This window comes from Erinaceus europaeus, chromosome 9 (genome assembly GCF_950295315.1).
Source record: "Erinaceus europaeus chromosome 9, mEriEur2.1, whole genome shotgun sequence".
In the NCBI taxonomy this organism is placed as follows: Eukaryota; Metazoa; Chordata; class Mammalia; order Eulipotyphla; family Erinaceidae; genus Erinaceus; species Erinaceus europaeus.
Window position 1 is genome coordinate 72133874 of NC_080170.1, and position 68148 is coordinate 72202021.

The window sequence follows — 68148 nt, forward strand, 5'->3', positions numbered from 1 at the left end:
TGGGCTGGTAGGCCTGGCCCCTAGGAGCTCCCTGCCCCAGACATGCTTCCCCACAGAGCTGCAGCCCCCCTCCTCCACCACACCACACCCCACCCCCACCCCAACACCCTAACCGCCACCCCCACCCAACCCCCCACCACTCACCCCTACCCCCACCCAACCCCAGCACCCCCTCACCACCACCCCACACCCTCAACTCAACCCCAACCCACCCCCCCACACCCCCCACCACCCCACCACCCCACCCCCTACCTTACCTCCACACCCAACCCCCACACCACACCACACCACCACCCCCACCCCATCCGCCCACGCCCCACCACTCCCACTCCACACACACCCCACCACCCAACCTCCACTCCCTTACCCCAGCTCCCTACCCCAAACCCCACCCCCACCCACACCCCACTCCCCACCCACACCCCATCTAACCCTGCCTACCCCCCCAGCCCACCCCCCACCCCATCCACCCACGACCCACCACTCCCACCCCACACACACCCCACACACACCCCACCACCCAACTCCCACTCCCCATACCCCAACCCCCAGCCCCACCCCCCACCCCCACCCCTCCCACCACACCCCCCACCCCATCTGACCCTGCCTACCCCACAGCCCACCCCCCACCCCATCCCCCACACCGAGCCCACCCAACCACCCCACCCCACAACCCCACCCCATCCCCCAGGACAACCCCAAGACCCACCTGCAACCCACCCCGAACACCCCACCCCATGCCCCTCCCCACCACGCCCCCCCACTCCCAAACCACCCCCACCCTCCCAACACCCACCTCTGAGCTCCCTGCCCCAGCCATGCTTACCCACAGAGCTGCAGCCCCCCTCCCCTACCTCCCACCCAAACCCCACCCACACTCCACCCCCCACCCGGACCCCACATCCCACCCCCACCTGCAACCCACCCTCCACCCACACCCCATCCCCCCTGCCTAACCCCAGCCCACCCCATCTTCCACCCCCAGCCCACCCCCACCCCAGTCCATCCCCCACCACACCCCATCCCCACCACACCCCCACCCCTCCACAACACCCTCCAACCCCACCCACATCACACCCCCGACCCCACTAAGCCACCCACTACCACCCCCACCCCCCACCCCATACCCCCTGCACACCCCATCCCATCCCCCACTCCCAGCCCTCTATCTCAAGTCCTTTTCGCCTATCCCTAGTTCCTGTCCCCATGCCCAGTCCTGGTCCCCTATCCCCAGTCCCTGTCCTCATCCCAAGTCCCTGTCTCCTATCCCCAGTCCCTGTCCCCTATCCACAATTCCTGCTACCTGACCCCAATCCTGTGTCCCCAACACCTAAACCCAGTACCTATCCAGTGATCCCCAGTACCTGTCCACTTATCCCGAGTCCCTGCCCCCTATCCCTAGTCCCAGTCTCCTATCCCTAGTCCCTGTATCCTATACCCAGTCTGTGTCCCCATCCCCAGTCCCTGTCCCTTATTCCCAATCCCAGCTCTCTATCCCAAGTCCCTGTGCCCTATCCCCAGACCATGTCCCCTATTCCCAGTCCCAGTCTGCATCCCCAGTCCCTGTCCCCTATCTCCAGTCCTTGTCCCCAATCCCCAGTCCCTGCCCTCTATCCCAAGTCCCTGTCTTCTATCCCCAGTCCCTGTCCCGATCCCCTGTCCCTATCCCATATCCAGAGTCCATGTCCCCTATCCACAATTCCTGCCCCACAGCCCCTAAACCCAGTCCCTGTCCACGTATCCCCAGTCCCTGTCCCCTGTCCCCAGTCCCTCTCAATTTATCCCCAGTCCCTGTCCCCTATCCCCAGTCCCTGTCCCCTATCTCCAGTGCCTGTCCCCATACCCAGTCCCTGTCCCCTATCACAAGTCCCTGTCCCCTATCACCAGTTCTTGTCCCCTATCCCCAGTTCCTGTCCCCTATAACAGTCACTGTCCCCTAGTCCCAGTCCCTGTCCCCTATCCCCAGTCCCTGTCTCCTATACCCAGTCCCTGTCCCCTATACCCAGTCCCTGTCCCATATCTCCAGTGCCTGTCCCCATACCCAGTCCCTGTCCCCATCACAAGTCCCTGTCCCCTATCACCAGTTCTTGTCCCCTATCCCCAGTTCCTGTCCCCTATAACAGTCACTGTCCCCTATCCCCAGTCCCTGTCCCCTATCCCCAGTCCATGTCCCCTAACTCCAGTCCCTGTCCCCTATCCCCAGTCCCTGTCCCCTATCTCCAGGCCCTGTACCCTATCCCCAGTCCTTGTCCCCTATCTCCAGTCACTGTTCCCTATCCCCAGTCACTGTCCCCTATCCCCAGTCACTATGTCCTATCCCTGTCCTAGTCCCCTATCCCCAGTCCCTGTCCCCTATCCCCAGTCCCTGTCCCCATCATCAGTCCCCACCCTCTATCCCAGGTCCCTGTCCCCTATCCCCAGTTCTTGCCCTCTATCCCCAGTCCCTGTACCCTATCCACAATCCCTGTCCCCGTCCCCAGTTCCTGTCCCCTATCCCCAGTCCATGTCCCCTATTCCCAATTCCTTCCCCCTGACCCCAGTCCCTGTCCCCAGCCCCTAACCCTAGTCCCTGTTCACTTATCCCCAGTCCCTGTCCCCTATCCTCAGCCCTTGTCCCATATCCCTAGTCCCAGGCCCCTATCCCCAGTCCCTGTCCCCTATCTCAGTCCCTGTCCCCTGTCCCTAGTCCCTGTCCCCTATCCACAGTCCCTGTCCCCTATCCATAGTCACTGTCCCCAGCCCCTAACCACAGTCCCTGTCCACTTATCCCCAAACCCTGTCCCCTATCCCAAGCCCTTGTCCCCTATCCCTACTCCCTGTCCCCTATCCCCAGTCCCTGTCCCCTATTGCAAGTCCCTGGCCACTATCCACAGTCCCTGTCCCCTATCCCCAGTCCCTCTCCCCTATCCCCAGTCCCTGTCCCCAATCCCCAGTCCCTGTCCCATATATGGAGTCCCTTCCCCATCCCCAGTCCCTGTCCCCTATCCCCAATTCCTTCCCCCTGACCCAAGTTCCTTGTGCCCAGCTGGTAACCCCAGTCCCTCTCCATTTATCCCCAGTCCCTGCCCCTTATCCCCAGTCCAAGTCCTCTATCTCCAGTCGCTGTCCCCATACCCAGTCCCTGTCCCCTATCGCAAGTCCATGACCTCTATCCTCAGTTCTTGAACCCTATCCCCAGTCCCTGTCCCCTATCCCCAGTCCCTGTCCCCATCCCCAGTCCCTGTCTCCTATCCACTATTCCTGCCCCATGAACCCAGTCCCTTGTCCCCAGCCCCTAAAATCAGTCCCTGTCCACTTATCCCAGTCGTTGTCCCCTATCCTCATTCACTGTCCATTTATCCAAAGTCCCTGTCCCCTACCCCCAGCCCCTGTCCCATATCCCCAGTCCCTGTGCATATCCCCAGTCCCTGTCCCCTATGCCCAGTAATTGTCCCTATCCCTAGTCCCTGTCCCCTATCCCCAGTCCCTGTCCCGTATCCCCAGTCCATGTCCCCTATCCCCAATTCTTGCTCCTGAACCCAGTCCCTTGTCCCCAGCCCCTAATTCTGTCCCTGTCCCCTTATCCCAGTTGTCCCCTATCCTCATTCACTGTCCATGTTTCCCAAGACCCTGTCTCCTATCCCCAGTCCCTGTCCTCTATCCCCAGTCCCTGTCCCCATCTCCCGTCCCAGTCCCCTATCCCCATTCCCTGAGCTAATCCCTATCCCTAGTCCCTATCCTCTATCCCCTATCCCTGTCCCATATCCCAGTCCCTGTCCACTATCCCCATTCCCTGTACTCTATCCCTAGTCCCTGTCCCCATTGCAGAGCCTGTACCCTATCCCCAGTCCCTACCCTCTATCCCCAGTCCCTGTGCCTTATCCTGCACCCTGTCCCCATCCCCAGTCCCTGTGTCCTATCCCCAGTCCATGTCCCCTTTCCCCAATTCCTGCCCCTGACCCCAGTTACTTGTCCCCAGCCCTGAACCCCAGTCCCTGTCCACTTATCCCCAGTTCCTGTCCCCATCCCCAGTCCCTGTCCACTATCCCCAGTCCCTGTCCCCTAACCCTAATTCCTGCCCCCTGACCCCAGTCCTTTTTCCCCAGCCCCTAAACCCAGTCCCTGTCCCCTATCCCCATTCCCTGTCCCCATTCCCAGTCCCTGTCCTGTATCTCCAGTTCCTGTCCCCTATCCCCAATTCCTGCCCTTGACCCATGACCCCAGTCCTATGTCCTCAGCCCCTAACCCCAGTCTCTGTCCACTTATCCAAGTCCCTTTCCATTTATCCCCAGTACCTGCCTCCTATCCCTAGTCATTGTCCCCTATCTCTTGTCCCTGTCCCCTATACCCACCCTGTTCCCATCCCAGTCCCTCTCCCTTATCCCCAGTGCAAGTCTCCATCCCCAGTCCCTGTTGCCTATCCGCAATCCCTGCCCTCTATCCCAAGTCCCTGTCCTCTATCCCTAGTCCCTGTCCCCATCTACAGCCCCTGTCCCCTATCCCCAGTCTCTGCCCTCTATCCCCAGTCCCAGTCCCCTTTCCCCAGTCCCTGTCCCCATCCCCAGTCCCTGTCCCCTATCCCCAGTCCCTGTTACCTATCCCCAATTCTTGCCCCCAACCCTTGTCCCTTGTCCCAGGTCCCTAACCCCAGTACTCCTCCACTTATCCCTAGCCCCTATCCCCTTATCCACAGTACCTGTCCCCTATTCACAGTTCCTGTCCATTTATTCCCAGTCCCAGTCCCCTATCCCCAGTTCCTGTCCCCTGTCATCAGTCCCTGTCCCCTATCCCCAGTCTCTGTCCCCTATCCCCAGTCCCTATCCCCTATCCCAAGTCCCTGTCTCCATTCTTAGTTCCTGTCCACTACCCAGTCTCTGTCCCATATCCCCAGTCCCTGTCTCCATTCCCAGTCCCTGTCCCCTATCCCCAGTCCCTGCCCTCTATCCCCAGTCACTGTCCCCCATCCCCAATCCCTGTTCCCTATCCCCAGTCCCCTGTTAATAGTCCCTGTCCCAGATCCCAGTCCCCTACCCTCAGTCCCCTATCCCCTGTCCCCAGTCCCTCTCTCTATCCCCAGTCCCCAACCCCCTGTCCACCGTCCCAGTCCCTGTCCCCAGGTCCAGTCCCAAGTCCCTGTCCCCAGTCCCTGTCCCCAGTCCCTTGTCCTCAGCCCCCAGTCCCCAGTACCCTTTCCTGTCCCCAGTCCCCTGTTCTCAGTCCCTGTCACCTGTCCCCACACCCAGTCCCCAGTCTCTTTCCCCAGTTCCCAGTCCTCAGTCCCTGTCCCCAATCCTAGTCCTGTCCCCAGTCCTCTGTTCTCAGCCCCCTGTCCCCAGTCCCCTGTCCTGGGAGCTCGCCCAGTTCCAGTTTGCTAAGTTCATCTGGCTGAGTGCACAGAGGCCCCAGCCCTCCTTCAGGAGCCTCCCTTAGCCCCACAGCGCCCTAAGCACACAGAAACCAAGCACCCCACTCTGGGGCCCTCCTCCAGGACCCTCCTCAGGGGTGCTCAGCCAGGGTGCTCATCTGAGTGCTCCTCTGGGTGCTCAGGCAGGGTGCTCCTCTGAGGTGCTCAGGCAGGGTTTTCCTCTGGGTGCTCAGGCACTGTGCTACTCTGGGGCGCTCCTCAGGTCACTCGTTGGGGTGCTCCACCTGGGGGCTGCTGAGTTGCTCTGCCCAGCCCCTGCCTGCATTCCTGCACATGTGTCGCTCCCCCCTCCTGCCAGTGCTGCTGCAGGAGCTCAGCCTCAGGATGGGGGGCTCAGGGCGCAGGGGCCGTGGACTCTGGCCCTTCCTGGTGCTGCAGGCCTGGGTGTGCATGCAAAGGTGAGGGTCTTATCCCAGCAGCTGGTGGGACCCCGTGAATGGCTGCCCCCATAGAGCCAGGATCCCTCCAACTGCACCCAAGACCAGTGCAGGGACCCTGGAAATGCCCCATCTGTTGGGGGATCCCCAGAACTGCCCCTTGGTCAGGCTGGGACCCCGAGATCTGCCCCCTAGGTCAAGCTGGGACCCCGAGATCTGGCCCATCCAGCGGGCTGGGACCCCGAGATCTGCCCCCTCTGGTCAGGCAGGAACCCCAAGATCTTCCCCCTCCAGTGAGGCATGGACCCCGAAATCTGCCCCCTACAGCGGGCTGAGACCCTGAGATCTGCCTCCTGGTCAGGCAGGAACCCCTTGAACTGCCTCTCGGTCAGGTTGGGACCCCGGAACTGACCTCTGGTCTGGCTGGGACCCTGAGATCTCCCCCCTTGGTCAGGCAGGGACCCCAAGATCTGCTCACTCGGTCAGGCTGGGTACCCAATATCTGTACCCTCTGGTCAGGCTGGTACCCTGAGATCTGCCCCCTCAGGCGGTTTGGCATCCCAAGATCTGCCACCTGGTCAGGCTGGGACCTCCCTATGGTGGGGGGGGGGGCTGGGCCCTGAAACTGACCCCTCAGGGGGGCAGGTCTGAGCAGCACTCACCAGACACTGAGGTTCCCCTCCCCGCAGTGTCAGTGACCCCAGTAACATGTCCCTGGTGAAGGAGAAAGTGGACTGGCTGCTGAAAGGCTATGACATCTGCCTGTGGCCAGACTTCAGAGGTAGGATTGCTGGGTGTAGAGGGTGCTAGGTGCCTGGGAGGAGAGGGATGTGGAAGTGGGAGGTGCATGGGAGGTGAGGGGGTGGAGGTGAGAGGATGCAGGTGTGAGGGGGTGAGAACAGGGGGCTGTAGGTGAGGGGGTACAGGTGAGAGGGTGCAGGGGGTAGGAGGTGGGGTGCAAGTGAAGGGGTACAGGGGGTAGGTGGTGGGTACAGGTGAGGGGTTAAAATGTGTAGGAGGTGGGGGTACAGGTGAGGGTGAGGGATTGCAGGGGGTAGGAGGTGGGGTGCAGGTGAGGTTGCAGGTGGTAGGAGGTGTTGGTGCAGGTGCGGGGTGCCGGGTGTAAAAGGTGGAGTGTAGGTGAGGGGGTGCAGGGGGAGTGGATGAGGGTGCAGGTGAGGGTGAGTGGTATCTACCCCTGTGTGTGCCCTGCAGGGTCCAGGCTGTGAATGCCACCTCCAGCCCTGCACTGCACTGGGTCCCTGGTGGCTGACTGCGCCCTGCTCCCTGAAACACCCCAAGTTCCTGGGTGCTGCCCGCCCAGCACACTTCCAGCCTGAGGCCCGAGTCTGAGTGACCTGTTCGTAGTGTCCAGTCCAGAACAAGGCAGGAGGGCACGTGGTAGTCCCAGTGCTGCCTGAGACAAGTGGGGATACCTGTGTCCTGTGGTCTGGAGAAGTGCTGTGTCCACCCCAGGGCCCAGTGGGTAAGGTGTGTACACTCAGCTTCCAATGGGGAGGGCCCTGTCCACTCTGGGGCCCAGTGGGGAGTTTCCACTGCAGGGTCCACTTTGGAGTTCCTATCCACCTCAGTGTCCAGTGCGGTATTTCTGTCCACCCAGCATCCAGTGGGAGTTCCTTCCCACCTCACTGTCCAATTGGGAGGGTCCTGTCCACTGCACCATCCATTGGGGAGTTTCTGTCCACTGCAGCATGCAGTGTGTGTTCCTGTCCATGTCAGTGTCCATCCATGAGTTTCTGTCCACTGCAGCGTCCAGTGGGGAGTTCCTGTCCACTTCACTGTCCTGTGGGGAGGGCCCTGTCCACTACATCGTCCAGTCGGGAGGCCCCTGATGTGGAGGAGCTGGGGGCTGCAAGTGGACGCTGACCTGGGCTGAGCCCTCAGTGCTGCCACCCACACTCAGGCCTGTGGTCACTGCTGCCTCACAGGCCTCCCCGTTGGCTGTTGGCATGAACATGGACATCTCCAGTATGGACATGGTGTCAGAGGTCAACATGGTGAGTGGGATCATGGGGGATGGCCCTGTGGTCAGATGGCTGCTAGGAGAGTCAGAGGTTGTGGGGGTCTTGGAAGCTGTGAGTGTTTAGGGGTTGTGAGTTGGAGGCCATGAGGGTCTTGGGGGCTGAGAGGGTCTGGAGGTTGAATGGGTCTTGGGGGCTCTGAGGGTCTTGGGGGCTGAGAGGGTCTGGGGCCTATGAGGGTCTGGGGGCTGTGAGCATCTGGGGACTGTGAGGGTCTGGGGTCTGAGAGTGGGGGCTGGGAGGGTCAGGGGGTGGTGAGGGTCTGGGGGCTGTGGGGATCTGGGGAATCAGAGTGCCTGGGGGCTGAGAGGGCCTGGGGGCTGTCATGGTCTAGTGACTGTGAGGGTCTGGGGGCTGAGAGGGTTCTGGGGCTGAAAGGGCTTAGGGGCTTTGAGCATCTGGGGTCTTTGAGGGTCTGGGGCCTGAGAGGTTCTGAGAGGTTCTGAAGGTCTGGGGGCTGTGAGGGTCTGTGGGTTGTGTGGGTCTGGGGGCTGTGAGGGTCTGTGGGCTGAGAGGGTCTTGGGGGCTGAGTCCCTGCCCCCTGTCCTGAGTCCCTGTCCCCTATCCCCAGTTCTTGTCCCCAATCCCCAGTCCATGTCCCCTATCCGCAGTTCCTACTACATGACCCCAGGGCCTTGTCCCCAGCACCTAACCACAGTCCCTGTCCACTTATCCCCATTCCCTGCCCCCTATTCCCAGTCCCTGTGCCCTATCCTTAGTACTGGTCCCCTATCCCCAGTCCTTTGTCCCCTGCCCCTAACACCAGTCCCTGTCCACTTATCCCCAGTACCTATCCCCTATCCACAGCCCTTGTCGCCTATCCCTAGTCCCTGCCCCCTATCCCTAGTCCCAGCCCTCTATCCCAAGTCCCTGTGCCCTATCCCCAGACCATGTCCCCTATTCCCAGTCCCTGTCCACATCCCCAGTCCCTGTCCCCTATCCCCAGTCCTTGTCCCCTATCCCCAGTCCCTGTCCTATATCCCAGGTCCCTGTTTCTTATCCCCAGTCCCTGTTCCCATCCCCCATCCCTGTTCCCTATCCCCCGTTACTGTCCCCAACCCCAGTCCCTCTCCCCTATCCCCAGTCCCTGTCCCCTATCACTAGTCCCTTGTCCCTAGCCCCTAAACCTGTCCCTGTCCCCTATCCCTGGTCCATGTCCTCTATCCCCAGCCCCTGTCCACTATCCCCAGCCCTCTATCCCCAGTCCCTGTCCCCTATCCCCAGTCCCTGTCCCCTATCCCCAGTCCCTGTTTCCATCTACAGTCCCTGTCCCCTATCCCCAGTCTCTGCCTTCTATCCACAGTACCTGTCACCTATCCCCAGTCCCTGTCACCATCCCTAGTCTCTGCCCCCTATCCCCAATTCCTGCCACTGACCCCAGTCCCTTGTGCCCAGCCCCTAACCCCAGTCCCTGTCCACTTATCCCCATACCCTGTCCCCTTATCCTTAGTCCCTGTCCCTTATCTGCAGTCCTTGTCCTTTTATCCACAGTCCCTGTCCCCTATCCCCAGACCCTGTGACCTCACCAGTCCCTGTCCCCTATACCCAGTCCCTGTCCTCAGTCCCTAGTCCCTGTTCCTTGTCTCCAATTCCTATCCCCATCCCCTGTCCCATGCCCTTCCCTGTCCCTGTTCCCAGTTCCTGGCCCTTGTCCCCAGTCCCAAGTTCCTGTGTCCTGTCCCCAGTCCCTGTCCCCAATCCCTGTACCTAGGCCCCTGTTCTCCGTCCCTGTCCCCTGTCCCAGTCCCCAGTCCCAGTCCCCAGACCCCTACCCTCAGTCCCCAGTCCCTGTCCCCAGTCCCCTGTCCCCAGTCCCCTGTCCCCAGTCCCCTGTCCCCAGTCCCCCGTCCCCAGTCCCAGTCCCTGTCCCCAATCCCTGTACCTAGGCCCCTGTTCTCTGTCCATGTCCCCTGTCCCAGTCCCCAGTCCCAGTCCCCAGACCCCTACCCTCAGTCCCCCGTCCCCTGTCCCCAGTCCCTGTCCCCAGTCCCCTGTCCCCAGTCCCTGTCCCCAGGCCCTGTTCCAAGTCCCTGTCCCCAGTCCCTTGTCCTCAGCCCCCTGTGCTCAGTCCCTGGTCCCTGTCCCGAGACCCCTGTTCTCAGTCCCTGTCACCTGTCCTCAGTCCCTGTCACCTGTCCTCAGTCCCAGTCCCCAGTCTCTGTCCCCAGTCCCAGTCCCCAGTCCCCTTTACCCAGTCCCAGTCCCTATCCCCAGTCCTAGTTCCCAGTTCCAAGTCCCTGTCCCCAGTCCCCTGTCCTCAACCCAGTCCCCTGTCTTGGGAGCTCGCCCAGTTCCAGTTTGCTAAGTTCATCTGGCTGAGTGCACAGAGGCCTCAGCCCTCCCTTAGGAGCCTCCCTGTGCCCCACAGAGCCCTTTCAGGGGGTAGGAGGTGGGATGCAGGTGAGGAGTTGCCTGGGGTAGGAGGTGGGGTGCAGGTAAGGGGGTGCAGGGGGAGGGTTGAGGGTGCCAGTGAGGGTGAGTGGTGTCCAGCCCTGTGAGTGCCCTCCAGGGTCCGGGCTGTGAATGCCACCTCCAGCCCTGTGCTGCATTGGGTCCCTGGTGGCTGACTGCACCCTGCTCCCTGAAACACCCAAGTTCCTGGATGCTGCTTGTCCTGCGCATTTTCTGCCTGAGGTCCAAGTCTGAGTGATCTGTGCGCAGTGACCAGTCCAGAACAAGGTGGGAGGGCACATGTTAGTCCCAGCACTTCCTTAGACAAGTGGGGAGACCTGTGTCCTGTGGTCTGGAGAAGTGCTGTGTCCACCTCAGGCCCAGTGGGCAGTGTGCTGTACACTCAGCTTCCATTGGGGAGGGCCCTGTCCACTCTTAGGCCCAGTGGGGGGCTTCCACTGCAACGTCCAGTGGGGAGTTCCTGTCCACCTTATTGTCCACTGGGAGTTCCTGTCCATGCTAGCATCCAGTGGGAGTTCCTGTCCACCTCACTGTCCAATCTGGAGGGTCCTGTCCACTGCAGCATCCAGTGGGGAGTTTCTGTCCACCTTATTGTCCAGTGGGGAGTTTCTGTCCACCCCAGTATCCCGTGTGGAGTCCCCTGGTGTGGAGGAGCTGGCGGCTGCAAGTGGATGCTGGCCTGGGATGGACCCACAGTGCTGCCACCCACACTCAGTCCTGTGGTCACTGCTGCCCCACAGGCCCCACAGGTGGCTTTCAGCATGAACATCAACATCACCAGTATCGACATAGTGTCAGAGGTCAACATGGTGAGTGGGATCGTGGGGGTGGGGCCTGTGGTCAGATGGCAGCTAGGAGAGTCAGGGGTCATGGTGGTCTTGGAAGCTGTGAGGGTCTGGGAGCTATGAGTTGGGGGCCATGAGGGTCTTGGGGGCTGAGAGGATCTGGGGGCTGAGAGGGTCTTGGGGGCTGAGAGGGTCTGGGGGCTATGAGGGTCTGGGGGCTGTGAGGATCTGGGGGTTGTGAGGGTCTGGGGGCTGTGGTGGTCTGGGGAATGAGTGCCTGGGGGCTGTGAGGGTCTGGGGGCTGAGAGGGCCTGAGGGTTGTGAGGGTCTGGGGACTGTGAGGGTACTGGGGCTGAGAGGTCCTGGGGATCTGAGGGTCTTGGGGCTGTGAAGGTCTGGGGGCTGTGGGTGTCTGGGGCTGTGATGTTCTGGGGGCTGAGAGGGTCTTGGGGGCTATGAGGGTCTTGGGGGCTGAGAGGGTTTGGGGGCTGTGAGGGTCTTGGGGTCTGAGAGGGTCTGGGGGCTGTGAGGATCTGGGAGTTCTGATGGTCTGGGGGCTGTGATGGTCTGGGGAATGAGTGCCTGGGGGTTGTGAGGGTCTGAGGGTTGAGAGGGCCTGAGTGCTGTGAGGGTCTGGGGACTGTGAGCTTCTCAGTGCTGAGAGGGTACTGGGTCTGAAAAGGCCTGGGAACTCTGAGGGTCTGGGTGCTGTGAGGGTCTGGGGGCTGTGTGGGTCTGGGGGCTCTGAGGGTCTGAGGGCTGTGAGGGTCTAAGGGCTGTGAGGGTCTGGGTGCTGTGGGGGTCTTGAAAGCTGTGAGTGTCTGTGTGCTGTGAGTTTGGGGGCCATGAGTGTCTGGTGGCTAAGTGGGTCTCGGTGCTGAGAGGTTCTGGTGGCCTGTGGGTCTTGAGGGCAGAGAGGGTCTTGGGGGCTATGAGGGTCTTGGTGGCTGTGATAATCTATGGGCTAAGAGGGTCTGGGGGCTGTGAGGGTCTTAGGGGTTATGATGGTCTTGGGGGCTGAGAGGATCTTAGGGGCTATGAGTGTCTTGTGGGCTGTTAGTGACTTTGATCTATGAGGGTCTTGGGGGCTGTTAGGGGGGCTGTGAGGGTCTTGGGGGCTATGATTTGGCTTGAGAGGGTCTGGTGGCTGTGAGAGTCTTGGGGGCTATGAGGGTCTGGGGGCTGTGAGTGTCTTGGGGGCTATCAGGGTCTGGTGTCTGAGAGAGTCTGGGGGCTGTGAGGGTCTGTGGGCTATGAGGATCTTGTAGGCTGAGAGCGTCTGGGGGCTATGAGGTTCTTGGTGGCACAGAGGGTCTGGTTCCTGTTAGGGTCTGGGGGCTGTGATATTCTGGGGCTATGAGTGTCTGGGGGCTGAGAGGTTCTCGGGTCTGTGAGGGCCTGGGGGATGAGAGAATCTGGGGATTGTGAATCTGCAGGTTGTGAGTAGGGGGCCAGTGAGGGTCTAGGGCCTGTGAGGTTTGGGAGTTGTGATTGTGGGGTTGTGAGGGTCTTGGTGCTGTGTGGGTCTGGGGAACTATGAGTTGGGAGCTGTGAGTTGGGGGAATGGGTTTGATGGTTGTTAGGTGAGGGCTGTGGATTGTAGGTCTGTGGGATTGGGATTTTGGGTTTGTGGGGCTGTTGGTTTTGGGGCTATTGGTTCGGTGGCTGTGGATTGTCCTGCCCACCTTGGGACATACACACATAGCACTCAGGACCACAGAGTTCTGCCCTCCTGGGGATAAACATACACACACACCAGTCAGGACTAAAGAGTCCTGTCCTCCTTGGGACACACACACACACACACACACACACACACACACACCTCAGGATCCCAGTGTCCTGCCCTCCTGGGGACACACACACACACACACACACACACACACACCACTCAGGACCACAGATTCCTGTCCTCCTGGAGACACACACACACATACACACAAACACACACACACACCACTCAGGACCATGGGCCCTGCACTCCTGGGGACACACAAACACACATACATACTACTCAGGACCACAGGGTCCTGTCCATCTGGGGCCTCACACACATACACATACAGACACAGACATATACCACTTGGACCACAAAGTCCTGCCATAATGGACACATACACACACTCATGACCACAGAGTCCTGCCTTCCTGCGGACAAACACACACACCAGGACCTGCATCCAGGGAACATACACACATACACACTCAGGACCACGACCCTGCCCTCCTGGGGACACACACACACATACACACCACTCAGGACCACAGAGTCCTGCCCTCCTAAGGACACACACACAGCACTCAGGACCAGAGAGACCTCTCCTCCTGGGGACACACACATACACACACACACCACTCAGGACCACAGAGTCCTGTCCTCCTGGGGCAAAATACACACACACACAACACTCAGGACCACAGAATACAGTCCTGCAGGGGACACATAAACACACACACGCCACTCAGGACCACAGAGTCCTGTCCTCCTAGAGATATGCATACACACATACCACTGACGACCACAGAGTCCTGCCCTCATGGGTACACACACATCCCACTAATGACCACAGGGTCCTGCCTTCCAGGGGACATACAAACACACACCCCCGTTTGGACCACAGAGTCCTGCACTCCTCGGGATACACATAAACACACAAACACAGACACCACATAGGGCCATAGAGTCCTGCCCTGCTGGGGACACACATATACACAGACATCACACTCAGGACCACAGAGTCCTGCCCTCCTAGGGACACACAAACACACACACCACTGAGGACCATTGAGTCCTGCCCTCCTGTAGATACACACATACACACACACACACACACATACACACATACACACATACACACATACACACACACACACACACACCATTCAGGACCACAGAGTCCTGTCCTCCTGGGGACACACATATACAGAGACATCACACTCAGGACCACAGAGTCTTGTTGTCCTGGGGCTACACACACACACAACTCAATACCACAGATTCCTGTCCTCCTGGGGACACACACACACACACACACACACACACACACACACACACATCATGTAGGACCACAGAGTCCTGCCTTCCTGGGGACACACACACCAACTACTCAGGATTATAGAGTCCTGTCATCCTTGGGACACACACATACAAACACACACCACTCAGGACCACAGACTCTTGTACTCCTAGGGACACACACACATACACAGCTCAGGAGCACAGATTCCTGTCCTTCTGGAGACACACACACACAAAACTCAGGACCAGAGTCCTGCCATCTTGTGGACATACACAAACACACCACTCAGGACCACAGAGTCCTGTCCTTCTAGGGACACAGAGACACACACCACTCAGGACCACAGAGCCCTGCCCTTCTGGGGTAATACACACACACATGACTCAGGACTACAGAGACTTGTCCTCCTGGGGACACACACACACTACTAAGAACCATAGTGTCCTGTCTCTTGGGGACAAACCAAGAGACACAGAAACACACACAGACATACCACACACACACACACACACACACACACACACACACACACACACACACACTCAAGAGCATAGAGTCCTTAATCCTGGGGACATACACACACACACACACACACACACCACTCAGGACCATGAGTCCTGTCCTCCTCGGGACATACACATACACATACACATACACATACACATACACATACACATACAACTCAGGACCACAGAGTCCTGCCCTTCAGGGAACACACACACACACATACACACACACACACACACAAACAACACACACAAACTGCACTCAGGATAACAGAGTCCTGCCCTCCTGAGGACACACACACACAACACTCAGGACCACAGTGTCCTGTCCTCCTGGGACACACACACACACCATCAGGACCACAGAATCCTGTCCTCCTGGAGATACACACACACACACACACAGACATACACACACACACACACATACACACACCACTCAGGACCACAGAGTCTTTCCCTTCCTGGGACAAACAAATACACATACACACAGTCCTCAGGACCACGGAGTCCTGCCCTCTTGGGGACACACACACACACACACACACACACACACACACACACACACACACACCACTGACAACCACAGAGTCCTATACTCCTAGGGACACAGACACACACACACAGACCACTCAGGATCACAAAGTCCTGCCCTCCTAGGGACATACACAAACACACACACACTCATGCTCACACACACACACACACACACAAAACAAACAAACAAACAAACAAAAAACCTCAGGATCACAGATTCCTGTCCTCTTAGAGACACACACACACCACTCAGCACAAAAGAGTCCTGCCCTCCTTGGAACACACGAAGAGACATACACACTACTCAGGACCACGGAGTCCTGACCATCTGGGGACACACACACACACACACACACACACACACACACACACACACACACACCCCACTCAGGACCACAGAGTCCTGCCCTCCTGGGGACACACACATCCCACTCATGACCACAGGGTCCTCCCCTCCAGGGGACATACAAACACACACACCCCAATTTGGACCACAGTGTCCTGCACTCCTCGGGATATACATAGACACACACACACACACACAGACACACACCACTCCGGACCACAGAGTCCTGTCGTCCTTGGGACACAAACTCACACAACTCAGGAACACATATTCCTGTCCTCCTGGGGACACACACACACACCACTCAGGACCACAGAGTCCTGCCTTCCTGGGGACACACACACCCACTACTCAGGATCACAGAGTCCTGTCCTCCTTGGGACACACACATACAAACACACACCACTCAGGACCACAGAGTCTTGTACTCCTGGGGACACACACACATACATACACACACACATACATACATACACACACACACACACACACACACACACACACACACACAACTCAGGACCACAGATTCCTGTCCTCCTGGAGACACACACACACAGCACTGAGGACCACAGAGTCCTGCCTTCCTGCTGACACACACAGACACACACACCACTCAGGATCACAGAGAGCTGTCCCCTTTGGGACACCCACGTACAAACACACACCACTCAGGACCACAGAGTGCTGTCCTTCTAGGGACACACAGACACACATAACTCAGGACCACAAAGTCCTGTCCTCCTGTGGACACACGAAAACACACACACAAATACACACACCACTCAGGACCACAGAGTTCTGTCCTCCTGGGGATACACACACACACACACAGACACACATACACACACCACTCAGGACCACAAACTGCTATCGTCCTGGGGACACACAAACACACACACGCCACTCAGGACATAGAGTCTGCACTTCTGGGGACAGACACACACCACTAAGAACTACAGTGTCCTGTCTCCTGGGGACAAACACACAGACACACACAGACGCACACACAGATACACACACACCAATCAAGAGCATCCTGGGGACATACACACACACACACCACTCAGGACCATGAGTCCTGTCCTCCTCAGGACACACACATACACATACACACCATTCAGGACCACAGCGTCCTGCCCTTCAGGGGACACACACACATACACACACACACACACACTGCACACAGGATCACAGAATCCTGCCCTCCTAGGGAAACACACACACAGCACTTAGGACCACAGTGTCCTGTCCTCCTTGGGACATACACACACATACCATCAGGACCACAGAATCCTGTCCTCCTGGGGATACACACACACACACAAACATGTACAGACACACACATACCTCTCAGAACCACAGAGTCCTGTCATCCTGGGGACACACAAATACACATACACACACCACTCAGGACCACGGATATCTGCCCTTCTGGGGACACACAAATACACATCCACACAACACTCAGGACCACAGAGTCCTTTCCTCCTGGGGACACAAACACACACACACACCATTGAGAACCACAGAGTCCTGTCCTTTTTTTTTAATTTATCTTTTATTTAAGAAAGGATACATTAAAAGAAACCATAGGGTAGGAGGGGTACAACTCCAGACAATTCCCACCACCTGATCTCCATTTCGCACGCCCTCCCCTGATACCTTTCCCACTCCCCTCTGGTAGCATGGACCCATGGTCATTGTGGGTTGCAGAAGGTGGAAGGTCTGGCTTCTGTTATTGCTTCCCTGCTGAACACGGGCATTGACTGGTCGGTCCATACTCCCAGTCTGCCTCTCTCTTTCCCTAGTAGGGTGGGTATCTGGGAAGCAGAGCTCCAGGATACATAGGTGGGGTCTTCAGTCCAGGGAAGCCTGGCCAGCATCCTTATGACATCTGGAACCTTGTGACTGAAAAGAGAGTTAACATACAAAGCCAAACAAATTATTGAGCAATCATGGACCCAAAGCTTGGAATAGTGGAGAGGAAGTGTTAGGGGGATACTCACTGCAAACTCTAGTGTACTTCTGCTTTCAGGTATATATTTTACAGTAGTTTATGGATACCTGTGAACATATACTCTCTCTCTCTCAGAAACTGGTGTATATCTAGTGTTTTGGGACTGGTGTTTTGGGAGTTTGTTAGAAAGTGAACCACCTGAGATGGAATTAGAGTATACTATGAAAGGAAAGGTCTCACCCGAGTAAAGTAATGAAGCTGAAGGGTTGTCATTCCACACGTGAAGTCTCTGGACACAGTCTGAAGTGAAGCATGTTGAGGTGGCCATTGTTTCGTTGATTAGGTTGTGATCGTCAGATGCAATATTATTTGATATGGATTGGGAGAGGCATACGGGAAATGGTCCCTATCCAAGGGTTCCAAGACTGGGGGAGGTAGAGGCTCTATAGTGGAGATGTGAGGTTCCTGCTGTCTTAGGGTTCAAAAAGATAATCAATAGTTAATGTTATCATCACTTTATTTGGTAATTGGGTTAACTTTTCAAATTCCTTTTGTTTAGGGTTTGCTGTACAGTACCCAGTATCTTATTTATAGCTGTGCTATTGTTTGCTTCTGATCTACTTGTTCTAGGCTTTTGAGAGAGTCCGCATATCAAATACATGGCCTACATATTAAAAATATTCAGTCTGTGTTGGGGGAGGGGGTGCGCTTTGGGGATAATAATTTAAAAGAAAAATTTTTTCCCTTTCCTTGTGCTCTATTTTTTAAACCAAGTTAAGTTATAGTCATCTCCTTTTTGTCACCGCTAGGACCCCTTATTGACTGGCCTACTAAGGGCAGAAAATCCTATTGTTTCCCATCGATGTGTTCAGAGCTCAAGCCACTAGCAGCTTCTCTGTCCGCCATCTTCAGGGACCCCCCGGTGGTTTTTTTTTTTTTTTTTTTTTTTTTTTTGTTATAAGGTAACTTTTACCTATGGAACATATGATTCCAATAGTTCTCCAGAGTGTTTGTTGTACATAAATCATTTGCTAAGATGGCATAAATTTTGTAAATAGAACTTTCTTGTTTCCTTGTGAGTATTCCCTTTATACTATTACATGTGCAAAAGCAGATCTCTCTAGAAGTGTATACTGACTTGAAAATAACTATTTTACTGTTGGGAAATCATGCTTTCTTTTAGTAAAGCAAAGCTAAGAAGTGACAATTTTTAGAAATTACTTTCCTACTGACTCTTAATCCAAACTATGAATGTAGGTGCTACTTAGAATACACTGAATTTCTTTTGTTTTTCTTTTTACCAGAACACTGTTCAGTTCTGGCTTATGGTGGTGTGGGGGATTCAACCTGGGACATTGGAGTCTCAGGCATGAGAGTCTGTTTGCATAACCATTAATGCTATCTACCCTCTGCCCAATACACTGCATTTATATGAATGAGATTTTTAGTGCTTAATTAGAAAATAATTTTAAGCATTCATTTCCTTTATCAATTGACTTCTTTAAAAGGCTAATAAAAGATATATATATATATATATATATATATATATATATATATATATACATACATACATGAGTGGGGCTAAAAGAATAGCTTTTGTCCTCAATCCTTGTCTTTTCCCCTCACAGAAACAATATAGCAAATGGAATCACCTTTTAGCTATGCATCACCTAAATTGAAGGAGCTCATTACTTTACCTATATGTAAAATCTGAAAAATGTTTAGGAGAGACATGCCTATAATCTCTCAGAGAAGTAATAGGTGATATTTGTATAGATGAATATTTGCATTCTCCAGACCAGGCTGTCATTTACTGTATAATAGAGCCTAAATAATGCAAAAAAAAAAAGATAAAAATAAAAGCAGGTAGGAAAATGCCCGACAGTCTATTTAGTATGTTACATAGTAAGGTCTGCAAATATAATAGCTATTTCTGAAGTTTTGGGTTTAGAGGCGTTTTTATTAAGATTTAATATTTATTTACAAAATTAAGAGATAACAGGGTATAATTCCACACTGTTCCTACCACCAGAGTTCTGTGTAACCATTCCCTCCATTGGAAACTACACTAGTTCTCCCAAAGTCATAGATAAGGGTTAACTATTATTTGTTTAACTATCTGTATTTATCTATATTTGCCCTTTTACCCTTGTGGTCTTGCATTCTATTCTTTTTTTAAATTATTGACTCTAACTTATTTATTATTGGATAGAGACAGAGAGAAATTAAGAGGAATGGGGAAGATAGAGATGGAGAGGGTGAGAGAGACACCTGCAGCCCTGCTTCATCATAGTTTCTTCCCTGCAGGTAGGGGGGCAAGAGCTTGAACCTGGGTCCTTCTGTACTGTAATGTATGCACTTAACCAGGCCCATCACCATGGCCCTTATTAATGATTCAATATTGATTTACAATATTGAATCATTAATAAGGGCCATTTACAATGGCCCTATGCACCATCACCTGGCCCTTATTAATGATTCAATATTGATTTACAAAATTACATGTCAACAGGGGTACAATTCCACACTGTTCCCACCACCAGAGTTCTGAATCCCTAATCCCTCCAATACAGTCCATGCCAGTTCCCCAAGGCGGCAGACATGAATTAACTATCATCTCTGCAACTATCTGTCTACATTTGTGTATAATTGCCTCCTTTATCTTCTAGGTCTAGTCCTCTCTTTCCCTCCAAGCTATATGCAACTCCATTACTACATCCAAATATCTCTCCCTTTTCATCCTCTGTCTCTGGGACCTGATAGAGCTGAAGTTCTGAGCCCTCTCCCCATCCTCCTCTTCCTCCTCCTATCACGTTTCTCTCACTGGGAGTATGGATGAAAATTGTTTGTGTGGTACAGATGGTAGTTGTTCTGACTTCTATAATTGCTTCTCCACTGGACTTGGGCGTTGGCAGGTTGATCTATAACCCCAGCCTACTTTTATATTTCCCTGGTGTGGTAGCATTCTAGAGAGGTGAGGTTCCGGGACACATTGAGAACTTCTTCACAGAAAAGTCAGGATGGAATCATGGTAGCATCTGCAACGTGATGTCTGGAAGATGGCAGGGCATAAAGTACGACAAAAAGGCTAATGAACAGGAACTAAAAAGTAGGATTAGAGCAGATGAGATTAGGAGTTTTAGGGTGGAAGAAAGCTAAAAAGTCCATTTTATGCATGTTTCTAGGGGCCCATACCTATGGTAGTTTTGCTTGAGTTTGATAGCTAGAATGAAGTTGGATATAAGCATCATCTGAGAAAATGGCGTCAGAGTAGAGAAAAGGGCTAGAAGGTTGGATTAAGGCAGTAAATGGCTCCCATTCTTGAAAAACAAAATTCTGTGGATAGAAATAACTGTTTACCTCCAACCTCTCAAACCAGGGCATATATATACTACCAGAGCCTGTGTAGCTGCTGAGTGAGTCCCTATTGGTCTGAGCTCGCAGTTCATGGTCACAGCTGGGACATCATAGTATACTTGTTACTGCTTCCGAATGTTTTTTTTCCAGTTCATGTGTTTCTCTTCTCTATATTACTGAGATCATAACAACCACAGTCACAGCCAGGTCCATACATTCTGTCCAAAAAGGCACAGTATAGTCTTGCTTAACTGTTGAGTAGCACTCCATTGAGTGTATTTATAGGACTCAAATTAGTGATTTTTTTACTACACCTTTAAAGGCTATTTCTCTCTAAATCTGTGTAAGTGTTCTTCATAGGTTTTTGGTTTGCTTGTTCTTCTGATATTTTAAACATTTTTAGTTAGGAAAGTGAAAGGTTACACACTAGGCAATTATATGAGCCATTTTGGCAAAGATTTCTGACCCCAGTTGAAACTGATATGAATTTTTATTTACTTCTAAGGTCCCATCTTCACTACCTTTCTGAGTTACACCTGTACAACTTCTGGGTGTCTTTCCTTTTTTCCTCTTCCCTCTCAGGAAAGGGAAACAGAACCTATCTTTCTCAGGTGTTTTTCAGATGCTCTTTCCACTTTATGAACAAGCAAAAGTAAAGATTCCATGTCACCACAATTCTGGGTCACAGTAAAGCTGGGGTTCAGAGATATCTCATCACCTTTGCCTAACATTTCCCTATCTAATATTATGGACCAAAATATTTTCCTAATATTTATTTATTCCCTTATGTTGCCCTTGTTGTTTTTATTGTTATTATTGTTGTTGTTGTTGGATAGGACAGAGAGAAATGGAGAGAGGAGGGGAAGACAGATAAGGGGAGAGAAAGACACCTGCAGACCTACTTCACCGCCTATGAAGCAACTCCACTAAAGGTGGGGAGCTGGGGGCTCGAACTGGGATCCTTATGCTGGTCCTTTCGCTTTGTGCCACCTGCCTTTAACCTGCCCAAAATTCTCTTTAAGAAGGAGTTCTGGCTTCTGTAATTATGTCTATACTGGACATGGGAGTAATGGAAAGTTACTGAAAATCCAAAGGAGACCATCACAGATGATAAAGGAATAATTTAGGAAAGATAGAGACATCATTATATTTGTTTATTACTTTTTCAAAAAGTAACTGTTTTGGGAGTCGGGTTGTAGATCAGCGGGTTAAGCGCAGGTGCACAAAGCACAAGGTAAGCATAAGGATCCCGGTTCGGGCCCCCGGCTCCCCACCTGCAGGGGAGTCGCTTCACAAGCGGTGAAGCAGGTCTGCAGGTGTCTATCTTTCTCCCCCTCTCTGTCTTCCCCTCCTCTCTCCATTTCTCTCTGTCCTATCTAACAATGACAACATCAATAACAATAATAACCAAAACAACAATGAAGGACAACCAAAGAGAAAATAAATAAATAAAATATTAACAAAAAGAAAATAACTGTGTTAAATTTAGTTCAAGAGATATTAGAATCCCAACTCTTCACTCTTTTATGAGAATGAGCAACAGGGCAAGAAAACAAGCTGGCATCAAAAATAAGACAAAAGCAAGTGGGATGATAATTTAGAATCAATGAAGTTTAGTTTTAAGTCCTAGAATATTACCTGATAATTGCCAAGTTGCTCATTTCATAGTGCTTCTTCTTCTTCTAGTGTTTGCCCTTCTTCCATAGCCAGTCAACAGCATCAGGTTGAGCCTGATGTCTGCTTGTTGCTGGCTTTGAAAGTGACTGGGACCCATGTGGATTCAGTTGGCTAGGAAGGATCGTCAGTTTCCCCAATAAATGGGTACTCACGGGATGCACCACGAGAAGGTCGATATAGTGCTAATTAATACTCATACATTAGGAAACACTAGAAGTTCAGAAATATAAGGGCAAACAAGTTGAGTTTATGGGCTTATAGAGGTAAAGTTTCCTCAAAAAGTTTTGATAAAGATATTCTTTTTTTTTATTTTAAATATTTATTTATTCTCTTTTGTTGCCCTTGTTGTTTTATTGTTGTAGTTATTAATGTCATTGCTGTTGGATAGGACAGAGAGAAATGGAGAGAGGAGGGGAAGACAGAGAGGGGGAGAAAAAGATAGACACCTGCAGACCTGCTTCACCGCCTGTGAAGCGACTCCCCTGCAGGTGGGGAGCCGGGGGCTTGAACCGGGATACCTGCGCTAGTCCTTGTGCTTTGCGCCACCTGCGCTTAACCCGCTGTGCTACCACCCGGCTCCCTTTGATAAAGATATTCTAACAACAAAAGACACAAAGAATATCACTTACTGTGTGTTGATTTAGTTATTGTTTATGAAGTACCTATTATATGTCAAAGACTATCATGAAATGGATTAGTGATAAGCAAGATTAAAATTTGCCTAGAAATCATTGAGCTCAAATTCAACCTACCAGAGAAACTGTATCCTTAATACAATTCTCAAAATAGTTGTCCAAGCTCACTGTGTGTTTTCTTTTATTATTGTTGTTTTCTTTACAAGGTACACTTTTAAAACAAATCTATACTTTTTTTATAAGATATAAAAACATTTTCCCATATACCCAGAAGTCATAATCATTCTTTACTAGTCCTTTTAATATTTCTTGCCCATTGAATCCTGCATGATTGTTGAAGAAATTATCCAAAAACTGTTGGAAATCAGGAGAGAGAGCAAAAAATGTAAGGAAAGAAAGTGGACCAAGAAAACAACAAAGTGTAAGCATCTGTTATGGACTGAAAATTTAGATTGACTACAAATTCATATGCTATGATCCTATTCTATATATAATTGATAATTTTGGGAGCTGGGCCATTTGAAATGTGCATAAGTGCTGAGGATAGGCCTCTCTGAATGTAAACTGTTCTCTTGTAAAATAGATGTGAGAGGACTCTTGCACCCTTCCTGTCATTTAAAGATATCTTTTTAAAAATATTTTTTATTTCCTTTTGTTGCCCTTGTTGTTTTATTATTATAGCTATTGTTGTTGCCGTTGTTGTTGGATAGTACAGAGAGATGTGGAGAGAGGACGGGAAGACAGAGAGGGGGAGATAAAGACACCTGCAGACCTGCTTCACCGCTTGTGAAGTGACTCCCCTGCAGGTTGGGAGCTGGGGCTCGAACCAGGATGCTTATGCCGGTCCTTGTGCTTTGTGCCACGTGTGCTTAACCCGCTGTGCTACGGCCAGACTCCCCTAAAGATATCTTTAAAGATAGCCAAAGTATGTCCATCTATGGTCTAAAAAGAAATCTGGGTTTCATCATGCACTGAATCTGTCTTTATCTTGATCTTATACTTTTCAGTATCCACGTTTATGAGAAACAAGTGCTTTTTGCTTTAGCCAATCTGTCTTATGACAGGTTTTTTTGTTTGTTTTTATGGCAATCAAGACAAAAACATTGTCCATGAGAGAAAAGTGCTTTATATCCTGTGTCTTCGGGGTATTTCATCCCTTCTCTTAGATTTCTTACAGGTGAAGTATATATGTATAGATTAAGTATATGTCGTTTGTAAATCTGTACCGTTTTTATTAATGTTACCTATGAATGCAATACCTGCTATGAAAAGAGTTAGAAAAAAATAAGTTCTCTGATTGAAGGATAATACCTGGCCTCCCTTCTCAAATTTAAATCATGACAACACTTCACAGAGTTTGTATTTTTTGAAGAACAAAACACTCTTAAGGAAATGATGTCCTGGTCCATGTCCAAAAGAGCCTCCTACATGGATTTTTCATTCGTTCTTTTTTTTTTTTTCCTCCAGGGTTATTGCTGGGCTCTGTGCCTGCACCAGGAATCTACTGCTCCTGGAGGCCATTTTCCCCCTTTTTGTTTCCCTAGTTGTTGCAGCCTTGTTGCAGTTATTATTGCCATTGTTGACATTGCTTTGTTGTTGGATAGGACAGAGAGAAATGGAGAGAGGAGTGGAAGACAGAGAGACAGGGAGAGAAAGATAGACACCTGCAGACCTGCTTCATCGCCCGTGAAGCAACTCCCCTGCAGGTGGGGATCCGGGGGCTCAAACCGGGATCCTTACGCCGGTCCCTGCGCTTTGCACCACGTGCGCTTAACCCACTGCGTCACTGCCCGACCCCCTTGTTATTTATTTTTAAATTTATTTATAAAAAGGAAACACTGACAAAACCATAGGATAAGAGTGGTACAACTCCACAAAATTCCCACCACCAGAAATCCATATCCCATCCCCTCCCCTGATAGCTTTCTTATTCTTTAACCCTCTGGGAATATGGACCTGAGGTCATTGTGGGATGCAGAAGGTGAAAGGTCTGGCTTCTGTAATTGCTTCCCTGCTGAACATGGGCCTTGACAGGTGGATCCATACTTCTAGCCTGCCTCTCTCTTTCCCTAGTGGGGTGGGGTTCTGGGGAATTGGACCTCCAGGACACATTGGTGTGGTTGTTTGTCCAGGGAAGTCTAGTTGGCATCATGCTAGCATCTGGAACCTGGTGGCTGAAAAGAGAGTTAACATATAAAGCCAAACAAGTTGTTGACTAATCATGATCTAAAGGCTGGAGTAATGCAGATGAAGAGTTGGGAGGATGGGGTCTCCATTCTATAGATAGGTAGTAGGCATATTCACACTAGTGCCAAATGTGGGTGAATAGTGAAGACATGATACTGTACCTGAATGCAAGCAAATAAAGAAAGGTAGCGTGGAACTTGTTGACTGAAGTCTCCTGAGGAATAGTTATGGTTCCACTATTAGAAAAGGTGTATTCTATCAGACTCATCTTTTCCCTCTTTTCTCCACCCTTGGAGGGGAGAAAATGAAGGGATGGAATGGATCAACCTTCATATTCTTGAAAAATGAGATGACAGTGAGATAGAAAATGAAGTGGGGAGCTGTAGGAGGAAGGGAATACCATACATAATAAGATTCAATACATTGCATTAGAGATTTAGAAAAGATCAGATTCAGAAATCATTTTTTTCATGTCCTTTCCATACTAGTTTCTGTGGTTATGTGTAAAGGCCTTTCATTATTACTCATGTCATCAGCACACTGCTCTATCACTGCCTCCAACTGCTTCTTCAGTTTTACTCAAGCAGCAAATCACACTACCAAACATGAAAGATGGTAAACACCTGTGAGGTCATGGTTCCCCTTTCTCCTAAGGGGTGAATTTCCTTCGGTATTTTATCAAAGAAATTTTCTGCATTCCCACACTGATGTGCACAAAGGACTGCCCAAATGCTCCTGTCTTGATGGTTGTCTCTGCACAGAAACAAGTTTTAAATGCACTAGGGTGAACCAGTTTTGCTAAATGTTTTATAACGTGTCAGGAAACCTTTATCAAACATTTAATCCAAAACCTGGCTTTGAACCAGGGAGACATACAGTTCTGTAGTTATTTTTTAACCTTCTTTTGCTAATCACTGATAAAAAGCTTAATTCTTTTTTTTATTTAAGAAAGGATTAATTAACAAAACCATAGGGTAGGAGGGGTACATCTCCACACAATTCCCACCACCCAATCTCTATATCCCACCCCCTCCCCTGATAGCTTTCCCATTCTCTATCCCTCTGGGAGCATGGACCCAGGGTCATTGTGGGTTGCAGAAGGTAGAAGGTCTGGCTTCTGTAATTGCTTCCCCGCTGAACTTGGGCTTTGACTGGTCAGTCCATACTCCCAGTCTGCCTCTCTGTTTCCCTAGTAGGGTGTGTCTCTGGGGAAGCTGAGCTCCAGGGTACATTGGTGGGGTCTTCAATCCAGGGAAGCCGGGCCAGCCTCTTGATGGCATCTGGAACCTGGTGACTGAAAAGAGAGTTAACATACGAAGCCAAACAAATTGTTGAGCAACCATGGACCCAAAGCTTGTAATAGTGGAGAGGAAGTGTTAGGGAGGTACTCACTGCAAACTCTAGTGTACTTCTGCTTTCAGGTATATATTTTGCAGTAGTTTATGGATACATGGGAACATATGATCTCTGTCACAGAAACTGGTGTATATCTAGCTTTTGGGACTTTGTTAGAAAGTGAACCACCTGAGATGGAATTAGAGTATACTATGAAAGGAAAGGTCTCACCCGAGTAATGAAGCTGAAGGGTTGTCATTCCACATGTGAAGTCTCTGGACACAGTCTGAAGTGAAGCATGTTGAGGTGGCAATCATTGCCTTGGTTAGGTTGTGATCGGCGGATGCAATATTATTTGATATGGATTGGGAGAGGCATACAGGAAAGTGGGACCTATCCAAGCGTTCCAGGACTGGGGAAAGTAGGGGCTCTATAGTGGAGATGTGAGGTTCCTGCTGCCTTAGGGTTCAAAAAGACAATTGATAGTTAATGTTATGATCACATTATTTGGTAATTGGGTTAACTTTGAAAAGAAAAGTCCTTTTGTTATGGTTTGCTGTACAGTACCCAATATCTAGTATATAGCTGTGCTATGGGATGCTTCTGATCTACTTGGTCTAGGCTTCTGAGAGAGTCCGCAAATCAAATACACAGCCTATATATTGAAAAGACTCAGTCTGTGTTTTAAAAAACTTCAAGATATACAATTAATTTCCCTCTCTCATATTAATTAACTGGTGATTTATATGACTACATTTTACTAGGAGTATACATAAACAGCATTCCCCCCACAAAAGACTGTGACCCATCCCTCCCAGCCACTCCACCCCACCACTGGGCCAGGAAGATGCATGTCTACCCCTCAACACAGGGTTTTTACTTTGGTACCCTACTTACAATTTGGTCAGGTCCTGCTTTTAGTTTCCCTTTCAGATCATCTTAGTCAACATCTGTTGATGAATGGGATCATCCCATGCTCATCTTTATCTTTCTGACTTAGCTCACTTAACATGGTTCCTTCTCGCTCTGTCCAAGATGGGTCAGAGAAGGTGGGTTCATTGTTCTTGATAAGTATTCCATTGTGTATATATATCCAAGCTCTCTCAGCCACTCATCTGTTGTTGGGCACCTGGGTTGCTTCCAGGTTTTAGTTATTATGAATTGTGCGGCTATGAACATAGGCGTACACACCAATTTTTGGTTGGGTGTTATGGAATCTTTGGGGTATATTCCCAGGAGAGGAATTACTTGATCATATGGAAGGTCCATGTCCAGCCTTGTGAGAGTTTTCCAGAGTGCTCTCCACAGAGGCTGGACCAATTTACATTCCCACCAGCAATGCAGAAGGGTTCCTCTGTCCCCACAACCTCTCCAGCATTTGTTGCTGCTGTCCTTTTTGATGTATGCCATTTGTACAGGAGTGAGGTGGTATCTTAGTATTGTCTTAATTTGCATTTCACTGACAATCAGTGAACTAGGGCAGTTTTTCATATGTTTGTTAGCTTTTTGGATCTCCTCTGAGGTGAATGTTTTGTTCATATCCTCTGCCCAATTTTGGATGGTATCATTTGCTTTTTTGGTGCTAAGTTTGCTGAGCTCTTTATTTATTTTGGTGATTAGTTTCTTGCCTGTTGTATGGCATGTGAAGATCTTCTCCCATTCTGTGAGGGGTCTCTTTGTTTAATAGTTTCTTTGGATGTGCAGAATCTTTTCAATTTGTTGTTGTCCCATTGGTTTGTTTCTGCTTTAGTCTTCGTTGCAATTGGGTTTGATTCATCAAAGATGTCCTTGAGGTGTAGGTGGGAAATTGTTTCACCAATGTTTTCCTCTAAGTATTTGATTGTTTCTGGTCTGACATCCTGGTCTTTGATCCCTTTGGAGTTGATTATTGTTTCTGGTGGGATAAAGTGGTTCGATTTCATTCTTCTGCAGGTTACAACCTAGTTTTCCCAGCACCATTTATTGAAGAGAGCCTCCTTTTTCCATTTAATCCTTTGGGCCCCCTTATCAAAGTTTAGATGTCCATGGGTGTGGGGAATTATTTCTGGGCTTTCAATTCTGTTCTACTGGTCTGTGTGCCTATTTTTGGTCCAGTACCATGCTGTTTTGAAGATGATGGCTTTATAATATAGTTTAAGTTGTGGGAGTGTGATGCCTCCATTTCTGTTTCTTTTCCTCAAGATGGTTTTGGCAATTCTAGGTGTTTTCAGGTTCCAGATAAGTGATTGTAGTGTTTGTTCTATTCTCTTAAAGAAGCTTGGTGGAACTTTGATGGGTATTGCATTAAATTTGTATATGGCTCTTGGGAGAATATTCATTTTGATGATATTTATTCTTCCAATCCATGAGCATGGGATATCTTTCCATTTCTTGGTATCAGTTTCTATTTCCTTGAGTAGTGACTCATAGTTTTCAGTATATAAGTCTTTCACTTCTTTGGTCAACTTGATTCCTAGGTATTTGATTGATTTTGCTGAAACAGTAAATGGCAGTGATTTCTGGATGTCTTCTTCTTCAGATTTAGTGTTTGCATAAAGAAATGCCACTGATTTTTGTACATTGATTTTGTAGCCTGATACCTTGCTATATTGCCTAATAAATTCCAGTAGTTTTCTGCTGGATTCTTTAGGTTTTTCTATGTATACTGTCATATCCTCTGCAAAGAGGGAGAGCTTGATTTCTTCCCTTCCAATCTGTATTCCTTTGATTTCTTTCTCTTTCCTGATTGCTATGGCAAGAACTTCCAATACTATGTTGAAGAGTAACGGTGACAGTGGACAGCCCTGTCTAGTCCCTGATCTGAGGGGGAATGCTTTCAGCTTCTGTCCATTGAGTATGATGCTGGCTGTAGGTTTGCTATATATAGACTCCACTATCTTGAGGAATTTCCCATCTATTCCCTTTTTTGTAGAGTTTTGAGCATGAATGGGTGTTGGATTTTGTCAAAGGCTTTCTCTGCATCATTTGAGATAATCATGTGGTTTTTGGCTTTGCTATTATTAATGTGGTGAATGACATTGGTTGACTTATGGATGTTGAACCAGCCTTGCATTCCTGGGATGAATCCCACTTGGTTGTGATGAACAATCTTTTTTATATGCTGCTGTATCCGGTTGGCCAAGATCTTGTTTAATATTTTGGCATCTATGTTCATCAGAGATATTGGTCTGTAGTTTACCTTTTTTTTCTGTCCTTATCAGCTTTTGGTATCAAGGTGATGTTGGCTTCATAGAAGGTGGAAGGGAGTATTCCTGTTTCTTCAATCTTATGGAAAAGCTTAAGAGGTATGGGCACTAACTGTTTCCTGAAAGTTTTGTAGAATTTGTTTGTGAAGCCGTCTGGCCCAGGACTTTTATTGTTGGGGAGATTCTTAATAATGGTTTCAATTTCTTTGTCTGTTATTGGTGCATTTAGATTTTGTAGTTCTTCTTGGTTCAGTTTTGGAAGGGCATATGTTTCTAGGAATTGTTCCATTTCTTCCATATTCTCTAGCTTGGTGGCGTATAGTTCTTCACAGAAGTTTTGCATGATTCGCATGGTGTCCTACATGAAAGCCAAGCACTCAGAGGAAGGAGGAGAAGAGCCCTGGTGCACAATGGTCAAAAAGTTGGTAGTGAGAGTGTCAAGAGCACATGAAAATTTATACTCATGTGTCAACAACTGTACAGTAATCCATTAAGGTCTCCATCAAGGAAAAATTAAATAAACATAGTAAAGACAATACTATCGTTATTTGGAGAACATAGTAAAGACAATACTATCTTTATATTTGAACATAGTAAAAAATTGAACATAGTAAAGACAATACTATCGTTATTTGGAGACATCTGTTGAAAGTTTGTAAGTAAAAGTTTAATTAATTAGTGACTTCTCAGAAGAATGGTGTAAAAATGTGAAGTGATTTGGAATATTTTAAGGTTTTGTTTTTCAAATACCTATAATTTGTCACTGTGCTCTATTTTGCATGACTTATAAGATCTTAGTGTTAATATTTTTTACTGTGGAGCTATGGAACTAAAATTTATTTTTTATACCTCAGAAACAACTAATTATTACTGTCTAAAATGTGTCATTTTGGTATAGTTAATTTCAAAAAGGAATTACCATATGAATTAATAAACTGACGAAAGCCCCTTTCGTCACAATCACAAAGTTATTCTACTATGTTAAACATAGGTATCCAAATATTTTTTATACTAAGGAAAAACTGATAAAAAACATAGGATAAGAGGGGTACAACTCCACACAGTTCCCACCACCAGAACTCTGTATCCCATCACCTCCCCCTGATAGATAGTGTTCCTCTTTTTTAACACTCTGGAAGTATGGGCCCAATATCCCAAGGTGGAATGTCTGGCTTCTGTAATTACTTCCCTGCTGAACATGGGCATTGGCAGGTCAATCCATACTCCCAGCCTTTCTCTCTCTTTCCCTAGTGGGGTGGGTACTGGGCAAGTGGGGCTCCAGGACACTTTTATTTTTTCTTTTCTTGAGCCTGTCATTTGATGTACAGGTGGATCCAACTTATTGTCTAAGGAGATGATGCCATGGCTGGAAAAAGGACCAGAAAGCTGGATCAGGGAAGAGAGTAGCTGTGTTCCTGGGATGCCAGTCTGCACTACCTTCCTTCCAAGCCCTCCCTCCCAAATTCTGCCTAACCCTGCTAAGGCTGTGGGGAGAAAGCAAGGAGCCCAGGCAAAAAGAGTGCATTAAAAAGACACATGTTTAATTTCTAGCAGGAGAGGCCACTGGTTGAAGGTACCAGGTGGCCCCACAGGAGTTTACAGTTTACACTTTATAATCTACAGTTTACATGCTTCTTTAGGGGGTACACAGAGAGTACATGATGGGGAAGGGTGCAGCTTCTTCTCTACTGATGTGGGGTCTGTAGAGTCCTCTGCCAAGTGCCGTCCTCCATGGTGCTGCTCTGGGGCAGGTGGTCGCTGAGAACTGTGGACTGTCTTGCACTGGTGCCGCCATCTTGAAGTGGAGCCTTAAGTCATGATCTGGGGAAGAGCAAGAAGGCCACATTTGGGCAGCCAAGTCTCCTCAGCAATGGGGTTTGGGGGAAGAAGAGGGAAAGTGGGATTGTCAGGCAATGGGGTGAGGACAACTTTATACTAAAGAAGACCCACCCTGGGTGACTAGCTCCTCAGCCAGTGTGCACCCCACTCTCCCTTTACTGTTGGAACCCCAGGTCCAGGTCCCCCACTCCTTTGCACAGCGGAAAATATTCCTTAAAGCTGAGCCCTGCCCACAGCACTCTCTTGCTAGAGCAGCTTCAGACAGCAGGGGAGGAAGCCCATGTGGGACAAGGATCTGAGCAGCCCCCACCTGAGCCCCCCATCAGTTCCCCCATGCTGGACCCCAGGGCTCTGCAGAGGAAGCACCAGGTACAGTGCTTGCTTCTCTGAGTCAGAGTACTGTGTCCTCAGACAGTATGACACCAGGACATAGTTACCTTCCCGCACCCTCTCAGCTACCTTCCACTATGCCCTGTGACCACACTGAGATGTTTCTAAGAAAACCTGAGATAAAGCCATGCATCCTGTCGTGCGGCAGGTTAAGCACAGGTGGCATGAAGTGAAAGGACTGGCTTAAGGATCCATGTTTGAGCCCACTGGCCCCCACCTGCAGGGGAGTCACTTCACAGGCAGTGAAGCAGGTCTGCAGGTGTCCCTCTTTCTCTCCCCCTCTCTACCTTCTCCTCGTCTCTTCATTTCTCTCTATCCTATCCAATAATGATGACAACATTAATAACTACAACAATCCAAGCACAGACAGCAAAAAGGGAATCAATCAATAAATACGTATGAAAAAGGAAACAGTAGACAAAAGAAATTAATGTCCACCTCATTGTGTGTGGGTTTCAAAGGACTCTGCTGTGCAGGTGAGAGGTCACTATGGGTGCCTTCTGGTGTGTCCCAAGATCAAACCATTGGCTGAGAAGCTCAGACAGAGGCCGGCCAGAGAAGCTTCAGGGACTAAGGTTCCAATAGGCCAGGGAGGAAATCTCAATGTTCAGGTCAAGATGCTGTGAGCACAGCATTTCTCAACTCTGTCCCCAAAGAGGTGGGTGTGGGCAAGGGCTGAGATTCACACATCCCCTTCCAAAGTTCTCAGACGTGGACACATCCCTGGTGCCTGCTCTGTGAGGAACACCCGTGTGTGATCTGGTCTTCATCCTCTCTGGTCTTGTCCAAGGTATTGATGAGAACACAGAGTGAGTAGACCTGCCCAAGGTCACACATACCCTAGACTGGACCTGCACTCCTCACTCTGCAGTGCTGCCTGGTATAGGCCTTGCTGGTTTAAAACACAATGTGCTTGTCAGTTTTAATCAAATAGAGATGGGAATGAAAACTGAAATGAAAAATAGATACCTTCCTGAGAAAACTGTGCAGTCTTCACTTGGCCCATGCTGGCTTCTCCGTGAGCTAATGGGCACCCAGGTGTCCGTGAGTCCAGATATGTGGTGTGGGCTTTCTTCCTCCTGCTGCTGCTGCCTCCCTGCTCCCTATTCTCAACCTGGGTTAAGGAAGGTCATTGGCATGTGTACTCAATCAGGCTCTGTCCTGTCGGTGGGGGGTTGCACTCCACACCTCTCAGGGCACACACTAACTCTGTGTGGAGCCTCCCAGGTGGGTGCTGGGATGCCTGCATTCAAGCCAGAGGGAAGGGACCTGGGGACAGCTCACTGCACTCACCTGGGTTGTGTTCGCCAGACTAAACTTGTGCCTTTCCCTTTCTGTCTCTGGCCAGGAGCCTCACCTACAAGTGCACAGGTGGTCCCCCAGTCTGTACTGCTCTGAATGGGGCTATGCTTAGGATCTCTGAGTTCCTCTGAGAGCAGTGTTCCCCACTGTGCTGCAACCCTGAGTGGAGCTTGGAAAGCGTTTTCTTGCGCATGTAAATTGGAATGAGTTTACACCTTTAAGTTCAGAGATAATAATGATCAGGGAATGCAGTAGGTACCTTGGTGTTGGCATTCCAGTTCCTCCTTTACTACTTCTGTAAAATGTCTGTGCTGTAGGTTGGCTGGATGGATGGATGCTGGTGATCCCAGATCAGTGGGGAGGCTTCTCTCATCCCCAGTGGCGCTGCCTCACTAGCCTTTCTCACAATGGATTAAGGAAGGTCAAAGGAATGTCTACCAGATGACAACTGTTAACCCCCTTGCTTTTCTTCCCAAAGCTGTCCCAGGGGATGCACATTGTGGGCATATTGGACCAATACCAGGGTAGCAGCCAGACTCAGAAAGGGTGGGCACCTATATTGGGTACAGCCTTAGGCTCCCTCCCACATAAAGAAGGCAGGGAGAAGAGGCCAGGAGCTTCCTCACTGCACTCACTCCTCAGGTGCTCCCTGACTCAACCTCCTCCCTCTCAGGGCCTCCAGGAGCAGGCAGGGTGTTTGGGGCCTCTTCAGTTACTCAGAGGGGTGCAGGGGCTGAACCCCTACAGAATATGGAATCAGTGACAGTTCTTGCTCTGTGTGGGAATCTCTTTGGGTCCCTCCTTTGTGTGGAGGGTTCACACTACCATAGTCGGGTGTCCATTTCTCTCTCCAGGTCTCTGTCGCATGTTGTTATATGCTCCTCTTGATTATGCTCCACTGCCTGCGCTTCTAGGAGACCCTGCTTTAGATACCACTCTTTCACTGACACATGTCCTAAATCCTATGATACCCCTGCCTCAGGCCTGCTTGTGTGGCTGCAGGTTCCTGGTGCAGGGAAATCTCACCGCATCAACAGGAAGGATTATTTCAGTGTGGTAGCATAATGGACACATGGAACTGGGACAGTGGAAGTGTGTCACTAGTGATATTAGGAAGAAACATTAGAAAACATAAATGAGATTTGAATTCTTTCATAACTGTCATCCATCTTCAAATAAATATTTCTCTTAATATGTGAAGGAAAAAGACATCTACAGATCATCATCCTAGCACCTTTAATGTTAGAGATTGAACTTGGAAGCACTTACTTTTTCCTCTCCAGCCTCAGCCAAGTCTTAACCTCCTGGGCAGTAGTTGCCATATTCCCTCATATGTAAGAGAAAGAGAGTCACCTGCATAGGACAGTCTTCATATTAGAGCTAGGAAATGACATGAAACCATTCATTAAATTATGGGAATGAATTTGCAAGTGCAGAGGGTTTTCCCATGTTCTCAAATTAATACAGTGGCTTCTTTAACTCTCTAGAAAGCCTTTCCCATTTACATTTTGACCAACTCTGTTGTTCTTAGTTCCAGAAAGTGAACGACTTTGTTTTTAGTCTCTTCATCGCAGTGTCTGTCTTTCTGTCCTCTCTCTGTTTCCATGAGGCAGGCACTCCTTGTCTATTCATCAGGTGTTACACCAGGACCAGATGAGTCCTTGGCTCTGAGGAATGGCTGCTGTGTGTTCTGACAGGGAGAGATGGGGGTGGCCATGTTGTGGAGTAGGAGGAGACAGAGAGTGAGAGGGTGACTGCAGCTGAGCAGAGAAGACAACTCAGGAGTCTGTGTGAAGGCCATACTCACTGAAAACAAACTTGATCAGAGCTAAGGACCACTTTTCTGGCTATTTCCAGAAATCTCTATGTGAGTTGAGTTAATAAATTAGAAAAATCATGAGGTGCAATAGTTAGGTACCTTCCTGTTGGCATTGTCCAATCTTCATTTCTTTCTGATGCCCTGGCTGTGGTCAAGCACATCTGAAAGCTGTTGACACCAAAGCTGTGGGGAAGCCTCTCTCACCCCTGCAGTTGCTACCTTACTGTTATGTTTGTCACCTGGGATAGAAGACATTCATAGGTGTGTTTACAATATCAGGCTTGATAATCACATGAGGTTCTTTCCCTAGAAGCAGCACCATGGGCTGAGTACTGTGCACACTATTGGTTGGATCCCTGGTGGCACACCACACTCAGCACTGTGCCCACAGCTCATACTCTGGTGTTCCTATTGGGTGCAGCTCTAAGCTTCCTCCCACATGATGAAGGTAGACTGCAGGGACCTGGGGGCTCCTCACTGCACTTGCTCCTCAGCTGCTCCTTGTCTGCACCTCCCTGCACACAGCCCCTCCAGGAGAAGGCAGGGTGTACAGAGCCTCTTTATTCACTCAGGGGGGAGCAGGGGCTGAACCCCACAGCACCCAGGTTTTCACCTTGCAGTGCCAGCTCTTTCTCTGTTGGAGAAGGTTCTCTGGTCCTCTGTTAGTAGGAAGAACTCACTCTATCAGAGTTGGGGATTCACTTCTCTCTTCCGGTCTCTTTCCAAGCTGGTATCTGCTCCTGTGGCCTGCTTTCCACTGCCTATTGTCCTAGTGACCCTCCTTCCAATGCCACTGACCCCGCTGTCAGCTGCCCTAAAGCTCATTTTCCTATTGTCCTGCCTGCTGGTACTGCCAGAGGCCCTGGGTTTGTCACCAGTGATATTAGGAAGGAAATAGTAGAAAACACGAATGAAATTTGAATTCCTAAGTTCCTTCCACACATTTTCAAAGATGTATAATTTGTCTTATGTATAAGGGAGAAAAATCTGCCCAGGCCACTGCTCTGGCACATGTGATGTCAAGGATTGAATTTGGGAGCACTTCCTGTTTTCTTCAACTCCATGCAGGACTCCACTTCCTGGCCTCCAGTTTCCATATGCTGTCATTTATAAGAAAAAAAGAGTAACCTGCATATCACAATCCTGCCAGAGCTATGAAATGACATAAAGCTGTGTATTTAACTCAATGTGTGAAAGAAGAAGTGTAAATCCAGAGGAGTTTCTCATGCTCTCAGATGAATGTAGACCCTTTCTTCACCAGCTAGGAAGGCTTAACTGTCTACACTGGTGTGTTGGACAGCCTGAAGGTGTACAACCTGCTCCTAGTTTATTCATCCCTTTCTGGCATTAGGTCATCTCTCTTTCTCTCTGTCTCTGTCTCTCTGTCTCTCTTTCTCTCAGAGGCAGGCCCTCTTTCCTCTTCCTAGGATAAGACCCCAGCTTCATAGGAGTCCTTGTCTCTTAGGAAGGCTTGGATGTATGCTCGCTGATATGCAGATAGGTTGTTGGCTGTGTTGTGAAGGAGAAGGGGTAGAGTGGGTAACTGGACCTTAGTAAAGATGATAATTCATGGGTTTGTACAGCCTTTTCCTGAATAAATCATGTATCCAACACCCTAGGCATGTTCTGCAGAGGTTGCAGCCCTCCTTGTCTCTGCCCAGAATGCTCACCGGCAAAACTCTCTATGGAGTCACTCAGGCTCTCCAGGCTGTTATAGTAGCTTCCATTAAGGGTGATTTAGCACCTGGCAGTGCAGTGTTTCCCACCGGTATTTAATTTGAGCGGAACTAGGGACCATTGTTGGGGCTAATTTTAAGTGGATCTGTGCTTATGTCAATTTTGTTTAGAGACCAAAAAGATCACAAAATGCCATAGCTACCTTCCTGTTGGAATTGTCCAATTTCCTCTCATGCTGACTTTTTCTTGTGCTGAAGGGAACCAGGATGTTGGTGACCTCACAGCTGTGGGGAGGCCTCTCTCCCACCTGCTGGTGTCTCACTGCATAATCCCCTTCTCAGCTGGGATTGAAGAAAGCCATGGGCATGTTTACCAGATCAGTGCTCATAACCTCTATTTTTTTTCCAATAAATGGTACAACTGGCTGAGGTTGTGAGAACATTGCCTTCTGCCCTGGGTGACTTGTCACACTCAGCAGTGGGCCCACAGTTTATCCTCTGGCCACTATTAGTCTGCATGGCTCAAGGCACCCTCCCACATGATGAAGGCAGAGAGAAGGGGCCTCTTGAGGTCCTCAGAGGGGTGTAGGAGCTGAGCCCTCACAGAATATGTGGCCTTCCTGCACTGCAGGCTCTTTCTCTGTGGGGTAAATTCCACTGCACCCTTTTCAGTGTGAAGAACTCACTCTACCAGAGCCAGGTGTCCACTTCTCTCTCCACATCCCTGTGGCAGCTCCTCTCTGCTCTTCTGGCTTGTCCAACAATGCCTGCTCTCTTGGAAGTCCTACTGACAGGTGCCCTTCAGCCCATGTTACCCTGGCCACTGGCCTGCTGGTGTGTTCACAGACCCAGCAAACTCAATGCAGTCAGCATGCAGAATTATTTTACTGTAGGTACCAGAATCAACCCATCTAGTAGGGAGCAGTAGCAGTGTGTCACTAGGGAAGATAGGAAGGAAATATTGGAAAAGCATAAAAGAGATTTAAATTCTTTAATAGCTGCTAGACATCTTCAAAGATTTATTACTTGTCTAATGTGATGGAGAGAGACCTACACAGACAATCCCTCTGGCACATGTGGTGTCAAGGATTGAACTTGGGAGCACTTACTTTTTGGTCGAACTCCAGCCAAGGCTCCACCTCCTGGGATGCAGTCCCATATTCTGTAATATATAAGAGAAGAAGAGGAACCTGCACATCACAGCAATCTTATCAGTGTTAGGAAGTGATATAAATGCATTCATTTAACTGAATGTGTAATAAGAGTACAAGGGCAAATACAGAGAGGCTCTTAGTTGAACACATACCCATCCCTTCCTCAATGGGAAGCCTTGACCATCTACATTTTGGGAGAAGTGTGAATGGTGACCAGAAACTGTACATCTTTGCTAGTAGTCTCTTCTTAACTGTGCTTCGTATATCTCATCTCTCTCTATTTATCTCTCTTGCTCTCTCTTTCTCTCTCAATCTCTTATCTCTCTACCAAGGACTCTTGAACTCCCTGTGTAGGTTCCAGGACCAGAGTAGGTCCTGGATCAGAAGAAGAGCTGAGTGAGTGTGTACTAATGGGGAGACTGGAGGATTGCTGTGTTGTGAGAATCAATACCTGAGTTAAAATAAAACTCAAGGTTCTATGTGAAAGCTACTTGTGAGTCAGGATCCACCCTGTCAGCTGCATGCTACCCAGAGAACACCCCTCCTGGACTCTGCCCAGGATGCTCATCAGCCAAGTTCCCTGTAGGAGTTGCCCAGGGTCTCCATGAAAACACTGTGTATCTGTGAGTGTCTCTGGACTTCTGAAACTTGCTCATTAGTGCTAACACACTAAAACTGCTAAGGCAAACTTTGTCTGATCTCTCCACCAGTAATCGCTAAAATCAGTCTGTGTAAGGCTGAACTGTCTGAAAGACAAGACAGGTCACTGAGGAGGAGCAGGGAACTGACCTGCATGTAGGCTCTATTTGTTTGGTTTGTGATTCACACTGTACCTGGGCCTCCTCCCACTCAGAATAGAGGGATCAGAGGAGCATCTCCTAGATACTTACTGAGCAGGTTTACGGAGGGTCTCCTGGTCACTCTAATCTGGTGTGTCCCATGCTGCAGATGATGCTCCTGGGGGTGGGGAGGCAGACTGCCCACAGTCACAGGGTACAACTAGCATCAGCCTTGCACCTTAGTCCCTCCATAGCCCCAACTGCTGGTCACACTGCCCTGCAAGTCCGCTGCTCTACAGGTCACTGTGTTCAAGACCAGATGTTGCACCCTGGTCCACACCCCGGGGGGAAGCTGCTGGTGTCTCTCTCCCTATCTATCTCCTCCTGCCTTCAAAGTTGCTATTCCAGGGAAATATATATAAATAGGACCACCAGGATAGTGGGGGTTGTCACTGTGCAGGCATCAAGCCTGGTGGCAAGAAATTAAAGCGTAACATGCAAGTGGATGCCAAGCCCCTACAGGCTTCTGTTGACTATTATCTGTATTAATACTTTTGTTACATACATGCAACAAAAAATGGAGAGCAGAAAATAAGACTACTACCAGGAGCAATGTGTAGCATTGTTAAGGAACCAAGTCCCAGCAATGACCCGGAAGTACTGAAATAAAAGGTTCATACAATATACTAATAGTAGACAGAATAAAAAAATATGCTTTAACCTAGTAAACTAAATAGATATAGTAATAACTAAGTAAAACAATGAAATAAAAACCCCAAATGAAAAAAGTTAAATTGAAAAATAAATTTAAATAAAGAACCAAAATCAAACAATGTTGGTGGCTGTCCCCCTGGTTAACCACACACATTGCCATATGACAGTGTGTGTGTATCTGAGTTGCAACTCCTGCTCCCCACCTGCAGGGAGAAGCTTCAAAATCTGTGAAACAGGTACAGCAGGTGTCTTTTTCTTCTTATCTAATTCTCTCTCTTCTCTGAGTTTAAGACTATCAGATAAAAATACAATAAAATAAAATCATCCCAAGACATGTAAGCTAAATGTGCAGAGCCGCCAGACCAGTGATGAGGGTGTGGATTTCATAGTCATCACGGCTCCCAGCTCTGGACTTGACTGTGGAAGTGGTCTTTGGAGGGGCTGCAGCACTTGCAGGGAGACCTGCAGATGAAGGGGCAGGAAAGGCGGGGACCCCAGTTGGGGTTGTGTTGGTCTGCCTGGGTCTCCAGTCAGAACTTGAAGCTCTGAGGCCCTTCCTCATAGAGACCCCAGATTTGGACAGGGCAGTGGCAGAGTGACCCTGGGCCACAGTCTCAGGAATGCTCGGATGGGTTAGGCTCAGAGCCTGCATCTTACTTATAATTGAAGCCAAGTCACTGGAGATGCTGGTGCCAGCAGCATAAAGGTTTGAGCGAGCTGCCCCTCCAGACAGGATGGGAACCTTAGGACCTGCTCCCAGGGCACCAGAAGTGGTGACTCCAGATGGAGCAGTGGAAGTTTTCCTTCTGGCAGACCTGGCTGATCTGTGATCCATCCCACCCAGGGCCCAAGATGTGTACAGGGCAGTGGGTAAAGGACCCTGGGCCACAGTCAGCCCCGTGTTGGAGTCACTCAAGCTCAGAACCTGTAGCCTACTGATAAGGAAATTCAAGTCACTGGTGACTCTGGTGCCAGAGTCCGGAAGGCTTGAGTGAGCTGCCCCTCCAGACAGATTGAGAACATTCAAGGGACCTGCTCCCAGAGCACCAGGAGGAGTGACTCTAGATGGTTTAGTGGCAGATTTCCTTTTCCTGTCCTCCCTGCAGGCCCTGTGTTCTTTCCCATGCAGGGCCCCAGAGGAGGACAGGGCTCTGGCTGAGTTACCATGGGCCACAGTCCCTGCAATGCTGGCAAGATTTAGGCTCAGAGCATGCAGCTTCCTTATAGCTGGCTTTATGTCTCTGGTGGCTCTGTTGCCAGCACCAGGAATGCTTGTGTGAGCTCTGCCTCCAGACAGGTTGACGCTAATAGAGGGACCTGCTCCCAGACCACCAGAATGAGTGACTCCAGATGGTGCAGTGGTAGATTTCCTGTTCTTGACTGTTCTGTGCACTCTGTGGTCTTTCCCACCCTGGTTCCCAGAGGAGGACAGATCAGTAGTCATTGAACCCTGGGCCACAGTCCCCAGAATGCTGGCATGGGTAAGGCTCAGAGTCTGCAACTTACTGTTAGGTGACTCCATGTCACTGGTGTCTGTGGTGCCAGCACCGGGCATGCCGACTTCTGATGGTGCAGTGGTGGACTTTCTTTTTCTGTGATACCTGCAGGCCCTGTGTTCTTTCCCACCCAGGGATCCAGAGGAGGACAGGGCAGTGGTTGAGTTACCCTGGCCCACACTCCCCATGTTGGTTGAGTCCCCCAGGCTCAGTGTCTGCTGCATGGTGATAGCACCCACTCTCCTGTCTCCAGCATTGTGTAGGCTGCTATCTCTTTTCCCTGCAGAAGTGGTGGGAATGCCTGAGGGGGCTGCAGCCTGCACAACAGCAGATGTGGGCTGGCTGTTGGTTTTGGCCCCCACGGTGGGCAATGTAGTGCAGGAGCCCCAATTACCTGGGGTCACCATGGAGGAGGGCCCCCCGTCTGCTCTTGTGCTGGAGGGTGCTCCACTGGAGGGACCACTGGCAGAGGTAGGGGTCCTGGAATCCTTTCCTGAGTGGCCCCCAGAGTGCACCTGCACAGGGGATGAATGGACTGTGCCCTGGCTTCCCTGTGTGCTGGAAGGATCTTGCTTTGGGACCTGAGGGGTGCTCATGGCAGTGCCCCCATCACCCCTGTTGCGGTTGCTGTTGCTGGGGTTAGCTCTGGACACTGGTGGGAGCAGTCCCTCCTATGGCCTTGGGCCAGCCAGGGTAGACCTCTGCCATGTAGATGACAAATCTAGGGACAGTACTCCTGGCTGTGGGGGTCTGCTGCATCTATGTTGGGTCAGTCTCAGAGCTGGGGCCTTTGGAGTCCATTGCACCCAGGGCCCCAGAGGAGGACAAGGCAGTGGCTGAGGGACCCTGGGTCACAGTTCCCTGTTTGGAAAGATCATGGCTCAGAGTGCCTGTGTGAGTCCCTCCACTGGACAGGGTGGTGATACCTGTTGCCCTTGCATAAGTGGCAGTGCCAGCATTGCTATCAACCTGGGCAGTTGTAGATGGGGGCTGGCTGCTGGTTTGGGCCCTCACCATGGGTAGTGTAGAGCAGGAGCTCTGAGTCACTGGGGGTGCAGTGGAGTCATGGGGAGCAAGGCCTGCTGTGGAGGAGGGCACCCCATCTGCTCCTGTGCTGGAGTGTGCTCCACTGGAGGGACCACTGGCAGAGGTCAGCGTCCTGGCATCCTTCCCTATGTGGCCCCCAGGGAGCACCTGCAGAGGGGATACCTGCACTGTGCCCTGGCTCCCCTGTGTGCTGCAAGGATCTTGGCTTGGGACCTGAGGGTTGCTCTTGGCAGTGCCCCCATCACCCCTGTTGCTGTTGCTGGGGTCAGCTCTGGACACTGCGGTGGGAGCTGTCGTTCCCACAGCCTTGGCCCTGCCAGGGTAGACCTCTGCCATGTATATGACAAATCTAGGGACTGTACTCCTGGCTGTGGAAGTCTGCCGCTACTGTGCTGGGTCAGTCTCAGAGCCAGAGTCGGGGGCTTTGGAGCCCATTGCACCCAGGGCGCCAGAAGAGGACAAGACAGTGGCTGAGGGACCCTGGGAAATAGTCCCCTGCTTGGAGCGAACGTGTCTCAGGTTGTCTGAGGCACTCCTCCCACTGGGCACACTGATGTCTGCTGTCCCTTTGGTGGGGGCTGCAGTGCCAGCATCACCAGCAGCCTGGGCAGCAGCAGAGGGGGAATGGCTCCTCTTCTGGGCTCCCTTCCTAGGAGCTTTGGTTGAGGACCCTTGTGCGCCTGTTGGCGCAGCCCTGCCCACAGTGACCTGCTGGACCCCTGAGCTGTCAGAGGAGGCATGGCTTCTTTTGGAGGCTCTAGTATTAGGTCTTGTGCCTCTGCTCCTCTTCTGCCCAGAGGTCCCAGACATGTCACCCTGTTCCATGATGGGTAATTGGGGAGGGCACACCCCAGAAGGAACCTTAAATTGCTTGGACACTGAGCTGGAGTAGGATCTGAATATTCCAGTGGTAGTATCTCCGCACAGGTGTGTGTGTGTGTGTGTGTGTGTGTGTGTGTGTGTGTGTGCGCGCGCGCGCGCGCACGCGTGTGTGTGTGTGTGTGTGTGTGTGTGTGTGTGTGTGTGTTAGGGGCAGGACCCAAATGTGGCCCAGAGAGGCCACCCCCCACCCTGACCCCACCCCTCCCCTCCCCTCCCCTGCCCCTTAGTGTTCCTGTCCACCTGATATAGGTGCTGTTGATTCCAGGACAAGTCCTCAGTTTCTGAATAAAGGACAGGAGGGAGCAGTTCACCATAGAGGGATCAGACCTGGAGAGAGCAATCTCTTGATCAGAGGTCAGCTCAGAATCAGAGATGCCAACTGCTTGACCTGTTGCCAGGAGACCAGTGGAAGCTGTTGGCCAGGGCAGCCCATGTCCAGTGGGGGTGGGGGCCTGGGGGAGGTCATCCCAACAGAGACAGTCTTAGACTACACGGACTGTCTGGGTGCTGGCCTGGGCAGGGACAGGCCCTCTGAAAGAAGCATGTCCCCTCCCCCTGCAGCAACCCCAACCTATAGTGGGTGCTTGAGGGACAGCTTTTTTTACCCCCCCCCATCCGAATGTGGACTGTCTTAGTGCCCTGTGATTGGTGGAAAGTGTTTTTCTAATGTTTGCTGAGGTGATGGTGTTCCATTAACTATCCCTTCCCCAACCCATGGTAGGAATGTTCCACTTTCTATTGGGCACATTTGCACATCTGATAGATAGAGGTCCTGTCCCTCAACTAATCCAGTCAGTGGGTCCTCTCTACTCTCCTGCTAAGTTTGTCAAGGGTCTGTGTGAAAACTACTTGTGAGTCAGGATCCACCTCTTTCCCAGGTCATGACTCAAGGCTCCACATCAGGATGGCGGCACCAGTGCAACACAGTCCACAGCTCACAGCAACCACCTGCCCCAGAGCAGCTCCATGGAGGACAGTATCCCACTGAGTATTGAAATCTACTCTCAATAGTATGGTTGTTAATGTGACTCATCTTATGAATAATGTTTCATGTGTGTGCTGCTCCTTATTTGGTTCATCGACAGGGTAATCCATGTAACCCCTTCATGTTATTATGGGTCCCTAATCATCATGCAATGCCCAAGTTGTTCCTTCCCTTTTTAAAGTCACCTTCTGTTAGTGGGAGCAGCTTTCTACCATTGACTTGGTGCTGCTTTGTCTTAGAAGCTCAGCTGGGTTTCTTGTAGAGAGCAAGTCAACAAATGGTGTTGGGGAAATTGGGTTGAAACCTGCAGAAGAAACTGGACCACAACATTCCACTGCGCAGAAAAGAGAACTCCAAATAGGACAAGGGATCTGCAAAAGGGTCACCTAGAACAGCAGGCAGTGGAGCATAATCAAGAGGAGTATAGAACAACTTGCCACAGAGACCTGGAGAGAGAAATGGACACCTGACTTAAATTACACTTTACATGCTTCCTTAGGGGGTACACAGAGATTACATGATAGGGAAGGGTACAGCTGTTTCTCTTCTGATGTGGGGTCTGTAGAGTCCTCTGCCAAGCGCTGTCCTCCATGGAGCTGCTCTGGGCCAGGTGGTTGCTGTGAGCTGTGGACTGTGTTGCACTTGTGCCGCCATCCTTATGTGGAGCCTTGAGTCATGACCTGGAAAAGAGGTGGATCCTGACTCACAAGTAGCTTTCACACTGACCCTTGAATAACTTAGCAGGAGAGTAGAGAGGACCCACTGACTGGATTAGTTGAGTGACAGTACCCTGTGACTGACTTAGCAGGTGAGTGGACAGGACCAGGTGAATGAGAGGAGGAGGGGTCCTGAGGGTGTTCAGAGGCCTGGGGTGCTGAGTGGAGGATAAGGCCTGAGGGTGTTTAGAGGCCTGGGGTGCTGAGTGGATGGGGCCTGAGGGTGTACAGGAGCTTGGGGTACTGAGAGGAGGAGGGACTCTGAGGGTGTTCTGGGGCCTGGGGTGCTGAGGGGAAGAGGGTGCCTGAGGGTGTTCTTGGGCCTGGGGTGCTGAGAGGAGGAGGGGTCCTGAGGGTGTTCTGGGTCTTGGGGTGCTGAGAGGAGGAGGGGGCCTGAGCATGTTCAGGGGGCTGGGTGCTGAGGTGGAGGGTGCCTGAGTGTGTTCAGGGTCCTGGGGTGCTGAGGGGAGGAGGGGTCTGAGGGTATTCAGGGGCCTGGGGATGCTCCATGGGTGCTCAGGCACAGTGCTCATCTGGGGCATTCCTCAGGATGCTCCTTGGGGTTCTCTGCCTGGGAGCTGCTGGTGTGCTCTGCCCTGCTTTGCCCCTCCCCTGCCCGCCCCTCAGCACCCCTCACCGCCCCCACTGGCACACCTATGCATGTGCTACCCCACAATCGGCCAGTGTGGCTGCTGGGAGCACAGCCACAGGATGGAAGGCACGGGCTCAGGGGCTGCTGGCTCTGGCCCTTCTGGTACTGCTGGCCGCAGTGTGCACACAGAGGTGCTTATCCTGTAAGCCTGGCAGGGGGGCGCGGGGCTGCCCTGGGAGAAACTGCACACCAGCAGCTGGGGGGACCCCGAGAATGGCTGCACCCATAGGGCCAGGACCCCACCGTCTGCACCCCAGACCGGGTGGGGGCCCCGGAACTGCTCCCTCCAGTGGGGGGACCGCCAAACTGCCCCTCCATCAGGCTGGGACCCGAGATCTGCCCCCTCCAGTGGGCTGGGATCCTGGTGGAGGAGATGGGGGCTGCAAGTAGATGCTGCGCTGTGCTGGGCCCTCAGGGATGCCACCCACACTCAGGCCTGTGGTCACTGCTGCACCACAGGACCCCCCTTTCTTCTTCTAGCGTTTGCCCTTCTTCCGTAGCCAGTCAGCAGCTTCAGGTTGAGCCTGATGTACAGTTTCGAGACCTCCTTTGAATCTGAAGAAGTGGCAGTCGTTGACTATGTGGGTCATAGTCTGTCTGTAGCCACAGGGGCAGTTCGGGTCGTCTCTGGCTCCCCAGCGGTGGAACATAGCGGCCCACCAGCCATGGCCTGTTCGATAGCGATTGAGGAGGGCCCAATCATAATGTGCTAGGTCAAAGCCGGGTTGATGCTTGCAGGGGTCTGTGATGAGGTGTTTGTTCTTTACCTCAGCTGACTGCCAACTCTGTTTCCAACAGTCTGGAACAGAAAAGTTCATTGTAGGCGTAGGGAACCAGATTGGGTGACGAGACATCAAGCGTTGGACAGGGTGGGCGAAGATATCTGCGTATATTTGCAGGTCCGGTCCAGCGTAGATGTGGGAAATGAACTTAGATGATGCCGCATCCCGACGAATATCTGGTGGGGCGATGTTGCTAAGAACTGGCAGCCATGGAACCGGGGTGGAACGGATGGTTCCAGAAATTATCCTCATGGAGGAATATAATTTGGAATCGACCAAGTGGACATGGGGGCTACGAAACCATACTGGGGCACAGTATTCTGCAGTGGAATAGCATAATGCCAGAGATGATGATCATAGTGTGGAAGCGCTCGCGCCCCATGAGGAGCTGGCCAGTCTTTCAATGATGTTATTACTCGCGCCCACCTTTGCTGTAGTTTTTATGAGATGTTCGTGAAATGACAGAGTGCGATCGAGAGTAACGCCAAGATAGACTGGCTGGGCTTCATGCCAGATTCTCGTATCTCCAAGCTGCACATTAAGCTCACATGAGGTGTAGATGGAAAACAGATGATACCGTTTTTGCAGTGCTAAGGATTAGTCGCCATTTTGTACAGTAATCAGATATCAGAGACATGTCTTTCATGAGTGTTTCCTCGAGGATGTCGAACTTGGATGCCTGAGTTGCACAGCAGATGTCATCGGCGTAGATGAACTTCCTTGAAGAAGTTTCTGGGAGGTCATTGATGTAAATATTAAATAGTGTAGGAGCCAGAACAGAGCCCTGGGGGAGGCCACTTGCAACAAGTCTCCATCTGCTAGGCTTGTCACCCAGATGCATCCGGAATCTTCTGTTTTGGAGGAGAAACGATATAGTGCTGGTAACCCATGGAGGCAGGCATCTTGAGATCTTGACTAGGAGACCACGGTGCCAGACCGTGTCATAGGCTGCTGTGAGATCAACAAAGACAGCACCCGTCTTCAAATTCTTCTGGAATCCATTTTCAATGTAAGTTGAGAGGGCCAGGGCTTGTTCGCAGGTAGATCTTCCTGGGCGGAAACCAGCTTGGGCGGGTGATAGGAATTTCTCTGTAAGAGGAGAAATACGTGAAAGAAGCAGCCTCCCAAGGAGTTTGTAACACACAGAGAGGAGAGAAATTGGTCTATAGCTGGCGGCCAGTGTTGGGTCTTTCTTTGGTTTCAAAACCGCTATTACCTTCGTAGGACGCCAAACTTTGGGCATAGACTCAGATTCCAAGATGTGGGACAGGAGTGAAGCAAGCCACTTCTTTGCAGCGGGGCCCAGGTTAAGAATGAGTTCTGGGGTGATGATATCATAGCCAGCAGCTGTTCCCGGTTTAACCCTCTTCAGAGCGTCTTCCAGTTCAGACAGTGTAAAGGGAGAGAGTTTTGGAGATGGACAAGATAATCGGAAATCATGGGAAATTTCTCTTTTCCAGACTGGGTCGATCTTAGCACGTTCAACTTGAGTTAGGTGACTGGCCAGTGAGTTTGGAGAGACGGGAGGATGGGAGGCGGGAGGGGGTTGGCTACCAGCACCCAGTCTGTGAAGAAGCTTCCAGGCCTTCCTACTTGAGTGGGTGAAGTTCAGACTTTCCGTGAGTTGTTGCCAGCGGGCTTGGCGTGCTGCATCCAGGGAGGCAATGAGATGGTCAGCCTCATCTGGGTCGCCCGACTCATCATACTGCTTTTGTAGTTGCTCGCATTCAGCATCAAGACTAGGTGTATAGTTAGCACGTCTCCCACGAGGAATGGCTTGGGAAGCTGCTTTGATGATGGCTTGGCGGAAGCGCCTGTAGGAGTCTTCAGAGGGGATAGAGTTAATTGGAATTGCAGGAATAGATTTGTTGCTAAGATCACTGAACAGACGCCAGTTTGCTTTCTGAAAGTTCCATCTTAGTTTCTCCGAGCACAGAATCAGTGGGAGCTGGAGACCAATGTCGATGATAGCTGGGCAGTGATGACTGTGCGAGAAGATCTTGAGAACTTGTCTCGTAGAGGGAAAGGCTTGGCCGTTGACTGTGCTAATCCAGCACAGGTCGGGTGACGATTCTTTATTCCATCTAGCACTGTGAAAAGAGCCTGGCTGTTTGGGATCGTATAGTAGGGAGAGGTCATTCGCTGAAGCCCAGTCGGCTAAGATAGAGCAGTCAGCATGAGTGGAGGAATATCCCCAGTCTTGGTGATGACTATTAAAGTCTCCAACGTAAATGGCTGGGTGATTTGGGCTAGGCAGGACCTCATTATCCCATGAGGCACTGGGAGACTTATATACGTTGACGAGCTGAATAGTTCCAATAGTAATGGAGTCGTAGAAGGTTGAAGAGGACGTATGGTAAACAACCGCAAGACACGATTTGGCGTAGATGGCTCGGCCGTGTTTAGGATGGAGATTATAGCATATTAAATTGAATCCACTGATGGTGAATCGAGCAGCTTCATCGACTGCTATATGTGTTTCTTTTAGGCAGATAACATCTGCCTGATGCTGTATCGCCAATTGACCAATAAGAACGCGTTTGGCAAAGGACAGCCCCTCAACATTAAGTTGGAGGACTCGAAGAGCAGGACCAACAGCTTGAAAGCTGTCAGGAGCTGCTTGTTGCTGGCTTGGAAAGTGACTGGGATCCATGTGGATTCAGTCGGCTAGGAAGGATCATCAGTTTCCCCAATGAATGGGTACTCACGAGATGCACCATGGGAAGGTCGATCCAATGCATCCAGGTCCCCCCCTGGTGGCTGTCAGCATGAACATTGACATCTCCAGTATCAACATGGTGTCAGAGGTCAACATGGTGAGTGGGATCCTGGGGGAGGGGCCTGTGGTCAGATGGCGGCTAAGAGAGTCAGGGGTCCTGGGCATCTAGGAAGCTGTGAGGGTCTGGGGGCTGTGAGTTGGGGGCCATGAGGGTCTTGGGGGCTGAGAGTGTCTAGGGGCTGAGAGGTTCTGGGGGTGGAGAGGATCTTGGGGGCTATGAGGGTCTTGGGGGCTGAGAGGGCCTGGGGGCTATGAAGGTCTTGGGAGCTGAGAGCGTCTGTGGGCTGTGAGGGTCTGGGCACTGTGAGGGTCTTGGGGATGAGAGGGTCTTGGGGGATGAGAGGGTCTGGGGGCTGTGAGGGTCTGAAGAATGTGAGGATATGGGGGCTGTGGGGTTCTGGTTGCTGTGAGGGTCTGGGTGCTGTGAGGATCTGGGAGCTGACCGGGTCTGGGGGCTGTGAGGGTCTGAGGGCTCAGAGGGCCTGGGGGTCTTTGATGGTTTGGTCTGTGAGGCTCTGGGGGCTGAGAGGGCCTGTGGGATGAGAGGGTCTGGGGGCTGTGAGGGCCTGCGGGCTATGGGGGTCTGGGGGCTGTGAGGGACTGGTGGCTGAGTGGTCCTGGGGGCTGTGAGGGTCTCGCGTATTGTGAGTGTCTGTGGGCTGTGAGGGCTTGTGGGCTGAGATGGTTTGGGTGCTGTGAGGGCCTGGGGACTGTGGGGGTCTGGGGGCTGTAAGGGTCTGGGGCCTGAGAGGGCCTGGGGGCTGTGAGGGTCTGAGGTCTGTGAGGGTCTGTGGGCTGTGAGGGCATGGGTGCTATGGGGGTCTTGGAAGCTTGAGGGTCTGGGTGCTGTGAGTTGGGGGCCATGAGTGTCTAGGGGCCTAAGAGGGTCTGGGAGCTGAGAGGGTCTGGGATTTCTGAGGGTCTGGGGGCTATGAGGGTCTTGTGGGCTGTTAGGGACTTGGGGCTTGAGGGTCTTGGGGGCTGTAAGGGTGGGGGCTATGAGAGTCTGGGGTCTGAGAGGCTCTGGGGGCTGAGAGGTTCTTTGGGCTATGAGGATCTTGGGGGCTGAAAGCAGAGCGTCTGGGGGCTGTGTGGGTCTTGGAGGCTCAGAGGGTCTGGGTGCTGAGAGGTTCTCGGGTCTGAGGGCCTGTGGGCTGAGAGGATCAGGGGCTGTGAATCTGCAGGTTGTAAGTAGGGGGGTTGTGATGGGGGGAACACATGGGACAGTGATTCCTGAGGATGCTAAGGCTCCTGGCAGGAGGCTGGGAAGCTGGGCCTGGCGGTCTTGGAAACCTGCAGTAGGGAACACCTTGGGGGACAGCTGAATGCAGGGATATTTAGGGGTCTGGAAGTCCAGAATAAACCTTGGGGGTGGACACTTGGGGCTCCACCAGAGCCCATCCTGGGAAGATATGTGCTGCAGCAGCATCAGGTGGTGGCCTCTGCATGCAGTGCAGCCACCCTGAAGCTGGCAGCCCTCATGGATGCCCACCCTCTGGACCTGGCCACAAGTGACAGATGTGCCCAGAGGCCCGACACCATGTCCCCGAGGTCTGGAGTACAACGGGACTCCCAGTGTGTACTGAATCTGCTGAGAGTAAACACGTGCATCCAGCAATGGTCTGGCCCTGGCTTGTGGGGCTCTCAGTGGCTCTATGGGCAGGAAGCCCTGGACCTGGAGTCAGATGGCCACCAGGGGCTCACCTGTGCAGGACAGGAATCAGGAGGAGTGGGTGCTGCAGGAACACCTGGGTTGGCTCCAGAGGAGGAGGGGGCCTGAGGGTGTTCAGGGGCCTGTGGTGCTGAGAGGAGGTAGGGGCCTGAGTGTGTTCAGCGCCCTGGGGTGCTGAGAGGAGCAGGGTCCTTATGCTGTTCAGGAACCTGAGGTGCTGAGAGGAGGTGGGGGCCTTAGGGTGTTCAGGGGCCTGGGGTGCTGAGAGGAGGAGGCAGCCTTAGGGTGTTCATGGGACTGGTGTGGTGATGGGAGGAGGGGGCCTAAGGGTGCTGAGAGGTCTGGGTGCTGAGAGGTGGAGGGGGCCTGAGGGTGTTCAGAGGGCTGGGGTACTGAGAGGAGGAAGGGGCCTGAGGGTGTTCAGAGGCCTGTGGTGCTGAATGGAGGGGGCCTGAGGGTCTTCAGAGGCCTGGGGTGCTGAGAGGAGGAGGAGGCCTGAGGGTCTTCAGAGGCCTGGGGTGCTGAGAGGGGGAGGGGTCCTGAGGGTGTTCAGGGCATTGCCCTGTCCTCAGCCCTCTTTCTCCAGTCCCAGTCCCCTGTCCCCAGTCCCTGTCCCCAGTCCCCTGTCATCAGCCCCCTGTCCCCAGTCCCTTGTCCCTGTCCCCAGTCCCCTGTTCTCAGTCCCAGTCACCTGTCCCCTGTCCCCATTCCCTGTCCCCATTCCCCCAGTCCCCAATCCCTTTCCCCTGTCCCCTGTCCCAGTCGTTGTCCCCAGTCCTAGTCCTCAGTCTCCAGTCCCCTGTCCTGGAAGCTATCCCAATTCCAGTTTGCTAAGTTTATCTGGCTGAGTGCACAGAGGCCCCTGCCCTCCATCAGGAGCCTGCCTGTACCCCACAGCGCCCTGAGCACTCACCAAGCACCACACCCTGGGACTGTCCTCTGGGGTGCTCAGCCAGGGTGCTCAGCCTGAGTGCTCAGCTTGGGGTGCTCATCCGGAATTCTCATCCATGTGCTCCTCTGGGTGCTCCTCTGGGTGCTCAGGCAGGGTGCTCCTCTGAGGTGTTCAGGCAGGGTGCTCCTCTGAGATGTTCAGGCAGGGTGCTCTCTGGGTGCTCAGGCAGGCTTCTCTGTGTGCTCAGGTATGGTGCTCCTCTGGGGCTTTCCACAGGGCGCTCCTTGGGGTGCTCTGCCTAGGGGGTGCTAGGGAGCTCTGCCCTGCCTCGCCCCTCCCTGCCCCCACTGGTGCACCTGTGCATGCACCACCCCCATTCCACCAGTGTGGCTGCGCTCCCCTCAGCCACAGGATGGGGGACACCTGGCTCAGGGGCAGTGGGCTCTGGCCCTTCCGGTGCTGCTGGCCATAGTGAGCACGCAGAGGTTCTTATCCTGCAAGCCGGCCGGGGGGCACAGGGCTGCCCTGGGAGGAACTGCACCCCAGCAGCAGGCGGGACCACGAGAATGGCCGCCCCCATAGGGCCAGGACCCCTCCGTCTGCACCCCAGACTGGTTGGGGGCCCCGGAACTGCCCCCACCGGCTGGGGGACCCTAGAACAGCCCCTGAGTCAGGCTGGGTCCCCAAGATCTGGGCCCTGCGGTCAGGCTGGGACGCGGAGATCTGCCCCCTCAGTCAGGCTGGGACCCAGAGATCTGCCCCCTCGGTCAAGCTGCGACTCTGAGAACTGCCCCTCAGTCGGGCTGGGACCCCGAGATCTGCCCCCTGGTCAGGCTGGGACACCCCTCCGGGGGGGGGCCCTAGGGCCCTGGAACTGACCCATAGGTCGGGGGGCAGGACTGAGCAGCACCCACCATGCACTGTGGTTCCCTTCCCCGCAGTGTCAGCAACCCCAGTAACACCACCCTGGTGAAGGAGAAAGCTGCTGAAAGGCTATGACATCTGCCTGAGGTCAGACTTTGGAGGTGAGGTTGCTGGGTGTAGAGGGTGCCAGGTGCCTGGGAGTTGAGGGTTGCTGAAGTGGGGGTGCATGGGAGATGAGGGTGTGGAGGTGAGGAGCTGCAGGTATGAGGGGATGAGAACGTGGGGCTGTAGGTGAGGGGGTGCAGCTGATTGTGTGCAGGTAAGGGGGTGCAGGGGGTAGGAGGTGCGGGTGCAGGTGAGGGGGTTCAGGGGGTAGGAGGTGGGGTGCAGGTGAGGGGTGAAGGGGGTAGGAGGTGAGGGTTAGGTGTGAGGAGGTGCAGGGGGTAGGATTTTGGGTGCAGGTGAGGGGGTGCAGTGGGTAGGAGGTGGGGGTGCATGGGGTTGGAGGTGGGATGCCGATGAGCGGTGTAGCAGGTAGGAGGTGAGGGTCCAGGTGCAGGGTGCAGGGGGTGGAGGTGGGGTACAGGTGAGGGATGTAGGGGGTAGGAGGTGAGGGTGCAGATGAGGGGGGCAGGGGGTAGGAGGTGGGGGTACAGGTGAGGGGTTGCAGAGGGAATGAGGTGGAGTGCAGGTGAGGGGTACAGGGGGTAGGATGCGGGATGCAGGTGAGGGGATGCCGGGGGTAGGAGGTGGGGTGCAGGTTAGGGAGTGCAGGGAGAGGGGGTGACAGTGCAGGTGAGAGTGAATGGTGTCTAGCCCTGTGAGTGTCCTGCAGGGTCCGGGCTGTGAACGCCACCTCCAGCACTGTGCTGCACTGGGTCCCTGGTGGCTGACTGTGCCCTGCTCCCTGAAACACCCCAAGTTCCTGGGTGCTGCCCGCCAGGCACACTTCCAGCCTGAGGCTTGAGTCTGAGTGACCTGTGTGCAGTGTCCAGTCCAGAACAAGGCGGAAGAACAGCTGATAGTCCCGGTGTTGCCTGAGACAAACCTGTGTCCTGTGGTCTGGAGAAGTGCTGTGTCCACCCCAGGTCCCAGTGGGCAGGGTGCTGTATACTAAGCTTCCAATAGAGAGGGCCCTGTCCACTCTGGGGCCCATTGCAGACTTTCTGTCCACTGCAGCATCCAGTGGGGAGTTCCTGTCCACCCCAGAATCCAGTGGGAGTTCCCGTCCACCTCACTGTCCAGTGGGGAGGGTCCTATCCACTGCAGCATCCAGTGGGAGTTCCTGTCCACCTCAGTGTCCAGTGGGGAGGGTCCTGTCCACTGCAGCATCCAGTGGGGAGTTTCTGTCCACAGAAGCATCCAGTGGGAGTTCCTGTCCACCTCAGTGTCCATCAGGGAGATTCTGTCCACTTCAGCGTCCAGTGGGGAGGTCCTGTCCACCTCACTGTCCAGTGGGGAGGGTCCTGTCCACTGCAGCAACCAGTAGGGAGGCCCTTGGTGTGGAGGAGCGGTGGCTGTAAGTGGAAGCTGGCCTGTGCTGGGCCCTCCGGGCTGCCGCCCACACTCAGGCCTGTGGTCACTGGCGCCCCACAGCCCCCCCCCCCATGCCTGTCGGCATGAACATAGACATATCCAGAATCAACATGGTGTCAGAGATCAACATGGTGAGTGGGATCCTGGGGGAGGGGCCTGTGGTCAGATGGCGGCTAAGAGAGTCAGGGGTCCTGGGGGTCTTGGAAGCTGTGAGGGTCTGGGGACTGTGAGTTGGGGGCCATGAGGGTCTTGGGGGCTGAGAGGGTCTGGGGGCTGTGAGGGTCTTGGCGCTATGAGGGTCTGCGGACTGTGAGGGTCTGGGGCCTGAGAGTGGGGGCTGTGAGTGTCTGGCCACTATGAGGGTCTTGGGGGCTGAGAGGGTCTGGGGCCTATGAGGGTCTGGGGGCTGAGAGTCTCTCAGGGCTGAGAGGGTCTTGTGGGCTGAGAGGGTCTGGGTGCTGTGAATCTGCAGGTTGTAAGTAGGGGGGCTTTCATGGTCTGAGGGCTCTGAGGGTCTGCGGCCTGTGAGGTTTGGGAGTTGTGATAGTGGGGTTGTGAGTGTCTTAGTGCTGTGTGGATCTGGGGAACTGTGAGTTGAGGGAACAGGTTTGGTGACTGTGGGGTGAGGCTGTGGATTGGGGGGCTATGGGTTTGGTGTTGTCGGTTTGGGGGGCTGTAGGTTTTTGGGTCTGTGGGTTTGGGGGGCTGTGGGATTTAGGGGCTGTGGGTTTTGGACCTGTTGGTTTGGGGAGCTGTGAATTGGGGGTAGTGGGTTTCGGGGCTGTGGGTTTGGGTGGCTGTGGGTTTGTGGGTCTGTTGTTTTTAGGGGCTGTGGTCTGTGGCTCTATGGGTTTGGGGACCTGTGTGTTTGGGGCGCTGTGGGTTTGTGGCCTGTGGTTTTTAGTGGCTGTGGGTTGGGGGGCTGTGTGTTTAGGAAGCTGTGGGTTTTGGGGCCGTGTGTTGGGGGGTTGTGGTTTTAGTGGCCACTGGGGTTGGGGCTTTGGGTTTGTGGCCTGTGGATTTGGGGGCTATGGTTTTTAGGGGCTGTGGGTTTGGGGGCCTATATGTTTGAGGGGCTGTGGATTTGTTGGGCTGTGGATTGGGGGGTTGTGGGTTTGAGGGTTGTGGTTTTGGGGGACTGTGGGTTTGGGTGTTGTGGGTTGTGGGGCTGTGGGTTTTGGGTTTGTGGGTTTGGGGTTTGTGGCTTTGGGGGTTGTGGGTTGTGGGTTTGGGGGCTGTGTGTTTGGGATTGTGGGTTGGGGGGCAGTCGTTTGGGGGCTGTGGGTTTGGGGTCTGTGGTTTTGGGGGCTGTGGTTTGGGGCCTGTGGGTTAGGGGGCTGTGGTTTTGGGTGCTGTGGGCTGGGGAGCTGTTGGTGGGCTGTGGGTTGGGGGCGGGGGTTGTGGGTTGGGGGCTGTGTGTTTGGGGGCCGTGGATTTGGGGGGCTATGTGTTTGTGGCCTGTGTGTTTGGGTAGCTGTTGGTTTGTGGGTTGTGGTTTGGGGCTCTGTTGGTGGAGGGATGTGGGTTGAGTGTTGTGGTTTGGAGGCCTGTGGGTTTGGAGGGCTGTTGGTTTGGGGGTTGTGGGTTTGGGGGTTGCATATTTGGTGACTGCAAGATGGTGGCTGTTGGTTTGAGGTGCTCTGAGGCCCTGGTCCTGGTGAACCCTTCTCCCCCATCCAGTTTTGATAGCATTGTGCCCAGATTCAGCAGGACCCTCAGGCAGCCATGAGGGCTGCCAGATGCAGGGTGCCTGTCTTGTTTGGGTCCCAGGTGGTCTCCTAGGAATACTAGGTGGTATTCCTAGTTGATCAGGAAGAGGAGAGGAGAGGGGAGGGGAGAGGAGGGAAAGGGAGGAAAAGAGAGGGAAGGAGAGGAGAGGAACAGATCTGCTGCTGCTCTTAACCCCTCCTCCCAGGTCTTTAATGTTTAACTCCATTCTGCAGATAAGCCAAAAGAAATCTAAACCACCTCTTTGTTTATTTCCACACCCAGACCACAAAGTTTGCAAAAAAAAAAAAAAAAAGGCTTCCTGGAAGGAGTCACTACCATTTCCCAGGCCACTGTGTCAGTTACCCTTTTTATTTTAATTAATTTTAATGAGAGAAAGACAGATCAGAGCCTCTCTTCTCAGCTCCAGGTCTTGTTGAGTCCATGCTCCATGTTCCTTCTCCTTCCAGAGCTCCAGGCCTTGCTGAGTCCTTGTTCCTTGTCTTCCCTTCATGCCCAATTCCAGGCACTGCTCCATGCCCCCTCCCTCCTGCCTGACTCCTGGCCTGGCTCCATTTCCCCTTTCCCTGCACAGCTCTAGGCTCTGGGTGAGTCTCTGCTCCATGTCCCCCCTCTTTTCTCAGCTCCAGGATCTGCTCTCTTTGTTTCCCCACCCTGCCCAGCTCCAGGTCCTGCTGAGTCCCTGTTCCTTGTCCCCTCTTCCTCCAGAGCTCTAGGCTTTTCTGAATTCTTATTCCTTATCCTCCCTTCCTACCCAATTCCAAGCACTGCTCCATGCATCCTTCCCCACCTGCCTCCAGGCCCTGCTCCATGTCCCTGATTCCTGCCCAGCTCTAGGCCCTGCTGAGTCCCTACTCCATGTCTTCTCTCTCTGCCCAGCTCTAGGCACTGCTGAGTCTCTGCTGCATGCCCCCCTCCCTTCTGGGCTCCAGGCCCTTTCAATTTCCTGCTTCACATCCCCTTTCCCTACCCAGCTTCAGGTCCTGTGACCATAATATGTTGCTCCATGGGGTTCTGGTATTCCCCACAACTAGGTACTCTGCAGTACTGTCACTACTCCCACACTTGTCAGTTTCACTGATGTGACAGATCCAGAGATAAGTGACACCACTGTCATCTTCAATTTACTGATAGGGATACTGAGTTTCAGGACATGGCATCTTATCCAAGGACAACCAACGAGTGAGAGCTAAGTTCAGGTTGGAGCTTAGCTCTGGGGATTGCTATTCTTAAACCTCATTGAGATTTCCTGCTTTCCCCCAGCCACAGACCTGCTGCAGGACCCCAATGATCCCCTTCTCAGGGGGCAGCCCACCCTCCAGCCTTCACCGGGGAGACAGAGGTGCACCCGCAACAGGTAGATGGTAAAGTCCAGAAGGGAGGAGTTGCACCTCCATGGGTTCCCGCTATGGTAGAGGCTGTGCAGGGCTGGGAGGCCACTAAGAGCAGCTTGGTCGAGGCTGTGTAAGCCCCTGTGGCGCAGGTCAAGCAGTCATAGGGCACTGGCATTGGTGAAGGCCCAGAAGGGCACTGCCCTCAGCTGTGGGTTGTGTGATAGATTGAGTTGCAGCATGACAGCCAGTGGGGAGAAGGCCCCTTGTGCCATGGCTGCTAGTACATTGCTGAGGTCCAGGTACAGCAGGCAGGAGACCCCTACAGAGGTGTAGTCCAGCACCTCACGGACCCATTCTGTGAGCATTCCAGGGAGACCAGGTCACTGAGAAGCCCCAGGTCCAGCGCTGGCAGAAATATCAGTGAGTTGTGGGCCAGGGTCAGCCTGTGGGTGCTCGGGGACAGGTTACCGGGGTACTCACTTAGTCCAGCCCACAAGCAAATGGCCTCCTGTTTCTGGCATTTGCAGGAAGTGGGGCACCCAGACCCTGAGACAAAGCCTATTCCAAAGGTCAGGAGCAGCCAACAGGGCCCAGGGCCTGAAGGCGGGACATCACTTGTGGTAGCTGCTCTTGGCTCCTTCTGCCCTCAGCCAACCAGGACTGGAGGCACCAGTAGGAAGCCTGTACCCTAGCTTCTTTTGGAGATTTTCATTGGTGAGCCAGGGGGAGGAAGAGGATGAAACTTCAGGCCACTGGAGGTTGGCCTACTCCCTAGGGCTGGTTCCTGCCTGCTTCTGTCAGCCCAGAGTCGCCAGGGAGACTCAGGACAGCCAGGTCACCATCTGATACCTTTGTGATGTCAGCAGACTGGAAGGGAGGAGGCTTGGGGCCACAATCTCCATCAGGGTCTGGGGTGCTGTGTGTAGGTGTCCTGAGGGGAATTCTACATGTAGGGTTGCAATATTCATGTGTGTGTATGTTTGTGTGTGTGTTTGTGTGTATGTCTTCCCTGAGACTGCCCTGAGCAGTGCAGACCACACCCATCCAGAAATCTAAAGGGAGAAAGGAGGTGCAGAAGCTTCAGGAGGCCTCTGCCCTGCTGATGTGTTGTTAAAATTCGTAGGCTCTTGCCGGCCGGTCTAGCTTCACTGGCGGGTAACAGAGACGCGGAGACAACGGCTGGGCAGGGAAGCTGTATTTCTTTATTCAGGAACAACGATTCATAAACTAAGACAAACTAATCACCAAACAGAACTCTGCTGTCTCTTTGCGGCGGCACAAGCACTCTTTCTTACTCTGTAACTCGGGAACTCTCCAACTCTGGGACTCTGGAACTCTCATACTGGGGAACCCTCTGAAACTCTGGCACACTGGAATTCTCTCTTACTCTGTAACCCTGAAACTCTCGAACTCAGGAACTCTCTCCCTTACTCTTTAACCTTTTGTTACACCCATTCAAGATGGAGACACACCCTAGGTGTGGGACTGAGAGGAAACCTCAGGCATGAGAATAATTAGCATAGCCATTGTGCGATCTACCATTTCTAATAGAGAAGGTAATGGAGAGTTTTACATATCAACAAGTCTATTTAACCTTTTGTTTAGACTAACTTAGTTAAAATATATTGATTGTTAACTAATTTTTACCTTAGACTTTAAATGTAAGTTAATTTTATCTTTATGAGAATTACATTGAAAACCTTTTTCATTTAACTTTGACTAGTAAGAATTTAGCCTTAAAGCTACTGTTTACCAAACTTTAAACATACACATAAACATGGTCATTAATACACAAGGAGAGAAACCTTTGTTACGAAGACATGTCATTTTAAACACGAATTTAAGTCTGTACTGTCTTAGTTGTTGGGGGGGGGGGTTCACCATCCGGAGGTGGCTTCCTGAGCAGCTCCACTTCTAGGAATTGTAGGTTGCGATCTCTGCACAAATCTCTGCATACTCCAGCTTGTCTGCCTTCAGACCGGACCGGCGGCTGGAGATCTCGTGTGCCCAGTTTCGGCAGGGAGCCCGGGGGTCCGGGAGGCCCGGGATGGTTCCAGAATTCATAGAAAGAGGGCAGGCAGGCCAGCTTTGCAGAAGGCGTGGGCCTAGGTGCCCAGGGGTGGCGGCCATGATGGGTTGCCGCGGCCCTGCCCCATGGCCCTGCCATGTCTGCTGCCCTGCTCGCAGTGGCCGAGCAGCATGGAGGGATCATGCTTCCAGTGCCCTGCGCCACGCAGTGGAGAGCGGGCTCCTGTGGGCTGGCCTCGGGCTCTTGCGTGTTGGCCTCGGGCTCCAGGGGCTCTTGTGTGCTGGCTTTGGCCTCCTGCGGGCTGTGGGGCTGTGGGGCTGTGGGGCTGCGGGGCTGCGGGACTGCGGACACGGTGCGCGGGGTTGTCTGGGCGCAGCCGGCTGGCTGGCTGTTTAACCAGGTGGAAACAGCAGCTCCACGCCTCGCCTCCCTCCCGCTGGCTCTTCCCGCTGGCTGTTCTGAGTTCGCCCGAGCGAGTGGAAACCACAGAGTGGTCCAGACATAAATGTTCCAGAAACAGCAAAACAGTCTCATGAAGAAAGAGCAGAGGCCTTTGGAGATCTCTTCACAAGCAGAAGAGAAGGCCATAGTGCATAGGTAGCCAAATTGCCTTTACTTATCTGAGAGATGCGCAGGTCAGGTCCACGTGGGCACCATTTGTTGTTAAAATTTCGTAGGCTCTTGCCGGGCTGGGTTGGCTTCGCAGTGGTGAACAGAAACCTATATCGTACCGGCATTTTTTAAAAAAGAAACTGGCACAAACTAAACTTTATCAGCTTAAAAAAAACATTTCTTGCCTCTGGGGGGCTTACTTTCTTCGACGGGCATTTGCATGGGGGCAGGGAATGGCCTAGAGTCCCACAGGCAGCTAGCTGCAACTTACTTATTATGAAACAAAACTTGTTATTAGCATATCTACTGCAAGATCCAACGTTTCTAATAGAGAAGGAATTTGAGACTTTTACATATCAACAACGTCTTTTAACCTTTTGTTCGAGAGTAAGGGAGAGGGGGTTCCTGAGTCCGAGAGTTCCTGAGTTCCTGAGTTCAAGAGTAAGGGAGAGGGTTCCTGAGTTCCAGAGTAAGAGAGAGAGTGCTTGTGAGACAGCAGAGTTCTGTTTGGTGATTAGTTTGTCTTAGTTTGTGAATCGTTGTTCCTGAATAAAGAAATACAGCTTCCCTGCCCAGCCGTTGTCTGGGCGTCTCTGTTACCTGCCAGTGAAGCTAGCCCGGTCAGCTGGAGCCATCCGGAATTTTAACAACACTGATGGGTCAGTCTCAGGGAAGCCTGGTCCTCAGTATTAAGACCAGAAAGGAGGGATCCCCTGAATGTGTTGGAGGGGGGAAGTTTACATGTCTGGGAAACCCACTTTTCCAACAAGTCTAAGCTGTTACTTAATCAAAACCTCAGTGTATGGGTGCTGGGAGAAAAATCTGATGTGAACGGCTTCATTTTTTTGTATCTCTGGGTCTTTAATTTAATTTTAATTCATTCATACATTAATCCACTCATTCACTTATTTTTCCACAGGAATGCTCAGCTCTGGCTTCTAGTGGTGCCTGCAGTCAAACTTGGGACCTTGGAGCCCCTGGAAGGAGAGGCATTTTGCAGAACCACTAAGCTGTCTTTTCAGCTTTCCCAGGCTTTCTGAAAGTAACAAGTTCTCTCCACAGGGTGAGTGTGTATTTGCTGCCGTATTGTAGGTGTTGAAAAGGGGAAGGAGTCTGGGGGAGGTAAGAAGGGATGCATTAAGAGTTGGGAGGTGATCCTGATGCCGCCCTGAATTCCCTGGGCAGATGTCCCTACCAATGTGTTCTATAGACCCACCTCGCCATAGCCCCGCCCCACTACCGAAAGAGAAAGACAGGATAGGAGTATGGATCACCCTGTCAACACCCATGTTCAGCGGGGAAGCAATTACAGAAGCCAGACCTTCCACCTTCTGCATCCCATAATGCTCCTGGGTCCATACTCCAGAGGGATAAAGAATAGGAAAGCTATCAAGGGAAGGGATGAGATATGGATATCTGGTATTGGGAATTGTGTGTAATTGTACTCTTCTCATCAAATGTTTTTTGTCAGTGTTTCTTTTTTGTAAATAACAATTTCAAAAAGAGTTGGGAAATGGATTGCTCTGGGAAAAAGTAAGTGGATGAGTGAGTGAATGAATGAATGAGACCCACCCTAAAAGCTACACTCTTCCAGAGATTACTTTTTAAAAAATTTTTATTATCTTTGTATATTTATTGGACAGAGACAGCCAGAAATTGAAAGGAAGAAGAGAGAGATAGAGAGAGAGAGAGAGAGAGAGAGAGAGAGAGAGACTTGCAGACCTGCTGCACCTCTCACAAAGCTTTCACACTGTAGGTGGGGACCAGGGGCTTGAACCTGGGTCCTTGTGCACTGTAATATGTGCACTCAACCTAATGCACCACCACCTGGCACCAATGTTTGCTTTCTTTTGCGTGTCTCTCTTCTTTTCTTTCTGGGAAGGGTGGGGGTAGAGGTGGGGGTGTTGAGTCATCTTTGGAGCTTCCCTGTTCAGGGCTGACATTTCAAAGAGAGAAAGAGACTACGTCTGGAAGCCTGAGATATTTTTCATGCATACTCATGAGACAGCTATTTCCAGGAAGGTTCTAGGCTGTTTACCCTAGGTGGACTTGCTTCACCTCTTGGGGGGTGGGTAGCTTATTTTTGGACTGGTTGCTGAATGGTTCATAGCCCCAATTTGTCACCTTTTTTTTTTTTGAGAGCCGGTGGGGGGCAGGTAGAGGAGGGAGAGACATCTATAGCACTGATCCACTACTTATGAAGCACCTGACTCTGCAGGTGAGGACTGAGGGCTTGAACCCAGGTCTTTGTGCATGGAAATGGATGCAGTCTGCCAGGGGCATTACTGCCTGGCCCCTTTACTCCCCCCTTTCCCTTTAGGGTTTACCAATAGAGACTCTGAGTGCAGGGGTGGGAGGGTCAGAAAGTAGCTGGGAGCTGCTATCTAGGGATCTCAGCCCAGCCTCACTCAGCTCCTGTCTTTAGCCAGATCTGATAGAGATTCACCAACCCTGTTTAGTGCTGCCTCCACATCCCTTTGCAATGAGAGAGGTCAATCTTACCTGGGTGGCCCATGGCAGGGGTGGGGGTAAGTTCAGTCTGGAAGGGAAAGAGCTCCATCATATGCCAGGAGGCCTAGGTATGGGCCAAATCTCTGTGTGTATGCCTGTGTGTCAGTATATGTGTGGATGTTGTATGAATATAGTAGGTGTGTATGGTCTTAAATAAGCATGTGGGTATGTATTTTCATGTGTATTTATGTGTACATAGTATAGGTGTATATATGTTTGAGTGTATTTGTGTCTGCATGTGTGTTTGTGTGTACTTAAATGTTTTGTGTACACACATATATATGTATATATGAATATGTATATGAATATGCATATATATGTGTATATCTACATGTGTTTGTGTGTTAGTTCTTGTGTGTTGGTGTGTGCACATGTGTGTATATCTGTGCCTGTATATATGTGTCTTGTCTATATGTGTGTGAGGGTGTAAATGTGTGTCTATATATGTGTGTTTATGTGAGAGAGAGAGAGAGAGAGAGAGAGAGGGAGAGAGAGAGAGAGATTGACAGAGTGCCATGGAGCCAGAGTTGACTTTCATGCCATCTGGTGTGGCCTATTTTTGTCTCTTCTCTTCTGGCTGCCTGAGGCTGAACTGAGGGGACTGATCCCTTACAGAGTTCACAGAAGAGGTGATGCTCCCCCTGCTGTTGCCCAGGCAGCCTTCACTCCTTGCCATGTGCTACCATGCCTCTGCCCTCACTACACAGAGTAATCCAGGGCTGCTTCTGAAAACCTGCCCTTCTCCATAGCCTGCCTCCCGTTATCTCTCCCTCTTTCTCTTTCTTTCATCTTTTTAACTGGGGCCCTGCTCAGCTCTGGCTTTTGGTGGTGCTGGGGCTTGGTCCTGGTGCCTCAAAGCTTCAGGCTGGAAAGATTTTTTTGTATCTCCAAGGCAGGCTCCCCTGCAGAAGTCACTGGGCTGCAGTGGGAGTCGGGAGTGCTTTCAGTTGACAACATGTGTGGGTGTCTCATGGATTCCACTAGATGATCTAGTTTTGCAGGGACTTTCAAGGACAGGAACACATGTTGAGGGTCTTTAGGCAATACCCTGGGTCTGTGTGTGTTGGTTTCCCTTGTGAAATTAGGGAGACCCATGCTGTTTTTGTATGTTTGCTGTTGCTTTTATACAAACAGAGAATTTTGGGGGGGGATGATATATATATATATATATATATATATATATATATATATATAGAGAGAGAGAGAGAGAGAGAGAGAGAGAGAGAGAGAGAGAGGGATACTTCTAGTACTGCTTATTGCTCTCAAAGTTTTCCCCCTTGTAGTTTGGGACCAGGACCAGAAACCCAGGTCATTGTACTTGGTGACTTGTGTGACACCACTGCCCAAATGCTGCTTTTGCAGGCTTGTGATGTAGAAGGCAAGTGGTGAGAAAGAGGCAGTGAACCCTCCCTCCACTGTTCTCTCAGCCTCTGGGTCATGGTATTTCACAGCCAGGAGTCCTGTTTATTGAGGAAGCTTCTAGAAAGAGCCTATTCATGGCTCTTGGAACCAAATGGGACAGAGCAAGCACCCCGGAAGTATGTCTCCTGACTGGAGGTCCTCCTCTAGTGAGGTCCACCATCACTGCACATGCTTCCCACTGCTCTGTGCATAGCACCCCATTCCCCATCCCTGGTCCCCACACAGCTTTCACTTCTGACTGCAAGAGATGCTGGTGACATAGGACCTGTCAGACTCTCAAAAGGCTCAAGGCACTTTGCAGTTGTAAACTCTCTCTTTTAAAGTGAAAAACATAGTTATTTATCATGAGACAGGAAGAGAGATACCAGAGCACTGCTCAGCACTGGCATAAGGTAGTACTAGGGATTGAACTAGTGATCTCTGGGGCCTCAGACCTGTGAGCTGGTGCTCTAACAGTCTGAGATGGCTCAGTGGCCCTCAGCTTTAAATTCTCTTGTTAGGGTTTGGCAGCACTGGTCATCTATATAGTGTGCTGCTTTGCCACGTGCTCAACTCAGATTCGTGCCTGGTCCCAACCATAATGGAGGAAGCTTTGGTGCTATGCTCATTTCCTTCCTTTCTTTTTCTTTCTTCCTTCCTTCCTTCCTTCCTTCCTTCCTTTCTTTCTTTCTTTCTTTCCTCCCTCCTCCTTTCTCTCTCTGCCTCTCTGTTTCACTCTTTATCAGAAAGAGGAAGTAGGGCAGTGCAGGTGGTGGCCCACTTGGTAGAGTCCACACATCACCAAGCACAGGCACCTTGGTTGCAATCTCTGGTCTTCACCCACAGGAGGGGAAACTTCATGAGCAAAGTCAGTGCTGCAGAAGTCTCTTCTCTCTCCCCTCTCTTCCTCCCTCTTCATCTCTGTTTCTAGCCAAAGAAAAGAAAAGGAGGGGGAATGGTTGCTGGGAATACTGCTACTGAACCTCAGTAATACCCCTGCTGGTCAGAAAAGTATCGTAAACTAAAAAAGACACAAAAGCCCGGCTCTTTGGAGAATGCCTGGCCATGGAATCAATGGCATGATCTGCTGTTCTACTTGAATGTCCCTGACCTTAGAGGACCTGTGGAGGATAGCCAGGTACTAGCCCCCCAAAGTTTTCTCCTTATTCTCCCTCTCCTTCCCTCATAGGGTCCTCTGCTTTGTTGCAGCACACCATGTCCAGTTCATGTTTCACTTTGTGCCAAGTCCTACTAGTAAGTAAGATCATTTGATATTAGTCCTTATCTTTTTGGCTTATCTCACTCAACGTGATGTCCTCATGTTTCATCCAGGAGGATGCAAAAAGATATTAATTCATCATTTTTAATAGCTGATTAGAATTACACTTTGACCAAAACCTAGATATACACCTGTTTCTGTGAGAGAGAGCATATGTTCATACGTACCCATAAACTACTGCAAAATATATACCTGAAAGCAGAGGTACACTAGAGTTTGCAGTGAGTACCTCCCTAATACTTCCTCTCCACTATTCCAAGCTTTGGGTCCATGATTGCTCAACAATTTGTTTGGCTTCGTATGTTAACTCTCTTTTCAGTCACCAGGTTCCAGATGCCATCAGGATGCTGGCCAGGCTTCCCGGGATTGAAGACCCTAACAATGTATCCTGGAGCTCAGCTTCCCCAGAGACACACCCTACTAGGGAAAGAAAGAGGCAGACTGGGAGTATGGACTGACCAGTCAACACCCATGTTTAGCAGGGAAGCAATTACAGAAGCCAGACCTTCTACCTTCTGCAACCCACAATGACCCTGGGTCCATGCTCCCAGAGGGATAGAGAATGGGAAAGCTGTCAGCGGAGGGGGTGGGATATGGAGATTGGGTGGTAGTTATTGTGTGGAGTTGTACCCCTCCTACCCTATGGTTTTGTTAATTAATCCTTTCTTAAATAAAATGAAAAAAAAGAATTAAACTGTGTATGCAAAATTTTTTTTAGCCACTCATCTGATGTTGGACATATGGGTTGCTTGCAGGTCCTGATACTTAACAAATTGTGCTGCTATGAACATAAGTATTCAGATAGGTAAATCTGTTTCCATTGGGCAAATACTCAGGAGAGGAATTGGTACATTTCTAGTGTGCTGATAAGACTTCAGATTGCTTTCTACAGTGTTTGGATCATGTTCCTTTTTCTCCACATCCTTTCCAACATTTGTGATTTCTGTCCTTTCTGATGAATGTCATTCTCACGTGTGTATAAAGTGGTAACTCATTGTCTTTACCTGTATTTTTATAATGAACAGTGACTTTGGGCACCTTCTCATTATATCTGTTGGCCCTCTGGATCTCTTCCTCAGTGAAATTTCTGCTCATGTCCTGGTCCCATTCTCTAAGTGGGTTATTCATTTATTTATTTTGTGCATTGTGTAAAGATCTTCTTCCATGCCATTGGATGCCCTTCTGTTTGGGTGGTGGTACCCTTTGCTTTGCAGAGCTCTTCAGTTTGATGTAGTTCCATTGGATTATTTTTTTCTTTTGTTTTCTTTGCTGTTGGATTTGAATCCTTGGAAGCTTTTATGAAGCATAAGTTGTGAAGTGTCCTGCTAATGTTTTTTCCCATGTATTTCTAGCCCAATATCCATGTCCTTGATCCAGTTGCAGTTGACTTTGGAGCATGGTACAACTTCATGTTTCAATTCAACTTTCCCAGTGCTATTTGTTGAAGAGATTCTCCTTTTGCCATTTAATGGTTTGAGTCTACTTGGAAAATACTTGTTGGCTACAGATGTGGAGCCTTATTTCTGGGTCTGGGTCTTCAATTTTATTCCACTGGTCTGTGTGTCTGATTTGTTTCCAGCACCAGAGGGTTTTGGTTACAATAGTTCAGTGTTATAGCTTGAGGTTAGGTAGTGTAATGCTTCCAGTCTTATTCTTTTGTCTTAAGGCTGCTTGGGAAGTCTTGGAGACTTTTTGGTTCCAAATAATTTTTTGTATAATTTGTTCTATTCTTTTAAAGAAGTTTGCTGGTACCATGATGGGGATGTCATTATATCTGTACATGGCTTTGGGGAGGATAATCATTTTGATGATGTTAATCTTGTCAGACCATGAGCAAGGGATATTTTTCCATTTCCTTGAAGCATGATTTATAGTTTTCAGTGGATAAGTCCTTCACTCCTTTGCTAACTTTATTCCCAAATATTTGATTGTTTTTGCTGCTATGGTGACGTGGATTGATTTTTGTATCTTTCCATCTTCTGGATTTGTGTTTTCATAGAGGAATGCCATTGATTTTTGTAGCCTGCCAAGTTTATTATATATTTTCAATAAATCTGGGAGTTTTCTTTTTAATATTTTATGATTTATTTATTTTATTTATAAAAAGGAAACACTGACAAAACCATAGGATAACAGGGGTAGAACTCCACACAATTCTGACCACCAGAACCCATATCCCAACTTCTCCCTTGATAGCTTTCCTATTCTTTAACCCTCTGTGAGTATGGACCTAAGGTCATTGTGGGATGCAGAAGCTTGAAGGTGTGGCTTCTGTAATTGCTTCCCACTGAACATGGGTGTTGACAGGTCAATCCAAACTCGCAGCCTTCCTCTTTGTTTCCCTAGTGGGTTGGGGTTCTGGGGAATTGGGGCACTAGGACACACTGGTGGGGTTGTCTGTCCAGGGAAGTCTGGTTGTTATCCAGCTAGCATCTGGAGCCTGGTGTCTGAAAAGAGAGTTAACATATAAAGCCAAACAAATTGTTGACTCATCATGAACTTAAACTCTAAAAGAGTGCAGATGAAGAGTTGGGGGAGGGGGTCTCCATTTTTTTGGATAGCTAGTAGGCAATTTTGGTTATATTCTAAAGAACCTGTGGCTATACTAGTTTTTTTTTTTCTTTCTCTCCCCCACTGCCTGTAATCTGATATGCAGGTGTATCTAAGTTATTGTCTGGGGAGATGATGACTTGACTGCAAAAAGGATCAGAAAGCTGGATCAGGGAAGAAAGCACCTCCCAAATATGGGAAAGGGGCATATTGTTGACTATAAACCCCATTTATTTGATGTGATCTGGGGCCCATATTCAGCCTATGTGACCTCTGCATCCATGTACATCTGAGCTCACATTCTGTGGTCATCAATAGAAACAATCCAAGCTGCTCCAATATCAATGCATCTTCCTCATGTGTAGCATAGAGTATGTTGTCCAGCCTCCCTTCAGAGGATGGAGCATTCTCTACCATTGTTGATTCAAGTTGAGGGCAAGGTCCTATGGAGTCACACAAAGGGGTCTATTTTGTTATTTTGATAGAGATGATCAGTAAATGGAGAGAGGGATTTATATGAGGTCTAGCCCTATAATGTCTGTTTGGGAATCTCAGGACTCCCCAATTAGGGCCCCAGCCAATGGAATGGCCTGATAGTGACTAAAGAGTCATCGTTAAAGTATGCCAGTCTCTTTCCCTTCTTCAGCTTTTGCAGTCCTTGCCTTGAGCTTTGGAGTGAGTAAGTGAGAGAACTGTAATAGGAGGTAGGTGAGGAGGGTATCTAAGTCTAAGTAGACACTATTTCTTTAGGAACTTTATACTGACTCATGGCAGACTATTGTGTATTTTTGCTTTCAGGGATATATTTTGTCCTAATTTATGGATACATGTGAACATATGCTCTGTCTCACAGGACCTGGTCTATTTTTAGGTTTTGGGACTTTGAAAGGAAGTCAAACCACCTGGAATGGAATTAGAGAATTCTATGAAAGGAAAGGTCTCACCAGAGCAATGAAGCTGAAGGGT

General features: G+C 50.9%; 1 long non-coding RNA gene across 1 annotated transcript; it reads right to left on the bottom strand.

Annotated features, from left to right (window-relative positions):
• Positions 1-33024: 33024 nt before the first annotated feature.
• On the bottom strand, positions 33025-37117 carry LOC132540234 (uncharacterized). Its single transcript, XR_009551443.1, has 4 exons — positions 36992-37117; positions 34563-34646; positions 33285-33348; positions 33025-33105 (listed from the first exon to the last, which is right to left on the bottom strand). It is a non-coding gene; the product is annotated as an uncharacterized LOC132540234 (long non-coding RNA).
• Positions 37118-68148: the final 31031 nt, after the last annotated feature.